This window comes from Pinus tabuliformis, chromosome 4_1, assembly GCF_031772625.1.
Source record: "Pinus tabuliformis cultivar Carrire ecotype Pingquan chromosome 4_1, CPIR1, whole genome shotgun sequence".
Taxonomy (NCBI): Eukaryota; Viridiplantae; Streptophyta; class Pinopsida; order Pinales; family Pinaceae; genus Pinus; species Pinus tabuliformis.
The window spans coordinates 565,333,482-565,405,570 of NC_142303.1; the positions used below are offsets into that span (position 1 = coordinate 565,333,482).

General features: G+C 38.6%; 1 long non-coding RNA gene and 1 pseudogene across 1 annotated transcript; one reads left to right on the forward strand and one right to left on the reverse strand.

Moving 5' to 3' along the window:
• The first annotated feature begins 17,605 nt into the window (after window positions 1–17,605).
• On the forward strand, window positions 17,606–24,162 carry LOC149177131 (uncharacterized; annotated as a pseudogene).
• Window positions 24,163–57,913: 33,751 nt separating this feature from the next.
• LOC149177132 (uncharacterized) lies at window positions 57,914–58,861 on the reverse strand. The gene is made up of 2 exons (XR_016258734.1): window positions 58,539–58,861; window positions 57,914–58,432 (listed from the first exon to the last, which is right to left on the reverse strand). It is a non-coding gene; the product is annotated as an uncharacterized LOC149177132 (long non-coding RNA).
• Window positions 58,862–72,089: the final 13,228 nt, after the last annotated feature.

Here is a 72,089-nt window from a genome sequence, read left to right on the forward strand (position 1 = left end):
TGGGAAAAATCATCAATGAAGATCACATAATACTTGTGCTTACCAAGTGAAACTGTGGAGAAGGGGCCACAAACATATGTATGAACTCTCTCTAGAATAGCTCCAACTCTGCTATCTCGGCCCTGAAAGGAAGATTTGGCATATTTTCTAAGAGTGCAACCCTTGCACACATCATGTTGCTCAAGGGTGCTCTGAGGTAGTCCAATGGTAATCTATTTGATTATTTTCAAAGCTCCAGGATGTAAATTTCCCATCTGCCTATGTTAGATCTCTCCTATATCTCGGCCCTGAACAAAATCTGCCTTGATTCTCAAGGCTACACATACATCCACCTCCAACTTGTAGAGGTTTTTTAACCTCATGCCAATCTGCTTGACCTGACATGAAGCATAATGCTTGAGGTAGGCCTTCCCCTTGATGAATATTACATCATACTCTGTCTTCAAGGACTGCTACTGAGACAAGGTTTTTCTTCATTCCTAGGACATACATTACATTCTTGAGATGGAGGAGGGAACTCGACTCCCTCTTAAAGCTTACTGTACGAACTCCTTTGGTTATATATCTTCCATCATCTCTAAGCTTGATATGTAATTTCATGTCTTTTCCCTCCAAGTTGTTGAAGAACTCTTTATTCCCTGTCATGTGGAATGAAGCCCCTTAGTCAATATACCACACACTACTTCGAACTAAGCTTGCCATGCAATTTATTAGAGAGAAATCGAATTCAAATTGTGAAGAGAGTCCTCTTGTTGTTGCTACAAAATGGTTGGATTTATTTTTCAGAAAGACATTTACTAGCATAATGTCCAAATTCATGACAATGAAAACACTTGATTTTACTAAGATCCTTCTTTTTCTTACCTCTATTTTGACTAGATTCAGGCTTGCCTTGGGCCTCCTTACCCTTGGCTTTCTTCCCTTTTCTAGCTACAGCAAATTTCTCCTCCTCATCAGCCCTAGTTGAGACTCCATCTCTTGTATTCCTCCTTATCTATCCTGAATGAGAACTATCCACAATCTCTCCCAATCAAGGAGCTTATCTCCTTGATTTACAACATCCTGGAAACTATGCCAAGATTTTGGAATCCCAAGAGGAGAAAGTCCCACCATATCTGATGATGAAACTCTCTCCAACACCTCCAAGTTCATCCCTCACTTGAGTTAGCTTAGATAGATATGTAACAATGGGCTCATCCATTCCCATTCAAATTCTCCTCAATTTGTTCTTCAAAGCAAGTGTTTTGGCATCACTATTAATTTCAAAAATATCAGTAAGGACCTTCCACATCTAGAATTTTGTTTCCTTCCCATGCAAATTTGGAACAATATGGTCTCTAACTCCTTCTAAGATCATCCTCCTAGCTTTGGTAATATCCTTCCTCCATTGAGCTACTTGATGTCCATATGATGTAATAGGTTTAATAATATAAGTATTAATGTATTTCAAAACTCCATTATTATCTAACAAAACCTCCATCTCATCATTCCATGCACAAAAATTTGAATTCCCTTCTACGGCATGCTCTGTCCTCAAACCATAAACTAACATGATTCCTGCACTTGAAGAATTCCTACACCAACTAATCTCCTTTTCAGCTCACCTCTAATTTGATCAAGGAACTTGGTCTCTATCTTATTTTCTTCTCTGATACCATCTAGAAAATCATTGAAATCTTGCAACTTCTATTGAGAGAAAATATTTCTGCAAAAGACACAAGATTTCTCTATGAAAATTATGCAAAAAGGAAGCAATTAATATAAACACAATCACAGATAGAACACAATATTTTTTCTAGGGAACCCAACTGGGAAAAACCCCTCTTGTTTGTATTATCAACTGAGCAATCCAATTCATTATAAATAATCTACTTCAAATCTGAATCCCTTGCAATATTAATCAACTTGTTATGAAACCAACTCAAAGATTCCAGTATTTCTGATACATTTAGCTGGAAAAATGATTCGTTATGGTACAAAGATCGCTTATACCTCTGTAAGAATTCCCAGCTAGAACAAAAGATTCTTATGGAATTGCACACTTCTCCCTTAGGAGGGCACTCAGGATTTTTAAAAACTTACCACATGGTTAAGAAGGAATTTTTTTGGGATGGCCTTAAATCAAATATTCAAAAGTTTGTGGCGGAATGTTTGGTTTGCCAACAAAATAGAGTTGAAACAATTAAGACACCGGGTCTATTACAACCTTTATCCATTCCAAGCCAACATTGGGAGGAGGTTTTAATGGATTTTATCACAGGTTTACCCAAGTCTAAGGGGTCATAACATAATCAGATCCGACATAACAATAATAATGTAAGGGCATAATAATAACAATAGTGGGCTTCTATGGGGCACAATAGTAACAATATGGGCACTACATGGGTACCTCAATATAATAAGTGGGTTGTACTAATAACAATAAGGGGTTACACTAGTAGTATAGGGGCCTAACATGCCCCTCCCCTTCAAAAAGCATTGTCCTCAACGCTTGAGTAGTTCTTGATGCTTCTGTATAAAATTCTTATCCTCCCATGTGGAATATTCAGCGGGTAAGTTCTTCCACTTGATGAGATACTTTGAAATTAATCGATTTCATAACTATCAGGTTCTTGTCTCTGTGACTGCTCCAGGTTCCAATATGATTTTTCCTTCCTCTTCAATTTCTGACAATATTGTTTGAATTGGGATCTTTTGCAACTTTTGAATAAGTGGCCATACTTCTTCGTCCTTCTTCCATTCATCCCTTGCTTCGTTTATCCAATCTAGTTGGATAATAGAAATAGTACAAAACAATGCTTCCACATCCTCATCTTTGAAGAGTCTTCCCATTCAGTAAGGTCGTCATTTTTTAAGTGCATGTAGTATTGCCAACATTTCCTTCTCATAAATAACTCGCTTGAGATGTAGCAGTAAAAATACCCAATCACCTACATCAAAACATTTTTCACTGCGATGTTGATCTACCTGTTGTTTCGTTTGATTTTGCACCGAAGTGGCATTATCCTTTAAAATTTGGAGAACTTGTTGTTGATGCTCGATGTGATATTTCATTGCTTGAACCTTTTTCTTCTTGATATGTCCTTCTATCTCTAGAGTTTGAGGAGTGGTAATTTCTTCCAATCCTTTACAAGATATGGTCAGATTGATTTCTTGATGCTCGATGTGATCTTTCACTTATTGAACATTTTTCTTCTTGATATGTCCTTCTATCTTGATAGTTTGAGGAGTGGTAATTTCGACCAATGAATTACAAGATATGGTTGGATTCATTTCTTCTTTCTCGATGTGATCTTTCACTTCTTGCACCTTTTTCTTCTTGATATGTCCTTCTATCTTGAGAGTTTGAGGAGTGGTAATTCTTGCCAATGCTTTACAAGATATGGTCTGATTCATTTCTTCTTTCTCTAGGGTGGGGTCCTGGCATATATCTTCCTCTTTTGATGTTTCTTTATCTTTTTCTTCCTCCTCTTCATATTCTATGTAGAATAATTTCTTCTCAGCACACTTATGACCTTTACTGCATTTGCTATCACAATTGTAACAAAGCCCTTTTTCTCTTTTTTCTTCCAATTGTTGTGGTGTAACCCTTATAGGTTGTGGAAGGCTAGGAGAAACAACACTTCCATCTTTATAGTTGTGAGGGGTATGCTTCCTGGTTTCCATAATTTTGCTTTCCACTATGTCACAAATCCCTTTTACTCTTTCCAATTGTTGTGGTGTTGTTATAAAGAAGGTGTTTCTCTTTGTGTCCTCATAATGTGCTATCATTTCCTCCGTGAAAATCGACCACGTAACAAGTCGTTTACGGGAACAAAGCCCTTCATACCATAAAAATTGATCCGGTTCTAAATATGAAGATGCAATACATACCTTTTGTAACAGTGGTACACCATGTAGATCAAAATATTGCTCCATTTGAAGCAGGGAAAATTTTAAGAACCCCCCCTAAATTTATAAGTATAATAAATGGGCGAATCTCCATGGTATATAGGAAAAATGGAAGGCGATTTTATCAATAATATAATATGTATATATAATTTTTTGGCGAATCTCTCACCATGGGTCAATACCATGTGCCATTTTGGTGAATACCATGGGTCAATACCATGTGCCATTTTTATTTTTATTAATATTAATATTAGGGTTAATACTTTTTTTTGCATGGTATTAATAACAATCTAGTCCATGGTATTTGTCCCATAGTATTTTGCCTATAGGTTTCACCTAAATATAATGAATTTTTTTAGTGTTCGTAAATATAAGGTGACTTATGGAGTAAATATAAAAAAATGTTTTATTTGTTTACTATACCTCTCGTTTATTTATATTTTTATTAATTTACCATACCTCTTTTACAAATATGGTATTTGGCCCATAGGATTCACTTAAATAAAACCTCTTTCTTGAACCTTCATAAATAGAACGAGGGTTATGGACTAAATATAAAAAGAGGTTACTTGAACCTTCATAAATAGAACGAGGGTTATGGACTAAATATAAAAAGAGGTTATATTTATTTACCATACGTCTAGTTTATTTATATTTTTATTTATTTACCATACCTTTTGAGTAAGTATAAAAAGACGTTTTATTTATTTACCATACCTCCACTTTACTTATATTTTTATTTATTTACACCCTTGCATGTATATAAGGTGACTTATGGAGTAAATATAAAAAATGTTTTATTTATTTACCATACTTCTCATTTATTTATATTTTTATTAATTTACCATACCTCTTTTATAAATATGGTATTTTGCCCATAGGATTCACTTAAATAAAACCTATTCTTGAAAATGGGCGAATGGATTCACTTAAATAAAACTTATTCTTGAAAATGGGCGAATGGAAGGTTGTGAATCCTAATTTCAAGGGCTAAATTTACCTTTTTTACCCTCTCCCTTAAAATAAGGTGGGCTATTTGAGGTGATTTGTAAAAATGTACTATGATACAAAATATTCACCCACTAAAAATTTAAAACCCCTTAATTTCGCCAAAGGGCGAACATTCGCCCCTAAAATTTTCTATGGTTTGAAGTATCCAATTTACTGGATTCTTGCCATCAAACTTCCTCATCTTGCTTTTTCTTGATTTTAGGAGATTAATCTTGAAACGACTGTAACTCTGTACTTTTGGATGTTTAATTTCTGAAATTGCGACCTGTAGTAGCCCTCTGTTTCCTCTTTCCAATGCCACTAGTCTGATCCAAATTGGATTCTCCAAAAAACAGTTATGCGAAATCTCCCAAGATGACCTGATTATAGACCTTTCCAGAAGAGCGAAATTTTATGAAGTGCCACGTGTCACTGTTTCGACCTTTGGATCTGAAAAAGATATACAAGAAACTACAGTCCGTCCTCTTTCTGTACCTTCTTACGAAATTTCAATCTGATCCCCAGAGAGAAAGTTATGACGATTTTCCCCAGGTCACCTGTTTAGAATGTAATTCAGGAGTCTGCAAACAGACCAACTTCCTCAGATCATATCTTCGCAAATATAGCACGAAAAGCTCTGAAATTTGGACCCGAGGTTCAGCGCGATTTCTTCTCAAATGGGTTATTTTTAAAACTTTTCAAACATCATAGAAAAAAAGTTATAGCGAAAATTCCACGATGACCTGTTTGGAGCAGCGAAACCCTAGAATCCAAAGCTCTGATACCAAATGTTATGAAACCAACTCAAGAAAAGATAGAAAAGATAGATCAACGCCTTAGAATTTAGCCTCTTCGAGGGGGAAACCTCCTTTACAATACATAAATGAACAATTCTTGGATGATACAAATGAAAAGACCTCCTTTCTATATATAGGAGTCTAAGGGGTCATAACATAATCAGAGCCGACATAACAATAATAATGTAAGGGCATAATAATAACAATAGTGGGCTTCTATGGGGCACAATAGTAACAATATGGGCACTACATGGGTACCTCAATATAATAAGTGGGTTGTACTAATAACAATAAGGGGTTACACTAGTAGTATAGGGGCCTAACACAAATTCTCACAAGAACTGCTCAACACTAGCCAAATAAATCTGAAAGGAAGCTCTTATTTCCTTGCACAATTTAACCTCTAAAAAATAGGAATTTCTCCTATTTCCGTGCACAATTCTCAAGAGAAATTCACCTACTCAATTCTCAAGCCTATACACAAAACATGTTGCACAATAATGATTACAATTGTGCCCTCCTCCAATCTCAATAGGCAATTCGAATTGCATCAATTATTAGGACTAATGTTAGTAGCTGCATCTAGTTAACTGAGAGTAAGTTGAGTTAACAGAATGCCAACTACCCAACTAAACTCATAACTATCTCTATTCTAGGACTATAGATCATTTAACTAATTAACACTAGAGTTAACTCAACTAGTTAGTTAATTTTAGCTATCAACTAGTCCACAACTCACTGAAATCCATCTAACTCAAATTAACTGGCAATAAACTAGTGATAGACCACATCACACATGTTAACTGATAGCCAACTCAAATTTCTATGAGACTGAATTCGAATTTGCTTCTTTCACTAAGGCACAAGTCAAAAGGAGCCTTTTCTTACTACAATTTTAACATCAACCTAGGCCAAGGTCTTAGTTTGAAAGTAATTCTCAATAGAATTCAGTTTTTGGCTCAAAAATATGAATTTCCAAATCTAATGGTTCTCCTTCCAATGAAGCAATAGGAAATTATCCTATTCCTAAGTGAATTCGTGATCCAACTAGGAAAATAAGGGTATTTTATTTTCAACAAGCAACATATCACACAACCTTTCCCATAATTTCATGATTTCTCCTAGTGTTACCTCAATTGGAATCATCAAGGGCATGAAGGCAGAGTTAAATCCACATAGAGGATGCAAGTCACTCCATAACCTTGAGAAATATTAGTTATGTCTCATCACATGTAGCAAGGGTGGGATAAATCAAATTGAATTAATGGATTAAACATCAGTTATAATTCAGGTTAATGGCTCCCTTGCTTATTTTCAGAGCCCACAGAAAAAGGAGAAGTTGGTTCAGGATGAATTTATATTGTGGTTAGCAACGAATTCATCTCTGCCTTTCTCTTGATTCAAAAGGTTGTGGTTGGAAACAAACATGGATTTTAATGAGTTTCATGCTTCACAATACTCTCCATCAACACCAGGATGATTTGATTGCAACCTGAGCAAACCTAGATGGAATTTTCAAGTGTTTCTGAGTTGTTTAAGACTTATCAAGAGTTGGTGGTGAGGTTTGGTTATTTTCTCACATAAATCTGAAGCAAAGGGTTAACATCTTGGAAGCAGTGATCTTAAAATTGTGAACATTGGTCCAGGAAGTTCTTTGTGAATTATCTTTAAGACCATGGGCATCATGAACAGTGGTCCTCTCTCCTCTACTCCAAAAGAACAACTAACCAGGGGAACTCTAATGCCTCTCATCCCCAATCAACTATTATGTCTTCCGAAACTAAGTAGAAAGTTTATGGAAAATGCACGGTTTTGATACAACTTTTTTTTTTTTGTAAACTGCGGAGGTACTCATTTTTTTCTATTACTGAAAAGCAAACAACATAATGTCAAGGTGGACTTAACCCGCCCCGTGGGGAAACCGAGTTTTTGTCCACCTTAAGTTTTTTACAGCTAACCAAAAATAATATGTCCATATTCTGTTAACCCATGCTAAGTAGACTGCACAGTCATGACAGTTTCTATCACTACATGCCTGTATATATCGTCTTTCCCTATCTAGTACAAAAAGAATTTTGAAATTAACTGGACTCTGTAGGCCCATCAAAATTGGTACCTATCTTCCATTATGGGGCTTCTGTTGCCGCCTGCTGCTCCGCTCCACTTCTGGTATCCGACTGGCCTTCTTTTATCAGCTTCTGAATTTCCACTAACTTTTTGTCCTGCATTTCCAAGGTAGTCTGTATAGTCTTCAGTTCACTCCTTAGGTTTGGCATCCCCTGCGCTATCTCTACCATTTCCGTTGCTGCTTGTTCTATAGCCTTCGCCAGTAACCTCTTCATTACCCAATATATATGCAGCGATTGCTTGAACAGGGTCATTCTACCCCTAGTATCACCTGGATCAGGAAGAAGGAATTCCCAATCCTCCATTTCAGAGTCTGATTGCGCCTGGATGGCTTCCTCTTCCATATGTTGTATTATTCTTCTGATTTCTGGGTTGGTATTAGTACTGTAGGCCCTTTCTGCTTTCTGCACTTTCTTATCTATGGATCTTCTTGTCTTTTTATCAGGTTTACCTGCTCTTCCTCTACCCCTTCCTCTTTGTCCCCGACCTCTTCCCCTACCTCCTTTGTTTCCATACTATCCGACCCCTCTTCTGTTTTCTAGCCCTGACATGCTGCCGTCGGCTCGGGTTCTCTTCAGACGCTTTTTGATTTCTTCCCGCTCTTGATTCTTTTCTAGCTTTCTCTTAATTCCCTTACCTCCATTCTCCCAATACTGGTCCGCCGCTGCCCTGTCCACATCATGCATTCCCTGCTCCTCTTCAGAGTCGTCCTGTATCACAAGAACTTCCTCCTTTAATTCCTCTTTCGCCACGCTTTTTCCTTTTCTCTCCCGTTTTCTGCGTTCCATAGTCGCTGCATCTTCCTCGTGGCTCCCTTTTTTCCTGGTCTCCATGTTGTTTTTACTCTCTCTGTTTATACTTCTGTCTTCCTGAGCTTGGAGTTTGCCTTCGTCCTTATCGTTATCCGTCCTTACTCTATTTCTATTCTCGATCCCGTCTACAGCGGGGAGCTTATGTCCTTGCATGCCTTGCTCCTTTTCTTTGATGATTTCCCTCTCCTCGTTCCGCCTGTCTGTCATGCTTGATTGGTTCTGCCACCTGTTGTTTTGTTGGTCGCCTACCTCTTCCCCTACCTCTTTCCGACTATCATTCTTGTTTCTATGTTCTGACGGACCGTCTTTTCCTCCTCTCCTTACCACCATTTTTCTTTCAAAGTGTTGTACTGTTTGATTATTTCTGCTGCTCGCATAAACCTTATTCATTACGGTTTGTCTGATCGCAGTACTGCTCCCTGACCTCTCCTGACTTACATTTATTATCTTACCTCGTCTCTCCATCATTCCGCTTTGGGATCTGCAAGATTTGTTACTGTTGTATAGATTCCACATAGTCATGATTAATAATTGTTGTCAGCTCCTCCCATTTCGAGTTGTGTATTACCAAAGGCCATTTATTATCGATCCGGTTTTCCTGGTTATTACTTCCCCAATTGGCTAGAAAATCCGCCGCCTGATTTCCTTTTCTTCTGACATGACTTAACAATTTATAGTCAATCCTTTTCAACAGCTCTGCCAGCTCTTGAACTATCCCCGCCGTTCTCCAACTTACAGCTATTTGTTCCCAGTTTTTCCCATTATTAAGTTTTCTCAGCATTTCTATTACTATCTGAGAATCCCCTTCAATTTCCAGATTTCTATAGCTATTTCTTACCGCAATTCTCAGGCCCTGGTGTACTGCCCACAGTTCTGCTTCGTTATTTGTCATCTCGCCTCCCCATTCTGCAAAGATCCACCTGGTAGTTTTCTCGCTATCTCTAAAAATTCCCCCAAAACCTGCATTCCCTGGGTTCCCTTTTGAGGCACCGTCAAAATTTAATTTTACAAATTTCCCTCTAGGGTATCTAAATTGATCTGAACTTTGAGTAATCTTGCCCATTCGCTTTACTTTCCTGGTATATACCATTTCATATTTCAGGTTTAGCTTTGCTAGGATTTGTTCTTCATTCTGATCTGCCTTCCATTCCTCCTCGTCCCATTCTTCGGCTAGGATCGTTTCTCTTACCGATCTTAGGACTCTTTTCCATATGACATCAGGGTTTTTGTTCTTATCTTGGAATATCCTACGGTTTCTTTCTTTCCACAATAGCCAGATCACAAAACCTATAGTCAGCCTCCATGCTCTCCCCACTACCTTACAATGAAAGTTTTCTTTATGCCATTGGAATATGGTTTGTCTTATGTCCCTAGGATTTCTTTGAGATTTGCCATACAGGTTTCTTGTCTCAATCCATAAGTGCTTCGCATATAGACAATCGTTCAGTATATGCTCCTGAGTTTCCGCTTCTGAGTGACATAGGCTGCATCTTGACGGCCCGAGGATTCCTCTCCTTTGAATTTTATCCCATGTCAAGATTCTTTCTTTTGCCACTAGCCAAGCAAAGAGGGTTATTTTTGGCCACCATTTGTTATCCCAAATAATCTTCCATTCCAAATTATCCTCTATTCTCTCCTGTTGCCCCATCAGATAATAGGCCTCCTTAACAGTGAAAGTTCCTTTTGTTGAATTTCCCCATCTGAGAATATCTTTTCCAGTTCTAACTTTTATTTTTCTTGATTCCACCTCCTTTAGGTAAGTTCTTTGTTGTTCTTGATCTATGTCTACATCCCATTCTTCTGGCTTTTTCCATTTGCGCCATATTCCATCTGTTTCCTCTTCCTTCCAAAAGTCTTTCACGTACTTCCTGTTATCCCTAAGTGCTCTGTGCTGTAAATTCTGAAGGGGTTGTATGCTACTCAATTTGTCTCGCTGTTGCCACCTCTCATCCCAAAATCTGGCTTCTCTTCCTCCTCGAATTTCCCAAAAGGCATTGTTGCTTATCAGGTCTCTGTTTTGGCTTGCTAAGTCCCATATTGCAGATCCTTTCGGGGTTTCTTCCACACGAAGGATTTCCTCCGTAGTTCTTGGCATGTTGTACTTTTGTCTCCAAATTTCTTTCCACAGGTCATTACCTCCCCTCATCCATCTCCACCATAATTTTGCTCCAAGCACCCTGTTTAATTTCTCAGGGTCTCTCAATCCTAGTCCACCTTCCTCCTTTCTTTTCGAAAGATTTTTCCAAGATACTAAGGCCCATTTCCTTTGTTGATTCGGACCTCCCCAGATGAATTTCCGGTAGAGATCTCTGATTTTAGAACATACTCCTTGGGGAGCAGCCATTATTGATAAGGGGTAAATAGGTATAGCTTGAAGCACAGCTTTCAGGAGGACTATCCTTCCCGCAATGTTTAAGGATCTGAATGACCAGCTTGCCATTTTATTTCTGAGCTTTTCTATAACCTTCTGCCAATTACCCAATCTCTTAGGATTTATGTCTATCTGGTTTCCCAAGTATTTGGTTGGGAGATCCCCCTGCCTGAATCCCAGAGTCCTGGTTAAGTGAACTTTGATTGAGTCAATGGTGTTAAAGATGAAGGTACACGACTTCTCCTTGTTGATTTCCATCCCTGATGCTTCCACAAACAGGTCCAAGATTCTTTTTATATTTCTTACCTCTTTAAGTGAGGCCTCTCCAAATAGCATGATGTCGTCTACAAACTGCTGGTGAGTTATGGGCAGATTGTTTCCCCATAGTCTTAGACCCTTGATTTTATTGTCTTGTAATTCCTTCTTAAAATATCTACCCAGGCCTTCAGCTGCCATTATAAAAAGAAACGGGGATAAAGGATCCCCTTGTCTGATTCCTCTAGTAGCATTGAAAGTTGTTGATGGAGTCCCATTGACCAGAATCGAGAAGTTTGGAGTTGATATTAGATTATACACCCATTCTATCCATCTGTTGTTAAAACCAAAACTCTCCAGGACTTTTTTCAAATAGTTCCAATTTAATCTATCATATGCCTTAGATAGATCGAGTTTAATCATCATTCCTTTCTGTTTCTTCATTTTTAATGAGTGAATTACTTCTTGCGAGACAACTAGTCCATCAAGAATCTGTCTACCTTCTACAAAGCCTGTTTGCTCAGGGGAGATTAGGCTGACCAGAAGAGGCTTTAGTCTTTTGGCAATCAGGGTTGCAATTATTTTATATATGACATTACATAGTGCTATTGGTCGGAAGCCCTGAGCATCTTCTGAATTTGCACTCTTAGGAATCATAGTAAAGAAAGTTGAGTTTATAGCTGGCCATACCTTTTGTTTCATGCGAGACTCTTCTACAAGCTCCAGGATTTCTTTACCCAGAAAGTGCCATCCTGCTTGATAAAACTCCACCGTGTATCCATCAGGCCCCGGGGCTGTACCTTTCTTCATATTCATTACTATTTCCTCTACTTCTTCTAAGGTAGCGGCTCTCATCAGAGCTTTATTTTGCTCCTCTGTTATTATTTTAGGGATTACCTGGCATATGTTTTCTATAGCTGTTGACCGGTTTGTATGTGGTTCAGACAAAATCTTTTTATGATAATCTACCAGGACTTTTTCTATTCCTTCCTGCTCAACAATCCTTTCTCCACCTTCATTCCTGATAGATAGTATCATGTTTCTCTGCCTGTGTTGTATCATAGCTTGATGGAAGAACTTTGTGTTCCTTTCTCCCTCCCTTAGCCACTTGATTCTGGATTTTTGTCTCCATAAGATCTCCTCCTGCTTCCTTCTCTCTTCCATTTTGGCTATTATGATCCCTTCCTCTTCGCTGCTCTCCTCTGTTCTTCCTTCCGTAATTATTCTTTGCTGTAATACTTCCATATCTTTTTCTAATTTCTGTTTCTCCTCCATTATGTTCCCGAATTCTTCTTTATTCCATTTCTTTATCCTCCCTTTCAATTCCTTGAGTTTTAACTGAAAGGTATGCATCTTCCCTTTTCCTTGTACTGTGCTTTGAGTCCACCATTCCTCTGCTTTTTGTAAGAAAAGTGGATTTCTTAGCCAGAAGGCCTCAAATCTGAAAGGTTTTCTGCCTGAACTTTTTTTAATGTCTATTTCCAATCTGACCGGCCAGTGATCTGATCCTAGCGTAGGCATTATTCTCGCTTCTATAAAGACATCTCTGTTCATGATTGATTCTGATAATAGGAATCGATCTAATCTGGAGGCTATTTGGTTCTTTCCCCCTCTTCTATTATTCCATGTATATACCCCATTAATAGTTGGTATATCTACCAGTCTCTGTTCGGTTATCATTTCATTAAATATCTCCATATTCTGATCTACTCTCCTTATTCCTCCTTTTTTTTCCTCTACAGTTCTGATCATATTAAAATCTCCCCCTACTATCCATGGTAATTCCGGGCTGATCCTTCTAGCTGCTTGCACATTCCTGAGGAACCTTTCTCTTTCTCCTGGTACATGAGGGCCATAGACTCCTGAAATGAGGATTGTTTCTTTAGTCCCTATAATCCTACCTATACCAGTAAGAACTCTGGGCAGACTTATCCAGTTTTCAAAAACTATCTCGTTTGGGTTCCACAAAATTGCTAAACCTCCTGCTGATCCATTTGCGTCTTGTCCCATTACCTCATATTGTATTCTACCATTTTTTATTATTTCTTCCATTTGCTGCATACTAATCTTTGTCTCTTGGATTATTATAATCCCTGGTTTGTCTTTTTTTAACCTCTCTTTTAGGTATCGCTGCTTTCCCTTACTGTTGAGACCCCTAATATTCCAACTTATAACTATCATTTAAAACTTTTTGGGAGGTTGGTGAAATACCTCTGACAGAGGTATGACTTTGCCTGAATTAACCAGAATTTCTCCAACAGTTTGGATGGTTTCATTCATCGTTTTTCTGCCTCTCTTTCTGTTGCCTTTGCCAGTACTGTCCATTCCCATGGAATTATTTTCCTGAACCCCTGTTATGCCTGTTTGGTTATCCAGAATTTTGCCTCTTTTTTCTTTATATTTTTGAAATGCCTCCTTGTATAATTGCTTTTGAGCTTCTGGTATGAATCTTTCGTCTAAGTTTTTCCATTCCTGTATTAGTTTTCTCATGATTCTTTCCTCCTCTACCTCATTTTCTTTTGGTGTTTCCGTCTCCATTTGAACTTGTTCTGTTATTATCTCCACCCTTTCTCCTGTTCCTTCTTCAGTTTCTCCTACTTTTGTTGTCTTTATCCTTCCCCTCTTTGACTATTTCCATTGGTTCGTCCTCTGCCCCGTCTTCCTCTACTATTTTACCTTCTTTCTCTTCGTTATCCTGCTGTAGAATTTTGAATTTATTATGGCTCTCTATATCCATTGGTTTTGTTTGCGTTTGTATTCTTATTCCTTCGTTTCCAGATTTCTTTCTTCTGTTTACCTGCTGGAAACCCTTTTCCTCTTCTTCTGTTCTTCCTGCTTTCCTCTGTTCTGCTTCTTGTTGCCTTATGATTTCCTCTTCCTTATTTATCGGGCACTGCTTATATAGATGGCCATATTCATGGCATCTTCTGCACCTAAAAGGTATGTGTTCATAGTCTATTGGTTGTTGCCATATCTCATCATGATATTCTAGTTCTATGTACTCAGGCAGCGGTTCAGCTATATTCATGTAGACGCACAATCTTGCATAAGATGTGTATTTCCCTCTTTTCGTGGATTCTGCTACCTTTACAAAGTCTCCAATTGTGTTACCAATTCCTTCCATGATTTCGGGATCCCAAAATTCCACTGGTAGGCCAAATAGTCTGACCCAGATTGGTGCTGCTAACATTTTTTCATTTTCAGGGTTGTATCTTTCCTCCCAATATTTCATAAACAAACCTGCATTGTTCATGAAGTAGGGTCCTTCTTCAAAAACTCTGTCTTTATCTTCCAGATTTGCAAATATGACTATAAAAAAGCCTTTAGCTCCTAGTTTTAGCTCGATATGCCCTTTTGGTCTCCATCTCTGTTGTATCCATTTGAATAAATCCTTTTCTGTTGGCCAAAACCCTACAAACTTGCAGATCAAAGCATGATCTTTCATGTAGCAGTTATATTCCTCAAGTTTGTTATTGGGTATTACATACCTTGGTTTTTTCTGTGCCCTTGGTAAGCATCTTCCTCTTGTCTTCAGTTGCCATTGATTTCCCATTACTGGAGCCTCTCTGTTGTTCTCTTTTGGGTTGCCCTGCGTTCTGCTCCCGCTTGCTTCTCCTGCTGCTACATTTTTATAGGAGGGGATCTCTCCCCTCCCCTGTCGGCTTTCCATGGCTTCCTTCAGCTCTCCTGGCTTTTATTTGCTCCCTGCCCAGCCAAAACGGACTGCTTTCTTCCCTCTTACTGCACGCGAGGACCTTCTGCTATCCGTCGCCGTCACGATTTCCTGCACCTTTCGTCCTCTGCAATCTTCTTTCTTCAAACCCTAACCCTCATCTCCCTCGACCCCATCCGCTCTGTCTATATTTCAAGAGAAACCAAATTTTTTTAAGTCCCGGTTTTGATACAACTTTTAACATGTACTCATTTATCCTTATTTTTTTCTCTATTGGCTCCAGGTTTCTATATGTAATACTATGAAAGTCTAGGGTCTTTAGAAGCATGAATGTCCATCATATCTAGTCATAGAAGCAATTTGCCTCAAATTGTCTCCATATCTATGTATTTTTGGCTTTGTATGAGCTATGTGATTTAGCCACAACCTTTTTATAATTACATAAAATTTATAATTTTTTGCAAAAGAATATAAGAATTGCAAAGTTATGTAGGCATATATTTCAAAGGGCACTAATAGATGAAATGACTTTTTGGCTTTGCAATATATTTTTTAGTAATATAGTGATTTCTTATTATTTAAAATGCACTATTGAATGTATAAATTGACTTAGCACCCTTAAAAACCCCTAAGCCTTCTATCTTTGCAGGTTAAACAACTTAAACATCTTATTTTTTTTAAAATCTGCTAGATTTTGGACAAAATTGACGTTAAAAGGTATTTGGAAAAGGGTCATTTGGTGACCTTAAAAAGTATTCTAAAAAAGGGTCATTTGCTCAATTAGTTGGAGTACTATATATATATTATTTTTATTTTTTTGCTTTATTAATGTTGTATGAATGTAACTTAAGGGTAATTGATTTATTCTTTATGGAAGAAGATAGTTAATTTAGTCATTATCAATAATTACATCAATAGGTGTCTCTATTTGGAATAAGATTTCAAAAATTTTAATTTAACTATCAATAATTATTTGATGGATTGTATGGCTTTAACCTCTGAAATATTCTAGAATATTCTTAGTAGTATTCATAGATTAAGGTTGAGATTTAACTCGAAAATAGTTATATCCTTTTAATTAAATTGATTAATTAAAAAATCTCATATGAGCATGAGTTGTGATTTTTTTGGCATAGGGTATTAGTAAGCCATGTTATTGTAACAAAGCCTATTTAGAGGTTAAGAATCTCCACCATGAAGTTGAGCAGAATCTTGTCTTGTCAATGTGAGATGTATCATGAGGTAAGTGTTTTCTTGCCTATCCACTCTTATCAGACATTTTATTTATATGGATATGCTATTTATATATTACATAATATTGAAGAAGAATAGTTGTTTTATGATTCTCAATTTTTTTTATTTTTAACATCACTAAAATTTAGTCATAAACTTTTTGTTGTTTCAATTTTGGATTTGTTAAATTTTTTTTTTAATATTTCTTGATTTTGCAATATTAATATTTGATGATGATAAACTTCCACAAGGACTAAAATTATCTATCGGACTTTAAGAAGGGTTGATTGAAATCCTTTAGCATTCTAAGATCACCATATTTTTCTAACTTAAAAAATAAAAAATAAAAAATAAAATAGTAATTAAACCAACATTTCAAAATTTAAATTTAATTTCAATATAAACTTGACAATTTAAGAAAAAAATGCTTCCATCAATTCAAAATAATCTTTACAAAATAAATTAATTAATTAATTAAAAAAATCAATTTGATTTCCTTTAATTAAAATAAGTGAAAAAAATTCAAAATATTAAAATATTTGAACTACAACCATAATATAATTTTAAATTTTTAGCATATTTACGCCGTAAGGCGTTCCCCTTTGAAACCCATTCCCCAAATTGCCACCGTATCTCTATCTGGGGTGTGCGATCAGATGTTATATGATTAAAGTTTTTTGTGCCCTTGGATTAACCATGTCTCTATCTAGGGCGCCCAATCAGATGTTAGAAGATTAAAGTTTTTGTGCCCTTGGATTAATAATTAGAAAAACAGTTACACCACATAGTTATGGAAAAAATGTATACCTTCATGGTGCAGCAGTCTAGACCAGTTCCCTTTCACTCTACTGCTTCTTCCACCATAACCTATTCTCGATCAGAAACAACTACCAGTGAAACAACTACCACCTGTAGGAGAGGCGGTGATGTGAAACACAATCTGTGCTGGGGTTCGCAAGGTGAAGAATGACTCCTTTCTGCTCTACCGGAATTTAGCCTACTTCTAGTGAATTCTACCAACTTAGCATGTCATTAGGTGCTTCGTTTAAATGGACAACTAGGTTATCAATAGATTTATTTTGCATTACCTGAAGTCTCACTTGCCAATGCTTGGCTACAGCTCCATATCCCCCAAGGAAAATGTGGGAGGGACAAGTAGATTATACACCACTATGCCCAGAAAGTGCAAAGGGAAGATCTCGAAACTGTTGTGTGTTTGCTTCATTCTTTGGAGAGAGCAGGAGTCATATGCAGGGGCTTGTTTGGGATCCTAAGAGTCACCATTGTGTTAAATTCCTCTAAATTATGCAGGAAACAACTAAATACTATGATTGGATCACAGTTGGACAATGCTACATTGGATAACATACTGATTCTTGCACCCCGGGAGATGGGTTGCCTCTATGATGTGGATCTTGTTCTCAAATATCTGTAGATTTTCCTCATGGATCAGGCGATGGTTTTTGTACCTAAATTTCCCACAGGAATCGTCAAGCCCACTTCTGGAATTTTCTACTGGTGTCGGTTGAAGAGGGTGGGTAGCCTCATGGACAAGTATATTAAGATGGGTCGCCTCTATGATGTGCTTGTTCTCATATATGTGCAGTTTTTCCTCATGGATCAGGCAATGGTTTTCGTACTTGAATTTCCCACGGGCACCGCCAAGCCCACTTCTAGCATTTTCTATTGGTGTCGATTGGAGAGGGTGGGTAGCCTCATGGACAAGTATATTACGGAGGTGGCCCCCAATGTCAATCTCAAGCCCTCCAAATTTTAGTTGCTTCTTGAATCATTGCCAGATGATGCCATAGATTCTTGTGATGTGCTTTACAGAGCCTTGGATATGTATCTTGAGGTAAGCCCTAGATGGATTCTCTAAAACAAACTCTTTAATATCGTCTCCATAGATGCAATTTGTTTTTTTTTTTTAATTGTTCGAGCCAGGATGAGCCATTACAACTAAGTTCTTTGATGTGCCCTGAATTCTTACCAGCAACAATGGATTTTAATAGGAATACCCAATCATACGAATGTGTTAATCAAAATTGTGTATGAATCAGCACAAATGAGTTTTTCTGTTTGGCCTGAATAAACACTATCAATGGGCTAACTATAAGAAAGTCCTAATCACAGAAAAATTTATTTGACTTCTCAACTTAAATGGGTTCTTTAGTTAACTCAAATGAATACCAGAGTCAGGTTCTTTCAGTTTATGGCGAAGATGCCTAGCTGTTAGGTTTTATAGAAAAAAATAGACACCTATCATCCACACCTTTATACTCTAAAATTTCATATTAATCTTTCATATTAATGAAGAGGGAAAAAAAATGATTTTTCTTTCAATCAGATTTGAACTCATGACTTCCCGCTTACTAAGCAAATGATCTTTGATCAAAATTGCTTGCTTAGTGAGATTTTAAAAACTCTGAAAGTACAATGTAATGAAAGCTCATAAAACTATGGTATACCTATAATTTCTCACGGGACCAGAATCACTCTGAAACGATAATGTAATGAAAGCTCATATACTTCGAAATTACAGTGTAATGAGAGCTCATAAAATGGTGATATACCTAAAATTTCTTAGTGAAACTAGGATCTCTAAAAAATCAAAATCTACTTGCATATTTAGCTAATAAAATTCTGATAAACCTAAAATATCTCAGTGAGACCAAGATCTCTTAAAAATCTAGAACTACTTGAGCCTTCTGGGGGAGTCATTGAGCCTTCTAAACTTATTGATAATCTTTACAATATCCTTTTCATATAATCTCCTCGAACACTAGCATCTATGATCGATTGTTTATTTTCCATATTAATCCTTTTTGGTTTTCTGACTTGAAATTTCAAATGTGTTACCATTCTCTGTTTGAGGTTCTTACATTATCTGGTCTTATTTTGTTTCTTGTCTCAGTTTTTTAAGTTTTTGAAATTACGTGTACTATGCTTTTCCTTGTGTCTTGAACTTAACTTACCCTTTAAGATTTGTCAACCTCGGCGTACCAGCAAGAGGATGCACATGAATATATGCATTGCTTTTTATAAGCTTTACATAAAATCTTGTTACCGCCTAAGGCTTGAATAGAAAAATCAGGTACTGTGTCATTAAAATTCTATTTGCATGTAATTTGAAATTAGTGTTTTCCAAATCTAGCTTTTGTTTGCAAAATGTAGGGAGTTTTGAAATATGAATTATATAGCTTTTGTTTGCAAAATGTAGGGAGTTTTGAAATATGAATTATATGGTGTATTTATGCACTCTGAAAGGACAATGTATTCAGGACATTACAATAGTTTTGTCCAAACATCGCCTGATGTTTGGCATAAACTAGACGATTTCAAAGTACACAAAGATGTTACTTTTACTAACGATGAACAAGAAAATCAGATACTGTGTCATTAAAATTCTATTTGCATGTAATTTGAAATTACTGCTTTCCAAATCTAGCTTTTGTTTGCAAAATGTAGGGAGTTTTGAAATATGAATTATATGGTGTATTTATGCACTTTGAAAGGACAATGTATTCAGGACATTATAATAGTGTTGTCCCAACATCACGTGATGTTTAGCATAAACTAGACGAATGGCAGGTCTCTCTCTTGGGTGACCCAAGAGAGAGACCTGCTAATCATCTAGTTTATGCCAAACATCATATGATGTTTGGAAAAAACTATAGTTGGGTGGACGTAGCACGTTACATTGTTTATGTCAATGACCACAAACACTAATAAAGATCTGGCACTATGCTAATTGTTGTAAATAGTCAGACCATTTTTTTGGGTTTTGTGCAAGATATGGTGTAAAGCAAGTTATATCCAAAGGTAGTTAGTATAGTTAATGGTCATTCTCTCAACCCAGTGTGAACATATGAACAACTCTCCTCCCATGGTCTCCTGACTATAAAGAAACCACCTGAGATCCATTTGTAAGCTATACTTGTGAATAACTCTCCTCCCATGGTCTCCTAACTGTAAACAAACATTTTCTTGAGGTTGATTACCAGGTTTTACTAGTGAAATTTGATGAGGTTCTTGCCTTATACCCAAGAAACATATGGTTGGATCGAGAGACATTGAAAGATTGAGTTCCTTATCCACCTACTATTGCTTAGCTACCAATTGATTGAGTTGAAATTTGAGCTGATTCACCTTACCCAGTTCTATAATCTGTTACCTATTAACAAAGGCACAATTAATTTATCGAGAAGAGAGTTAAATATTGGCTATACTAAGCAAATGCATGGCGGTAGCTAGCTTACAACTTCATAATAATAACTAGACTAATTTCTAAATCATATGCTCACCACTAGGAAATGACCTTGGATTTGTAGCATATTTTATACAAATCTTACTCCGGTACATCCCCAAAATGAGGGAATATGCATAGTTATTTCAACTTTTCAACAACTTCCTCTGGTGGTCAACTTAACTTTTGTCTTCAGTAATTGCTACAATTTTTTTTGGATTTCAAACCAACTCTCAAATGGAGCTTTATGAAATGTGCTATGCTATAAAGACATTTGATGAGTTGTGTAGCGTTTTAGCAGTTATCCGGCACCAAAATGTAGTGCTTGTTTCCCCAATAAAATCGAAGAGGAGTGACAGTGACCTCTTTTGGGGGTCTATTGTCTTGGATGGATCTTTAGGATTCTATCAGAGGAGATTGATATTCATAGAGGAATGTATCTGGGATATTATTGCCTCCTCTATCTGGGATATATTGCCTCACAAAAAACATGAGCCCTCAACATGGATATTATGTCTGCCTTTTATTCGGGTGAGATTCAAATTTCAAATTGGCCTTAAAATGAAGAAAATAAAGCTGGAAATAAAGGTGGTGCCCTAATGGTTGACGTATTTATGATATAATACACATGCTTTTTATCAGTGCATTAGGCAAAGACCTTCAGTTATCAATTAAGGCAGAATTAAAAAAGTAGGTGGCTGAAAAGAATTTTTGTTGTATGTATTCCTTGGTGTGCTTTGAGCTCAAAGTCATGTCTATGCTAATTTTTCATCAAAGATAGGTGAGCTGAGACAGGCCTCCTGGATGGCCTGGCAGTGTGGCAAAACCAGGACATTGAGCATATATTTTCTGATTGTTTCTTGATGAGGTCCTTGTGAAAAACTATTTGTTATTGTTTCTCTTCTCTGGTTTCCTATTTGTGTCATTGGATGGTGGTTCTTGTTGGCAACCCTGATTTGTTTTTGTTACTTGTTCAACCTGCTTTGCCAGTGGTCACATTAATGGTTCTTTTCTTCTGATGATCCATAAGAGGTAAGTCCACCATTAAGGTAGCAGCTGCACCTGTTGTGGAATTATATTCCATATATTTTGGATGAATAGGCAGTCTACACCTTTGCAACAAGTAGAAAGCTTATTAGAAGTGTTGACCACATGGCTCTTCTGGCTTAGGTAGGCAGGGAGATGAATTCTCTTTATCTTATAGTATAAGACAATTATTCTACATATGTCCATTAAAGAGTTCTTGAGTTATGATGAAGAGAATAATTCAAACGAGTGATCTATATAACAGATTTGCATACTCACTTCTTAGTGAACCCTTTATGTTGACTAGCTCCATCTAAGACTCTTGACCTTAAACATCAATTTTTTAAAGGGCTACCAGGCATCCAAGGTGATTGTTGTGATAAACTAAAGTGTTAAATCTCTTGTCAATCTTCCTATACGATATCAAACACCCCTTAATCTTGATACATGTATGTCTTTTCAATTAAGGCTCCCCTGAAGCTTGATACTTGCATGTATTTTCAGTTAAGGCAGAGGAATTGCAAGACAAATTAGCATTTCATTCTGCTGCTTATTTGCCTAGAATCTGGCAGTGAGCTTTACCACAAGAAATTGCAACAAAGGTTAATTTGGTTTTGCTGGAGTATGTAAGGGATAATCGAATCTAATTATTTTTCTCATTTGTGAGAAGTAACTACTTTAGAAACCTTGGCAACTCGCCAAAACAAGGTAATTGTAAAGAACATTCGTTGTTGTAACGCTATAATTACCCTGGTACATAATTAACTTCTCATCAGAACCAAAACAAACTTGGAAAATTCATATTAGAGATGTTAAACCAATGAAATAACCTCTTAAAAATTAAGATTCTCAATCACGTTTTTTTATTGAAGTCATTGACTAGAGTTTTATTAATTTCATTTTTTATTCTGATTAAATACTAAGAGGTCCTATAAATGTATTGGATCTCCAAGCAGATTATAGTTGCATCCAAGGTGATTTTTGTGATAAACTAAAGTGTTAAATGTCTTGTCATTCTTCCTATACTATAGCAAACTCCCCTGAATTTTGATACTTGCATGTCTTTTCAATTAAGGCTTGAGGAATTGCAAGACACATTAGCATTTCAATTAAGGCAAGAGGAATCGCAAGACACATTAGCATTTCATTCTTCTTGTTAATTGCATAGAATCTGACATTTAGGTTTGCCACAAGAAATTGTAACAAAGGTTTAATTTGGGTTTGCTGGAGTATTTAAGGGATAATCGAAGCTAATTATTTTTGTCATTTGTGAGAGGTAACTACTCTAGGAACTTTGGCAGCGCTCCAAAAACAAGGTAATTGTAAAGAAGGCTCATTTTAAAACCCCAAACTTGTTTGAAGAAAAATGAAAGCAATCCAACTATTGTTGCTAAAAGTGGTATTCCATTTATATATTGTTGTTTTTTCTGAGTCTTGAGAGTTCTCAAAGTCTATGGTACTCCATTGTTACATAGGGTGGAAGATCGATCATCAAACAACTCTGATTCATTATTTAACACTTATTTTTGGTAATTTTTATACCCATTATTGTTTATTGTGTAGGGGAGGATTACTGTAAGAAATTTGGCAGTTATGAGCATAGGTCCTGGTCAAAGTGCAGATCAGGCTCAAAGGAAACTTTATATTTGTGGTCTTTCATATGACACGGCCAATGATAAGATTCTAGAAGTATTTTCCAAATATGGAGAGATAGAAGAAGGTTCAGCTGCATATGATAAGAATACCAACAAATCCAGGTTACAAATCTAATATACATCGGTTTGATTTATGATGGGCAACTTAACATGCTTATGTTGTTAGATATTTATGCATGTTTTTCCAAGGCCTAGTTCATTTGGCTGTATATGTCTTCGTTAATGCTGTATGTATTTTTCACCAACAGGGGATTTGCTTTTGTGACTTTCAAGACTGTGGAGGCTACAAAGCGGGCTCTTAAGGAACCAAACAAAACCATTGATGTAAGTAATAACTAGTACTGGATAATGTTGGTCATATTAGTTGAAGGGCGGTTGTTGATCTTGACACCTATGTTCTATGCTTGGCATGTAAGGAAGGACTATTACTGTGAAACTTGCAGCTGACGGTCAAAAGGAGAAACTATCATCACAGCTTGCAGTATCTCCAAAAATGCAGACAGCTTATGGAACAGACTATTTGAGCTTGCACTCATATCATAGGCCAGGGCCACAGGTACCAGTCTCTGCATCACCACCAATTGGTTTCTCAGCATATCCAATCAGGCCTTTCAGCATATGCACCTCAACCTCCATATGCAACACAACCTACATACAGAGGAATTTCATCTACTTCTCAATATGTAGTTCAAAGCTCCACAACACCATATAGCTCAAACCAGTATGAAAAATATGCAACATCCCTCCAAGATCCACAACTGCTTCCATCAGGATTGCACACAACAGGTGGTGGAGCAGGTCCTGGTCCAGGCTACCCATACTATGGTTCGACTGGAACTGGCTTTTAATCAACCAATTTTTTTATTGAGAAATATGTTCAACAAATCAATGGCAGTTAGTTTGGGATCCTACATGCATTAACAATTTAACTGGACTGTGAAGTAATACTACTGGAGTCCACTTGATAGCAGTCTACTCACTATTTTAAATGTCCACTGGGTTGTTGCAACTTCTGATGAATGTGAAGTTACACATTGTTTGAGCTCAATTTTCTAAAATTCTGTTGCAGGAAGAAGAAATTCGTTATCATATATGTTATCAGTGGAGTTTTCCAACCAATGTACACTCACTGAGCAGTTCTATTTTTATTTGAATGTAAGTTGGTGGCATGCTATGATCTGAAAAAGCTAGTTAAAGAATTATGTTTATTTTCTTGTAGACGTGTTGGAGTTTTCCAACCAATTTACACTCACTTACCAATTTTATTTTTATTTGAATGTAAGTTGGTGGCATGTTATGATCTGAAAAATCTATTTAAAAAATGAAGTCTATTTTCTTGTAGATGTGTTGGAAAAGATTATGCTTGCCTTGATAGATCATTGCTCTCCTCCATATATTTAAATATAAATATATTTGTTGTCTTGGGGTAATATATGTTTTGAAGCCTATGTGTAAATCTCTAGCTTCTTTTGAATTCAAAGGGTTGTCTTCAATCTTCTTTTTGGCAGTATCTACACAAATTACACCTTCCTCAATCTTTCAATCTGCTTTTTAGTAGTATCTACACAAACTACACCTGCCAAAGGGTTGTCTTCAATCTGCTTTTTGGTGGTATCTCCACAAACTACGCCTTCCTCAATCTTTTGCAGATAAATGTATAGCATGGTGTTGGCAATCTCATCTTGATGAAGTTTCTTATCCCCTGAATACTCTATGAAGAGAATTTGAAGAGCTTGAGAAACTTTCTGCAGTGTTCCATTCCTAAAAATTAGAATCGGAGCATTCAAAATCAATGAATATGTCAACAACATTATAGTTTAGGGATCAAATTTCTTGTATTTAATACCATTCTAAGGCCATATTACCGATGAAAGTATGGTGCCCAATCTCAACTATAAAATGAATCAAATAGTACAAACCTAATGGTTGAAATTGTTCCATGCTTGCAGAATGACTATTTTGTCAGTCTCCTCTTCATTCTTAGCACTTGTGGATGCATAATAGATTTCACTCAGATAGGAGTGGATATATTCATGGATATACTCACAGGGAATTACTTTCATTCAGATAGGGGTGGATATAGTGGATATACTCACGGGGAATTACTTTCACTCGGATAGGAGTGGATATGTTGATAGGGAACAGTGATTCGGTAACGTATAAACATAAAATACAAATACATGAAATGATTGAGTTAGATAAAATACAATGGTCCAAAGAGATAACAAATAATACCATCCTTTACACTAGTGAAATAAGGATAAGAATAAGGATAAGAAGCAACAAGTAACTAAATTAACAACATCATATAACAAAGGATGAGGTAGTTTATTAATGTTCCCCTTACAACTAAGTCTTTCTATTAAGCTTTTCTCATAAAATTAGCCCAATTTCTAACCAACAAAAACTATTATCCATTGCATTCTGAATTAAGGTGATATGAGAATACTTTGTTATGAAATGTTTGATTTAAATCATTTACTTATAAAGGCTCTAGAATCTTAATGAAGAGCATTTTCGTAAATCTTTCACTTTGAACATATCCTAGTTGGAATCTCCCTCAAACATAACATATGATTAAAAAGAAACACTAGTAAAGAAAAAATTGCATAAAATTTTGACTTCTTTCTTCTATGTTATTTTTCCTTATGCCATTGCCTTACGGCATTTCCTTTGCAACATATGGTGCAAATGCTAGTTATATATCAAAATATTAAAAATATCAATAATAATAATAATAAATTATTAAGCAAAACATATTAAGAATGAACCTAAATAATAGACATAAAGTGTAAATTCATCTTAATTTGAAAGGTTTCAAACATAGGGATTTCACTTACTTTTTGGTCCTCCATCCTCTCAATGGACATGAACATGATTAATAAGTGTTGTGGAACATATAACTTTCAAATTAAAGTCATAATAAAAACACATACTCACACAACAACAATGATAATTAAAATTTAAATAGAAGAAATTCAAAATTGAAATTTATAGTTATACTTCTAAAACCATAACCAAAATTTATAATAAAAACACACACTCACACAACAACAATGATAATTAAAATTTAAATAGAAGAAATTCACAATTAAAATTTAAATAGAAGAAATTCACAATTGAAATTTATAGTTATACTTCTAAAATCATAAACAAAGTCAATTTATAGTTCTCAACATATTTAAAACAAGTTGGTTCTTTAAATGAGAATCCAATCCTTTTATTTTTCAATTGAATACCTAGTATAATGTAGTTTAGTACTAGCATTACAAAATAATATTTAACTCCAAATAATCAAAATATTTGCATAAGCCAAATATACCTAAATTAGCTTGAGGTGGTTCAGGCATATCCATTACAATTTATAAATACTTTAGAATGTAATTTTGTTTACTATATTTTGGAAGCTAATAACAGTGCATACAACATTCATGTCTAAAAAATTTCAAACTATTTATGAGCTGCATGCAGATGATGTACAAAATTTTTACGACTAATTTTACTAAAATAATTCGTTACAAGCTCAAACTACAATTGATCTTCTCATATAATTAAACTTTCCATCCATACATATAGCAAATTTAACATCAAAATCCTTTCTCGACGAAAAGCATGCAAATCTAAATCATTTTAAATGGAAATTTTCACTGGTCAACTCCTTTAGTTTATTTGCGGTCACAGAGAAACTTTTAATTAGAAATTTGGTGACTTTAAGCTAAAAAAAATATAGTTATGAAATGAAAAATATTTAAAAAAATAAAGAATATTATTAATATCAAAAGTTATAATTTAATTAATTAAAATAATTATATAAATTAAATAATTGGTAAATGAGATAGGAATTAATATTATTTAATGATATATTTTATGTTATTAAAATTTAAAATAAATTATAAAATTAACTAAATTATAATTTTATTTTAAATTATTGTTATTATGTTGTAAAGTGTTTTTTTACAAATAAAAAATAAAAAATTTGTGTCATTTTACATTATTTACCCGATAATGAAAGACTTCTTTAGATGTCACTTTATATTATTCTGCACCTTTAAATTTAATGTTAGATGATTAAACAAAAATCAACTATCAAATTAATAATTAATAATAATTTCAAGTGAATAATTAATTAATAGTTAATAATAATTAACGGCAAAAATTATATGTTTAACATATTACTCATTTCCACTGTTTTCATTTTAACTATTTGCCCATGGTGAAAGTGGTATAAAATGTCTATTTGACTGAAAAGTTGTAGAAATAATCAGGAGGCGAAGGGAGAATGCTAAAGTTGTTTTAACTGGTAGTTTGGTTTTATTTTAAGTCACCATTATTTTAATGCTTTACTGGATATGGACAATTTAGCACGCTTCCGTTTTTTGAGCTATGTAGTGATTTTCGTTTTTTATTTTCTGTTTTTTTATTATGTAATGGAGTAGTCTACCTAGGCAGTAGAATGGCCCGGTTTCCGTCGACGCCCGGAAAAGCGTCCGGCTTCGGCCGCCAGCGATTCCTCCATCCTCCGCCACCATTCCCGGCCAACCTCCGCGACCTCCGCCACCATCCCGAATTAATTTTATGAGTTGATCGGATCGAAGTTGGCTGACAAAATCCTCGTGATGAGTTGATCGGATCGGAGTTGGCTGACAGAATCCGCGTGACAGAGAGTTAATGCGCGTTCCAATTCGAAATTTTACTAACCGTGGGCTGCTCCCCTACCCAACTCGACTCGGCTCTCTATTGCGCTGCAAAACATTCGTGTTCGCTCTCTATTGCGCTGCAAAACATTGATTCCGTTCGTAACTGCAAATTTCTTTGAGTTCTTGAATCTTTCTGGTAAGAATTCTTACAGAGATTGAGACAATAATTTTGACCCCCTTGAGAAGAGTTACTGCTATGTAGCTGCAAATTTCTTGGAGTTTTTACTGTTTGTTTGATTGAATCTTGAAGAATCCTTGCAGAGATTGAGACAGAGAATCCTTGCAGAGATTGACTCTAATTGTGACTCCCTTGAGACGATAATTGCAACTCCCATCAAGGCAAAAGAAGCAGCGGGGAGCTACAAATTTCTGAGGTTCTTGAATCCTGCAAATTTCTCTGTGTCGCTGCAAATTTCTGGGATTCTCGAATCCTAAAAAGTTATTGCAACCCCCTTAATCGCAAAAGAAGAATGGAAGGATGGACATGCACATTTTCATGTCATTCTGCACATTCCGTGCCTTGAAAATTTTGGTGAAAAACTATCTAGGGATCGAGAAACAATAACTGTTTCCAGAACTGGAGCAGGTTACTGAAGATGCCTGGATGACGCCTGCAGATGTTAGCGAAATCCTCGTGAAATACCGTTTGAATGCCACCTGGGCATTGGAAGAGTTGCTTGAAACATTCAAGGCTGCAAAGGACAAGCCTCATGCATCTTGGGCAAGGGAAGAAAAACCAATCCCAAACCCAGTTGAGGATGAGGAGCAAGAAAAGAGAGCTCTGGAGACTCCTAAGAAGACTCAACTCCATGAGGATTATTTGACGTCCGCTGACAGATGCCAATGTCAAAGGAATCAACAGAAATAGAATGCAATTGGGAAGGATAAAGATGCAGAAAATCAAGGAAAGAAAAATGATTAATCTGGAGAACAAGAGGGGACTGATGACTCAAAGATGCAGAAAGCTGAGTGAATGCCTTCAACTCTCACTGGATTTTTACATGGCAGCCTACTTTAGAAGGGCTCTACAGCCTTGCTGTAATCACAATTTTGTAGTCCAGACTCCAGAATGCTATTTGTTGTGGCCACTTATATATGGGTCCTTGTTTCATGCAATGAAATTTAATGTTTTATATTTCAAAATCTTTGGCTCAAGGTCGTGATTTTGGAAGTGTTTTGTTTATTATTTATCAATCAAACAGTCAAGTACTCCTAAATTTTACATATGTATCCAAGATCTCTGGGTATTTCTACTTATTTTGTTTATTACAGATTCATTGCTTCAAGAGTTTACATATTTCTTAGTGCTTTTGTAGGATTCTTTGGATCGTGTTAATGTTTTATGTTTAATTTATAATGTCCTTTGAGATCTACTTGGTCCGTATTGAAAAATGAGTTTTCTCAGAATTTCAGCCAGACATTTTATCATGGATGTGTTTTACAGATCTCATTTCTGAGTAAGCAGTCCTGAGCATAGGCTTCATAGGCTTATTGGGTTTATTGAATCTTGTTGTGTTCAGTAGCTTCATTTTACACAGGTTGATATTTAAACTTGTCAAGATAAATTATTCTATAACAAGTTTACATACATTTTAGAAATTTTCAGGGAGCTTAATGGGGTTTAGTCAAAGTTATTCTGAACAACCTCCTTAATTGATCTCTGTTTGAAACAAAGCAAAACTATGTATGTCTCTTTCCCTGCCATTTGGACTTCCTTATTCATATGGTTCAATCCATGAAATTAACCTGAATTATTCAAGAACTCCAGTGGTTGCTGGGAGCTTTACATTAGACATATTTTGTGTTCATTTTGCATTGTCTATTGCAATATGTCAATGGTAGAATCTTACACATTCTTTCTTCATTTATGTAGGTTCTTACACATTCTTTCTTTCTTGTCTGGAATATAAACACCATAGCCAACTCTATGAAAAAATCAAGAACGCTTGATATTATCAGAAAATCAAGAAAGCTTGGTATTATCAGAAAAATCAAGAAAGCTTGGTATCATCAGCAAATCAACAAATCTTGGTATCAGTGAGGTTGATGTAACAAAGGTTCATTATCAATTCTACCAGCAAATCACCTTTGACAAATAAGTGACTTGATGGTAACATGTTAATTCCAGAAATACTGTAAACACACACACTAGACAGTAAAGTATGATAACCACAGCATCCCAAAAATATTTTTATCAACAAATATTTTGACTGGTTAGTAAAAAATGATTAAAAATTACATTTTCTAATAATATTAGTTTTTCTGTTGGTTTTACTCTTACCTTTCGTTGATAAAGACCTGACTCATATCCCCATGGAAAATGACAAGAGAAAAGGGAACTCAAAGTTATTCTGAACAGCCTCCTTAATTGATCTCTTTTTGAAACAAAGCAAAACTATGTATGTCTCTTTCCCTGCCATTTGGACTTCCTTATTCATATGGTTCAGTCCATGAAATTAACCTGAATTTTTCAAGAACTCCAGCGGTTGCTGGGAGCTTTACATTAGACATATTTTGTGTTAATTTTGCATTGTCTATTGCAATATGTCAATGGTAGAATCTTACACATTCTTTCTTCATTTATGTTGAACTTCTTACATTACCAGCTTTCAAAACATTTTTCTTTTCTATTATGATTCAGCATGTTTCTCACAAAATCTAACTCACTTGTGGCCTAAACTGGTGTAAAGGCATTTGTTTACTATCAACATTATCCAAAATACTCAATGCTAACAAGAACAGGTCTGGTGTGAAGCTTGAGTAGCTTGTAGCTAACTATTATTGGTGTGTTCTGAAATTTTTATATAAAACAGCTTGTTGGTAACTCTGACCTCTTTCTCATATACACAAATGCCATTGCATGGTAGGGTGCAGAATTCGGTTCTGCTATGATTCCTGACTCTTAATAACTCAGACCTCTTTCTCATATACCCAGCTGTCATTACATGGTGGTATAAAAGTCTGTTCTGATGCAAGTATATAATTAAATTTAGATTCACATTCACCAGTGTTTTTCTCTCCTTTGTTAGTATGTAGAGATTTGTAAATGTATTGAATTTAACAAGTCTGTTCTGATGTGAGTATATAATTAAATTTAGATACACATTTACCAGTGTTTTTGTCTCCTTCGTTAGTATGTAGAGATTTGTAAGTGTATTGAATTTAACAACTATGATTAGTATAAATTTATATTGATTCATTATCATCCCTTCACAGGGATATGCAAATGCAACAACGTTAGATTTTTATTCTTTTTACAAATCATCATCTCTTCACAGGATATGCCAAATTCCAATACAATAACAATGTTAGAGATATAGCCATTGCAATAACAGTGTTGTAAAAGCAAAAGCTCGGGATATACCAGTACTACAATGAAAGAGATACATAGCCAATGCAGCAACAATGTTGTAAAAGTAGAAGCAAGGACAGTGCGGTTTTCACACTTCCCTAACCTGTTTTGAAATTCCTAGTGTCAAATTTGACGGTTTTCACACTTCTTTAACTTCTCTTCCTTGAAATTTCAAGGAAATATCTTGACATTTTTACAAATTTTTAAACCATATTTGATAGCAAATCGCCCATGACGAACAATTTGCGGCAAATCAATCACCCCATGACTGACAATTTACCCATCAAATTCCATCCCTGCAACATAACCAATGGAACAACAAGTTTGTTAAAGCAAAAGCAAGGACAGAGGTGGTTCTATGTATGAAAAGCTAAAACCAACTGCAAAAGATGGGAATAGTTTGATGTATGAAAAGCTAATTCCAAATTGGAATATATTATTTCTAAAGAGGATCCCCTGCCCACTTGCCAATATATATTGGAAGATGCTTTTCTAAAAGTTCAAAAGATTATTCCATTAATTATATTTTATAAAAATCAACAATTTTAATATACACATTATTACACATATGAATATAACATTATTATAAAAAAACCAATTGTTTAAACCAGAAGAACATGAAGTTGTTTTAATATTTTTGTGATAATAAGAGCCTCATGTATTGCAAAGCTTGAACGTTATTTTCAAACATATATTGAAATTAATGCTGTTTGGCCTGAAAGTAAAGTTATAATGCATTATATGACCATTGACATGTTAATGAAGTAAAACTTTTGACAGAACAAAAGGTTAGGTGGTGGTTCTCCAAATTTTTCACCATGTCCTTTTCCATTGAGTTGAGGTCCCTTTTCTCTTATCATTTTCCATGGGGATATGAGTCAGGTTTTTATCAACGAAAGGTAAGAGTAAAAACAAGAGAAAAACTAATATTATTAGAAAATGTAACTTTTAAGCCTTTTTTTATTGAACAGTCAAAATATTTGTTGATAAAAATATTTTTGGGATGCTGTGGTTATAATACTTTGGTTTTTTTGGGATGTTGTGGTTATAACACTTTGGTTTTTTTGGGATGCTGTGGTCATAATACTTTACTGTCTAGTGTGTGTTTACAATATTTCTGGAATTAACATGTTACCATCAAGTCACATATTTGTCAGAGGTGATTCGCTGGTAGAATTGATAATGAACCTTTGTTACATCAACCTCACTGATACCAAGATTTCTTGGTTTGCTGATAATACCCAGCTTTCTTGATTTTTTTTTTGATAATACCAAGCTTTCTTGATTTTTTGATAATATCAAGCGTTCTTGATTTGTTCATAGAGTTGGCTATGGTGTTTATATTCCAGACAAGAAATAAAGTGATCCGGATTTAAACAGGAACGCAACAAATTACAGAGATAACCATATACACAAAGATGCAGCGGAAATAATACTTCATTTCATTAATGGAAAATACTGAAATATGCTTACAACCAGAAATGGAAATAAACCAGCTAGGGCGATGGTAGCTTATCTCTGAGAAGAGATGTGATGGCTACATGCCTCTAAACCGTGTTACAATGAGGCTCGAAGGCCTATTTATTGTTGAGAAACAATGAAAAAAACCCTTAACATTCCAAAACCTAACCCTAGGAGATGAAACGCCAAACTGTGGGCCCCGTTTGGGGTAAATTGGTACATCAATTTCCCGGGGTCGTAACTTTGGCATATGATCTCCGTTTGACGCATACAATAGCTCGTTAGAAAGATCTATCCGAGTACTGCCATTGTTGGAACGGGCAACATCGGTCCATTTCATGGACCCATGTTGCTCCTGGATTCCCCAAAAAACGTCGTTTAGGGCCTCAAAATGGCTCCGGAAGTTCAAGACCCAAAAAAACTGCTAAAAATAGTAAATTGTGCTACAATTAAGGAAACTGAAAATGCTGAGAAAGACAATGGTGGGGGTCCAGGTGGACTTGGCAGGTGGCCACCAATATCCACCTGGATCATTCCTCCCCCCTTAGGAAGCAATGGTCCCCATTGCGTTGAGCTCCTCCATGAGATGAGGAAACTTTTGCTGAACTTGTTCCCTGGTGAGCCACTTGCCCTGCTGAAGGAGTTGGCCTGCTTTGACAACTCGATACAGTTGGATATTCTGTTGGCGAGTGTTCTTGATCTGTGTGTCCATGATCCGATCAGTTGCAGCTTGTTCCATGCAATCTGGATTTAATTCTGTGGGTTTGAGCTGTTCTGCAATGTCGGATGTGTCTAGCAATGGTGGAAAGTATGGTCGAAGGCGGTCCACATTGAACACGGGGTGCAGGCCAAGGAATGGGGGAATGCTGAGCTCAAATGCATTGTCTCCCATAGCCTTAGTAATGGTGTAAGGACCATATCGGAGTGGTCTCAATTTCCGATAGGCTCCAGTAAGGCGTTCCTTTTGCAAATGCAACAAGACTTTGTCGCCCACCTGAAACTTGTGTGGCACCCGGTGTTGATCATGTCGCTGCTTGTACTTGGCATTTGATTTCTCAAGAATGTCATGGACCTGCTGGCGAATATGTTGGATGCGCTCAATGAAGCTGGTGGCCTTATCTGTTTCGGACTGGACATGAGCTGAATTCATGTGAGTAGCTGCAAGTGGCATGGCCACATCAATGGGGCATAGTGGCTGGAATCCCAAACCCACCTGAAAAGGGCTATGGCCAGTGGAGCTGTGAAGAGCTCGGTTGTAGCTGTGCTGAACATAGGGGAGGCTCTCGTCCCATGTGCGTGGATGCTTTGAGTTATACATGCGCAGAATGTGCACAATCATCCTATTGACAACCTCTGTCTGGCCATCAGTTTGAGGATGGAAGGCTGTGGACTTCGTGAGTTTGGTGTCCAGCATTGACCAGAGACTGGACCAAAATGTGCTGAGAAACCGACTGTCCCGATCTGAGATGATAGACTGTGGGATCCCAAAGTGCACCCACACTCGTTCAAAGAAGAGTTTAGCAGTGGCTTCTGCTGTGATATTCTTCTTGCAGGCCACCATAATGGCCATCTTCGAGAACCTGTCAACGACCACAAAAACACAGTCATTTTCATGCTTAGTGGAAGGAAGGCCTGACATGTAATCCATGGAGATGGATTCCCAAGGTCGACTAGGGGTAGGCAACGGGGTATAGAGGCCGTGCTTCTTAATGGTCGGTTTGGCAATGGCACAGGCAGTACATGATCTGATGTACTTCCCAACATCCTGTCGAAGATTCGGCCAATAGAAATAATTTTGCAGTACTGCCACTGTTTTCTCGACCCCGAAATGCCCAGCAGCCCGACTGTAGTGTGCTTCCCAAATCATCTTGGCACGCTCGCTTGAAGGAACACAAAGGTGACCGAGGTGGCATAATAGGGCATCCTGGAGGTGAAAATCTGCAACATGCCGACCCTCCAAGAGTGTCTGGTATGTGTGGCCGAATTCTGGGTCGCTTTTGTAGAGAAGTGGCCAATCAGAAGTCTCGTGCCCACAAGAGTTGAGCACGGTGGTTAACGCCATGATCGGTGGTCGACTGAGGCAATCTGCAACATTATTGGTGCTGCCCTTCTTATACTTGATATTCAAGTGAAACTGTTGCAGGTATGTAGACCACTTCTGATGGCGATCATTCTGCAATTTCCCTTGGTCTGTATGAACTGCAGGGGTCGGTGGTCTGTGTGGATGACCGTTTCCTTCCCCAAAATGTAATGCTTCCATTGTCGGCAGGCCTGTACAATGGAATACATCTCTTTATCATAAGTGGGGTACTTCCGGACTGTGTCTGAAAGTGTTTCACTGTGATATGCCACTGGATGTCCATGTTGAGTAAGGACTGCCCCAATAGCATAGTCAGAGGCATCTGTCTCGACCTCAAATGGTTGTTGTAAATCTGGTAACGCGAGCACTGGTGCCGTGCAGAGGCGATCCTTCAACTCCATGAATGCCTTCTGTTGAGATTCAGACCAAAAGAATTTTGCTTTCGCCCCTCCCTTGGTGACTTGACTCAAGGGCCAAGAAATATGAGAAAACCCCAACACAAACCTGCGGTAGAAGTTGGCAAGACCTAGAAAGCTGCGGAGCTCTGTTAGAGTGGTTGGAGAGGGCCAATCCCGAATGACTTGGATCTTGGCTGGATCGACATGCACCCCCTGTTCATCAATGATGTATCCCAGATACTGAACCTGGGTCATGCCAAAAGTGCATTTCTCCAAATTGGCACATAGCTTGTGTTGCCGCAGTGTTTGGAGAACCTGTCGGATGTGGTGGAGGTGCTCTTCCCAACTCTGGCTGAAGATCAGAATGTCATCCAAGTATACTACTACAAAGGAGTTGGTGAATGGCCGCAAGATGTCATCCATTAGCCTCATAAAGGTTGCAGGAGCATTCGTCAATCCGAAAGGCATGACCAACCATTCGAAGAGGCCCTCCTTGGATTTGAAGGCAGTCTTCCACACATCAGAGGGTTCGATTGGTACCTGGTGATATCCTGACTTCAGATCGATCTTGCTGAAATATTTCGCCCCCTTTAGTTGGTCTAGGAGGTCATCAATCCGCGGGATCGGGTACCTATTACGGACAGTGATCTTGTTCAGCGCCCGATAGTCAATACAGAGTCTCCACGTCCCATCCTTCTTCTGTACCAACACGATCGGGCTCCCACAGGGCGATGAACTCGGACGGATGTGACCTTTCTGCAGGAGCTCCTGAATCTGCCTCTTGATTTCATTGTTCTCCAGAACGGAGCGCCGATAAATTGGTCCATTGGGTAGCGGCGCACTGGGGTCAGATCGATGGAGTGCTTGACTTGACAGTGCAGAGGAACCCCTGCCGGGGAGGTGAAGATGTCCTTGTACTCCTCCACAATCTTGTCCATCTGTAGTTGTCGTGCAGAGGGACCCCGTTTGGAGGCCGCGGCCACTGTCTTCTTCTTTCCTTGAGGGCGTATCATCAGGAAAACAAATTTCCTGGTTTTGGAAATGATCTTACTGCATTGTTTTGCAGTAATCAAAGAGATGGCGGCAGGTGGTGCTACCTCTGGTATCCTGAACAACTTATTTCCCAATGTAATAATAACAGCACGGGGCCTTGATTCATACACAGCATGTCGCTTCCACAAGTATGGTTGTCCTAGTAATACATCACAAACTTCAAGGGGAGAATGTCACACAATACCTCATCCGTGAAGGGCACACAATACCTCATCCGTGAAGGGCTTGATGTTGTATGGAAGGCGACACTGCTGGCTCACGCGAAGATCTCGTCCTTGGTGAAGCCACCCAATGGTGTATGGTTGTGGATGTGCTGTGGTCGGTAAGCCCAACCGCTTCACGACCTCTGCCGAAATGAGGTTCTTTTGACTCCCGCTATCAACAATGAACTGTATCGGGGAGCCCTTTACCCACATCTGGGAGTGGAAGAGACGCTCCTCCTCCTCTGGATCTTCGGGTTCATTTTTCTGGATCTTTGCGGTAGCAACAGTGGCGCTGGGATCCGCATCAATGATCTGCTTCCCTTTTTCATACCCCTTATCGGGTTCTGACTCAGAGTCGGAACATGCATCTGATTCTGAAACCTTTAGCTCAGCCACCAGTGACTGCTTGGCCCGACACTCACTTGTGTTGTGAGTGGAGCTCTTATGGAACTCGCACCATTTTCCAGTGTCCTTTCTCGGCTTCGCGGCGCTGTTCTTTGCTTGCAGCTTCGGCTGGTTGTCTTGGGCTGTCCCGCCTTGGCTTTGTCCTTTGTTCTGTGGTTTAGGGGCACCTTTCCCCTGCTTTGGATTCGCAGATCCAAAGTCTCGCTTCTTTTGTTTAAACTTCTGCTCGACCTTGACGGCATATCGGTATGCTGCGCCGAGCGAGGGGATGTTTAGGAATTGTATTTCTTCCTGGATGTACTTGTGCAGGCAGCCACGGTATTTGAGTATCAAATGTTGCTCCGAATCCTTGATACCCAACTTTGTGCGAAGGGTATGGAAAAGATTGGTGAACTCCGGCACGTCTTGGTCCCTTCCCTGCCGCAGCGTGGTCCACTTTATGTATTCATCCTCATAGCTTCCGACAGGGTAGTACTGCTCCTTGATGGCATCCCGAAACGAATCCCAGGTGGGTGCGGCTGAAAATAGTGAGCCAGTACTTTCATCCTTCTGCTCGCAGTAGGTTTCCCACCAGTCCTTGACGTGGGGGGCTGCTTTGAGAAGAGCAAAAACAATCTTTTCCCGACTCGAAAATTCATGAACAGAAAAATAACCCTCTAGCAGATTTAACCATTTATCTACGGCATCTGCGTCTATCTGACCCTCGAATATGGGGATTTCAAAATTAACTTGTACCTTAAAGGGTGTGGCGTTTCCAGAGTAGCTGCTGGAAGCCGATGCGTTGCTTCTGGGTAGCCGCTGAAGGATCTGGGCAAAGCTGTCCATCATCGCGTTCCGTTGTCGCTCGAGGGCTTCTTCGAGCAAGATTTTGATGGGATCTCCTGCCCCCTCGTCTTTCTTCTCGTCCGCCATGGGAGGCCGTCGGGATTTGCGAGGCTGGTCTTGCAAAGGTTCAACCAGTTCAAGCCCTAACTCCTTATATCCCGACCTTGTTGGGGACATGCAAAGAAAAACAGAGAAAAAGCAGACCGCTCTGATACCACTGATCCGGATTTAAACAGGAACGCAACAAATTACAGAGATAACCATATACACAAAGATGCAGCGGAAATAATACTTCATTTCATTAATGGAAAATACTGAAATATGCTTACAACCAGAAATGGAAATAAACCAGCTAGGGCGATGGTAGCTTATCTCTGAGAAGAGATGTGATGGCTACATGCCTCTGAACTGTGTTACAATGAGGCTCGAAGGCCTATTTATTGTTGAGAAACAATGGAAAAACCCTTAACATTCCAAAACCTAACCCTAGGAGATGAAACGCCAAACTGTGGGCCCCGTTTGGGGTAAATTGGTACATCAACTTCCCGGGGTCGTAACTTTGGCATATGATCTCCGTTTGACGCGTACAATAGCTCGTTAGAAAGATCTATCCGAGTACTACCATTTTTGGAATGGGCAACATGGTCCATTCCAAAAAACGTCGTTTAGGGCCTCAAAACGGCTCCGGAAGTTCAGGACCCGAAAAACTGCTAAAAATAGTAAGTTGTGCTACAATTAAGGAAACTGAAAATGCTGAGAAAGACAATGGTGGGGGTCCAGGTGGACTTGGCAGGTGGCCACCAATATCCACCTGGATCATTCCTCCCCCCTTAGGAAGCAATGGTCCCCATTGCGTTGAGCTCCTCCATGAGATGAGGAAACTTTTGCTGAACTTGTTCCCTGGTGAGCCACTTGCCCTGCTGAAGGAGTTGGCCTGCTTTGACAACTCGATACAGTTGGATATTCTGTTGGCGAGTGTTCTTGATCTGTGTGTCCATGATCCGATCAGTTGCAGCTTGTTCCATGCAATCTGGATTTAATTCTGTGGGTTTGAGCTGTTCTGCAATGTCGGATGTGTCTAGCAATGGTGGAAAGTATGGCCGAAGGCGGTCCACATTGAACACTGGGTGCAGGCCAAGGAATGGGGGAATGCTGAGCTCAAATGCATTGTCTCCCATAGCCTTAGTAATGGTGTAAGGACCATATCGGAGTGGTCTCAATTTCCGATAGGCTCCAGTAAGGCGTTCCTTTTGCAAATGCAACCAGACTTTGTCGCCCACCTGAAACTTGTGTGGCACCCGATGTTGATCATGTCGCTGCTTGTACTTGGCATTTGATTTCTCAAGAATGTCATGGACCTGCTGGCGAATATGTTGGATGCGCTCAATGAAGCTGGTGGCCTTATCTGTTTCGGACTGGACATGAGCTGAATTCATGTGAGTAGCTGCAAGTGGCATGGCCACATCAATGGGGCATAGTGGCTGGAATCCCAAACCCACCTGAAAAGGGCTATGGCCAGTGGAGCTGTGAAGAGCTCGGTTGTAGCTGTGCTGAACATAGGGGAGGCTCTCGTCCCATGTGCGTGGATGCTTTGAGTTATACATGCGCAGAATGTGCACAATCATCCTATTGACAACCTCTGTCTGGCCATCAGTTTGAGGATGGAAGGCTGTGGACTTCGTGAGTTTGGTGTCCAGCATTGACCAGAGACTGGACCAAAATGTGCTGAGAAACCGACTGTCCCGATCTGAGATGATAGACTGTGGGATCCCAAAGTGCACCCACACTCGTTCAAAGAAGAGTTTAGCAGTGGCTTCTGCTGTGATATTCTTCTTGCAGGCCATCATAATGGCCATCTTCGAGAACCTGTCGACGACCACAAAAACACAGTCATTTCCATGCTTAGTGGAAGGAAGGCCTGACATGTAATCCATGGAGATGGATTCCCAAGGTCGACTAGGGGTAGGCAACGGGGTATAGAGGCCTTGCTTCTTAATGGTCGGTTTGGCAATGGCACAGGCAGTACATGATCGGATGTACTTCCCAACATCCTGTCGAAGATTCGGCCAATAGAAATAATTTTGCAGTACTGCCACTGTTTTCTCGACCCCGAAATGCCCAGCAGCCCGACTGTAGTGTGCTTCCCAAATCATCTTGGCACGCTCGCTTGAAGGAACACAAAGGTGACCGAGGTGGCATAATAGGGCATCCTGGAGGTGAAAATCTGCAACATGCCGACCCTCCAAGAGTGTCTGGTATGTGTGGCCGAATTCTGGGTCGCTTTTGTAGAGAAGTGGCCAATCAGAAGTCTCGTGCCCACAAGAGTTGAGCACGGTGGTTAGCGCCATGATCGGTGGTCGACTGAGGCAATCTGCAACATTATTGGTGCTGCCCTTTTTATACTTGATATTCAAGTGAAACTGTTGCAGGTATGTAGACCACTTCTGATGGCGATCATTCTGCAATTTCCCTTGGGTCTGTATGAACTGCAGAGGTCGGTGGTCTGTGTGGATGACCGTTTCCTTCCCCAAAATGTAATGCTTCCATTGTCGGCAGGCCTGTACAATGGAATACATCTCTTTATCATAAGTGGGGTACTTCCGGACTGTGTCTGAAAGTGTTTCACTGTGATATGCCACTGGATGTCCATGTTGAGTAAGGACTGCCCCAATAGCATAGTCAGAGGCATCTGTCTCGACCTCAAATGGTTGTTGTAAATCTGGTAACGCGAGCACTGGTGCCGTGCAGAGGCGATCCTTCAACTCCCTGAATGCCTTCTGTTGAGATTCAGACCAAAAGAATTTTGCTTTCGCCCCGCCCTTGGTGACTTGACTCAAGGGCCAAGAAATATGAGAAAACCCCAACACAAACCTGCGGTAGAAGTTGGCAAGACCTAGAAAGCTGCGGAGCTCTGTTAGAGTGGTTGGAGAGGGCCAATCCCGAATGACTTGGATCTTGGCTGGATCGACATGCACCCCCTGTTCATCAATGATGTATCCCAGATACTGAACCTCGGTCATGCCAAAAGTGCATTTCTCCAAATTGGCACATAGCTTGTGTTGCCGCAGTGTTTGGAGAACCTGTCGGATGTGGTGGAGGTGCTCTTCCCAACTCTGGCTGAAGATCAGAATGTCATCCAAGTATACTACTACAAAGGAGTTGGTGAATGGCCGCAAGATGTCATCCATTAGCCTCATAAAGGTTGCAGGAGCATTCGTCAATCCGAAAGGCATGACCAACCATTCGAAGAGGCCCTCCTTGGATTTGAAGGCAGTCTTCCACACATCTGAGGGTTCGATTGGTACCTGGTGATATCCTGACTTCAGATCGATCTTGCTGAAATATTTCGCCCCCTTTAGTTGGTCTAGGAGGTCATCAATCCGCGGGATCGGGTACCTATTACGGACAGTGATCTTGTTCAGCGCCCGATAGTCAATACAGAGTCTCCACGTCCCATCCTTCTTCTGTACCAACACGATCGGGCTCCCACAGGGCGATGAACTCGGACGGATGTGACCTTTCTGCAGGAGCTCCTGAATCTGCCTCTTGATTTCATTGTTCTCCAGAACGGAGCGCCGATAAATTGGTCCATTGGGTAGCGGCGCACCTGGGGTCAGATCGATGGAGTGCTTGACTTGACAGTGCAGAGGAACCCCTGCCGGGGAGGTGAAGATGTCCTCGTACTCCTCCACAATCTTGTCCATCTGTAGTTGTCGTGCAGAGGGACCCCGTTTGGAGGCCGCGGCCACTGTCTTCTTCTTTCCTTGAGGGCGTATCATCAGGAAAACAAATTTCCTGGTTTTGGAAATGATCTTACTGCATTGTTTTGCAGTAATCAAAGAGATGGCGGCAGGTGGTGCTACCTCTGGTATCCTGAACAACTTATTTCCCAATGTAATAATAACAGCACGGGGCCTTGATTCATACACAGCATGTCGCTTCCACAAGTATGGTTGTCCTAGTAATACATCACAAACTTCAAGGGGAGCAATGTCACACAATACCTCATCCGTGAAGGGCTTGATGTTGTATGGAAGGCGACACTGCTGGCTCACGCGAAGATCTCGTCCTTGGTGAAGCCACCCAATGGTGTATGGTTGTGGATGTGCTGTGGTCGGTAAGCCCAACCGCTTCACGACCTCTGCCGAAATGAGGTTCTTTTGACTCCCGCTATCAACAATGAACTGTATCGGGGAGCCCTTTACCCACATCTGGGAGTGGAAGAGACGCTCCTCCTCCTCTGGATCTTCGGGTTCATTTTTCTGGATCTTTGCGGTAGCAACAGTGGCGCTGGGATCCGCATCAATGATCTGCTTCCCTTTTTCATACCCCTTATCGGGTTCTGACTCAGAGTCGGAACATGCATCTGATTCTGAAACCTTTAGCTCAGCCACCAGTGACTGCTTGGCCCGACACTCACTTGTGTTGTGAGTGGAGCTCTTATGGAACTCGCACCATTTTCCAGTGTCCTTTCTCGGCTTCGCGGCGCTGTTCTTTGCTTGCAGCTTCGGCTGGTTGTCTTGGGCTGTCCCGCCTTGGCTTTGTCCTTTGTTCTGTGGTTTAGGGGCACCTTTCCCCTGCTTTGGATTCGCAGATCCAAAGTCTCGCTTCTTTTGTTTAAACTTCTGCTCGACCTTGACGGCATATCGGTATGCTGCGCCGAGCGAGGGGATGTTTAGGAATTGTATTTCTTCCTGGATGTACTTGTGCAGGCAGCCACGGTATTTGAGTATCAAATGTTGCTCCGAATCCTTGATACCCAACTTTGTGCGAAGGGTATGGAAAAGATTGGTGAACTCCGGCACGTCTTGGTCCCTTCCCTGCCGCAGCGTGGTCCACTTTATGTATTCATCCTCATAGCTTCCGACAGGGTAGTACTGCTCCTTGATGGCATCCCGGAACGAATCCCAGGTGGGTGCGGCTGAAAATAGTGAGCCAGTACTTTCATCCTTCTGCTCGCAGTAGGTTTCCCACCAGTCCTTGACGTGGGGGGCTGCTTTGAGAAGAGCAAAAACAATCTTTTCCCGACTCGAAAATTCATGAACAGAAAAATAACCCTCTAGCAGATTTAACCATTTATCTACGGCATCTGCGTCTATCTGACCCTCGAATATGGGGATTTCAAAATTAACTTGTACCTTAAAGGGTGTGGCGTTTCCAGAGTAGCTGCTGGAAGCCGATGCGTTGCTTCTGGGTAGCCGCTGAAGGATCTGGGCAAAGCTGTCCATCATCGCGTTCCGTTGTCGCTCGAGGGCTTCTTCGAGCAAGATTTTGATGGGATCTCCTGCCCCCTCGTCTTTCTTCTCGTCCGCCATGGGAGGCCGTCGGGATTTGCGAGGCTGGTCTTGCAAAGGTTCAACCAGTTCAAGCCCTAACTCCTTATATCCCGACCTTGTTGGGGACATGCAAAGAAAAACAGAGAAAAAGCAGACCGCTCTGATACCACTGATCCGGATTTAAACAGGAACGCAACAAATTACAGAGATAACCATATACACAAAGATGCAGCGGAAATAATACTTCATTTCATTAATGGAAAATACTGAAATATGCTTACAACCAGAAATGGAAATAAACCAGCTAGGGCGATGGTAGCTTATCTCTGAGAAGAGATGTGATGGCTACATGCCTCTGAACTGTGTTACAATGAGGCTCGAAGGCCTATTTATTGTTGAGAAACAATGGAAAACCCTTAACATTCCAAAACCTAACCCTAGGAGATGAAACGCCAAACTGTGGGCCCCGTTTGGGGTAAATTGGTACATCAATTTCCCGGGGTCGTAACTTTGGCATATGATCTCCGTTTGACGCGTACAATAGCTCGTTAGAAAGATCTATCCGAGTACTATCATTGTTGGAACGGGCAACATCGGTGCATTTGCCCCCGGATTCCCCAAAAAACGTCGTTTAGGGCCTCAAAACGGCTCCGGAAGTTCAGGACCCGAAAAACTGCTAAAAATAGTAAGTTGTGCTACAATTAAGGAAACTGAAAATGCTGAGAAAGACAATGGTGGGGGTCCAGGTGGACTTGGCAGGTGGCCACCAATATCCACCTGGATCATTCCTCCCCCTTAGGAAGCAATGGTCCCCATTGCGTTGAGCTCCTCCATGAGATGAGGAAACTTTTGCTGAACTTGTTCCCTGGTGAGCCACTTGCCCTGCTGAAGGAGTTGGCCTGCTTTGACAACTCGATACAGTTGGATATTCTGTTGGCGAGTGTTCTTGATCTGTGTGTCCATGATCCGATCAGTTGCAGCTTGTTCCATGCAATCTGGATTTAATTCTGTGGGTTTGAGCTGTTCTGCAATGTCGGATGTGTCTAGCAATGGTGGAAAGTATGGCCGAAGGCGGTCCACATTGAACACTGGGTGCAGGCCAAGGAATGGGGGAATGCTGAGCTCAAATGCATTGTCTCCCATAGCCTTAGTAATGGTGTAAGGACCATATCGGAGTGGTCTCAATTTCCGATAGGCTCCAGTAAGGCGTTCCTTTTGCAAATGCAACCAGACTTTGTCGCCCACCTGAAACTTGTGTGGCACCCGGTGTTGATCATGTCGCTGCTTGTACTTGGCATTTGATTTCTCAAGAATGTCATGGACCTGCTGGCGAATATGTTGGATGCGCTCAATGAAGCTGGTGGCCTTATCTGTTTCGGACTGGACATGAGCTGAATTCATGTGAGTAGCTGCAAGTGGCATGGCCACATCAATGGGGCATAGTGGCTGGAATCCCAAACCCACCTGAAAAGGGCTATGGCCAGTGGAGCTGTGAAGAGCTCGGTTGTAGCTGTGCTGAACATAGGGGAGGCTCTCGTCCCATGTGCGTGGATGCTTTGAGTTATACATGCGCAGAATGTGCACAATCATCCTATTGACAACCTCTGTCTGGCCATCAGTTTGAGGATGGAAGGCTGTGGACTTCGTGAGTTTGGTGTCCAGCATTGACCAGAGACTGGACCAAAATGTGCTGAGAAACCGACTGTCCCGATCTGAGATGATAGACTGTGGGATCCCAAAGTGCACCCACACTCGTTCAAAGAAGAGTTTAGCAGTGGCTTCTGCTGTGATATTCTTCTTGCAGGCCACCATAATGGCCATCTTCGAGAACCTGTCGACGACCACAAAAACACAGTCATTTCCATGCTTAGTGGAAGGAAGGCCTGACATGTAATCCATGGAGATGGATTCCCAAGGTCGACTAGGGGTAGGCAACGGGGTATAGAGGCGTGCTTCTTAATGGTCGGTTTGGCAATGGCACAGGCAGTACATGATCGGATGTACTTCCCAACATCCTGTCGAAGATTCGGCCAATAGAAATAATTTTGCAGTACTGCCACTGTTTTCTCGACCCCGAAATGCCCAGCAGCCCGACTGTAGTGTGCTTCCCAAATCATCTTGGCACGCTCGCTTGAAGGAACACAAAGGTGACCGAGGTGGCATAATAGGGCATCCTGGAGGTGAAAATCTGCAACATGCCGACCCTCCAAGAGTGTCTGGTATGTGTGGCCGAATTCTGGGTCGCTTTTGTAGAGAAGTGGCCAATCAGAAGTCTCGTGCCCACAAGAGTTGAGCACGGTGGTTAACGCCATGATCGGTGGTCGACTGAGGCAATCTGCAACATTATTGGTGCTGCCCTTCTTATACTTGATATTCAAGTGGAACTGTTGCAGGTATGTAGACCACTTCTGATGGCGATCATTCTGCAATTTCCCTTGGGTCTGTATGAACTGCAGGGGTCGGTGGTCTGTGTGGATGACCGTTTCCTTCCCCAAAATGTAATGCTTCCATTGTCGGCAGGCCTGTACAATGGAATACATCTCTTTATCATAAGTGGGGTACTTCCGGACTGTGTCTGAAAGTGTTTCACTGTGATATGCCACTGGATGTCCATGTTGAGTAAGGACTGCCCCAATAGCATAGTCAGAGGCATCTGTCTCGACCTCAAATGGTTGTTGTAAATCTGGTAACGCGAGCACTGGTGCCGTGCAGAGGCGATCCTTCAACTCCCTGAATGCCTTCTGTTGAGATTCAGACCAAAAGAATTTTGCTTTCGCCCCTCCCTTGGTGACTTGACTCAAGGGCCAAGAAATATGAGAAAACCCCAACACAAACCTGCGGTAGAAGTTGGCAAGACCTAGAAAGCTGCGGAGCTCTGTTAGAGTGGTTGGAGAGGGCCAATCCCGAATGACTTGGATCTTGGCTGGATCGACATGCACCCCCTGTTCATCAATGATGTATCCCAGATACTGAACCTAGGTCATGCCAAAAGTGCATTTCTCCAAATTGGCACATAGCTTGTGTTGCCGCAGTGTTTGGAGAACCTGTCGGATGTGGTGGAGGTGCTCTTCCCAACTCTGGCTGAAGATCAGAATGTCATCCAAGTATACTACTACAAAGGAGTTGGTGAATGGCCGCAAGATGTCATCCATTAGCCTCATAAAGGTTGCAGGAGCATTCGTCAATCCGAAAGGCATGACCAACCATTCGAAGAGGCCCTCCTTGGATTTGAAGGCAGTCTTCCACACATCAAAGGGTTCGATTGGTACCTGGTGATATCCTGACTTCAGATCGATCTTGCTGAAATATTTCGCCCCCTTTAGTTGGTCTAGGAGGTCATCAATCCGCGGGATCGGGTACCTATTACGGACAGTGATCTTGTTCAGCGCCCGATAGTCAATACAGAGTCTCCACGTCCCATCCTTCTTCTGTACCAACACGATCGGGCTCCCACAGGGCGATGAACTCGGACGGATGTGACCTTTCTGCAGGAGCTCCTGAATCTGCCTCTTGATTTCATCGTTCTCCAGAACGGAGCGCCGATAAATTGGTCCATTGGGTAGCGGCGCACCTGGGGTCAGATCGATGGAGTGCTTGACTTGACAGTGCAGAGGAACCCCTGCCGGGGAGGTGAAGATGTCCTCGTACTCCTCCACAATCTTGTCCATCTGTAGTTGTCGTGCAGAGGGACCCCGTTTGGAGGCCGCGGCCACTGTCTTCTTCTTTCCTTGAGGGCGTATCATCAGGAAAACAAATTTCCTGGTTTTGGAAATGATCTTACTGCATTGTTTTGCAGTAATCAAAGAGATGGCGGCAGGTGGTGCTACCTCTGGTATCCTGAACAACTTATTTCCCAATGTAATAATAACAGCACGGGGCCTTGATTCATACACAGCATGTCGCTTCCACAAGTATGGTTGTCCTAGTAATACATCACAAACTTCAAGGGGAGCAATGTCACACAATACCTCATCCGTGAAGGGCTTGATGTTGTATGGAAGGCGACACTGCTGGCTCACGCGAAGATCTCGTCCTTGGTGAAGCCACCCAATGGTGTATGGTTGTGGATGTGCTGTGGTCGGTAAGCCCAACCGCTTCACGACCTCTGCCGAAATGAGGTTCTTTTGACTCCCGCTATCAACAATGAACTGTATCGGGGAGCCCTTTACCCACATCTGGGAGTGGAAGAGACGCTCCTCCTCCTCTGGATCTTCGGGTTCATTTTTCTGGATCTTTGCGGTAGCAACAGTGGCGCTGGGATCCGCATCAATGATCTGCTTCCCTTTTTCATACCCCTTATCGGGTTCTGACTCAGAGTCGGAACATGCATCTGATTCTGAAACCTTTAGCTCAGCCACCAGTGACTGCTTGGCCCGACACTCACTTGTGTTGTGAGTGGAGCTCTTATGGAACTCGCACCATTTTCCAGTGTCCTTTCTCGGCTTCGCGGCGCTGTTCTTTGCTTGCAGCTTCGGCTGGTTGTCTTGGGCTGTCCCGCCTTGGCTTTGTCCTTTGTTCTGTGGTTTAGGGGCACCTTTCCCCTGCTTTGGATTCGCAGATCCAAAGTCTCGCTTCTTTTGTTAAAACTTCTGCTCGACCTTGACGGCATATCGGTATGCTGCGCCGAGCGAGGGGATGTTTAGGAATTGTATTTCTTCCTGGATGTACTTGTGCAGGCAGCCACGGTATTTGAGTATCAAATGTTGCTCCGAATCCTTGATACCCAACTTTGTGCGAAGGGTATGGAAAAGATTGGTGAACTCTGACACGTCTTGGTCCCTTCCCTGCCGCAGCGTGGTCCACTTTATGTATTCATCCTCATAGCTTCCAACAGGGTAGTACTGCTCCTTGATGGCATCCCGGAACGAATCCCAGGTGGGTGCGGCTGAAAATAGTGAGCCAGTACTTTCATCCTTCTGCTCGCAGTAGGTTTCCCACCAGTCCTTGACGTGGGGGGCTGCTTTCAGAAAAGCAAAAACAATATTTTCCCGACTCGAAAATTCATGAACAGAAAAATAACCCTCTAGCAGATTTAACCATTTATCTACGGCATCTGCGTCTATCTGACCCTCGAATATGGGGATTTCAAAATTAACTTGTACCTTAAAGGGTGTGGCGTTTCCAGAGTAGCTGCTGGAAGCCGATGCGTTGCTTCTGGGTAGCCGCTGAAGGATCTGGGCAAAGCTGTCCATCATCGCGTTCCCTTGTCGCTCGAGTGCTTCTTCGAACAAGATTTTGATGGGATCTCCTGCCCCCTCGTCTTTCTTCTCGTCCGCCATGGGAGGCCGTCGGGATTTGCGAGGCTGGTCTTGCAAAGGTTCAACCAGTTCAAGCCCTAACTCCTTATATCCCGACCTTGTTGGGGACATGCAAAGAAAAGCAGAGAAAAAGCAGACCGCTCTGATACCACTGATCCGGATTTAAACAGGAACGCAAAAAATTACAGAGATAACCATATACACAAAGATGCAGCGGAAATAATACTTCATTTCATTAATGGAAAATACTGAAATATGCTTACAACCAGAAATGGAAATAAACCAGCTAGGGCGATGGTAGCTTATCTCTGAGAAGAGATGTGATGGCTACATGCCTCTGAACCGTGTTACAATGAGGCTCGAAGGCCTATTTATTGTTGAGAAACAATGAAAAAAACCCTTAACATTCCAAAACCTAACCCTAGGAGATGAAACGCCAAATTGTGGGCCCCGTTTGGGGTAAATTGGTACATCAATTTCCCGGGGTCGTAACTTTGGCATATGATCTCCGTTTGACGCATACAATAGCTCGTTAGAAAGATCTATCCGAGTACTGCCATTGTTGGAACGGACAACATCGGTCCATTCCATGGACCCATGTTGCCCCCGGATTCCCCAAAAAACGTCGTTTAGGGCCTCAAAACGGCTCCGGAAGTTCAGTACCCGAAAAACTGCTAAAAACAGTAAGTTGTGCTACAATTAAGGAAACTGAAAATGCTGAGAAAGACAATGGTGGGGGTCCAAGTGGACTTGGCAGGTGGCCACCAATATCCACCTGGATCAGAAAGAATGTGTAAGATTCTACCATTGACATATTGCAATAGACAATGCAAAATGAACACAAAATATGTCTAATGTAAAGCTCCCAACAACCACTGGAGTTCTTGAATAGTTCAGGTTAATTTCATGGACTGAACCATACGAATAAGGAAGTCCAAATGGCATGGAAAGAGACATACATAGTTTTGCTTTGTTTCAAACAGAGATCAATTACGGAGGCTGTTCAGAATAACTTTGTCTAAACCCCATTAAGCTCCCTGAAAATTTCTAAAATGTATGTAAACTTGTTATAGAATAATTTATCTTGACAAGTTTAAATATCAACCTGTATAAAATGAAGCTACTGAAGACAACAAGATTCAATAAACCCAATAAGCCTATGAAGCCTATGCTCAGGACTGCTTACTCAGAAATGAGATCTGTAAAACACATCCTTGATAAAATATCTGGCTGAAATTCTGATTAAACTCATTTTTCAATGCGAACCAAGTAGATCTCAAAGGACATTATAAATTAAACATAAAACATTAACACGATCCAAAGAATACTACAAAAGCACTGAGAAATATGCAAACTCTTGAAGCAATGAATCTGTAATAAACAAAATAAGCATAAATACCAAGAGATCTTGGATACATATGTAAGATTTAGGACTAATTCACTGTTTCATTGATAAATAATAAACAAAACACTTCCAAAATCATGACCTTGAGCCAAAGATTTTGAAATATAAAACATTAAATTTCATTGCATGAAACAAGGACCTGTATATAAGTGGCCACAGCAAATTCTAGAGTTTGGACTACAAAATTGTGATTACAGCAAGGCTGTAGAGCCCTTCTAAAGTTCGCTGCCATGCAAAAATCCAGTGAGAGTTGAAGGCATTCACTCAGCTTTCTGCATCTTTGAGTCATCAGTCCCCTCTTGTTCTCTAAATTGATTATTTTTCTTTCCTTGATTTTCTGCATCTTTATCCTTCCCAATTACATTCTCTTTCTGTTGATTCCTTTGACATTGGCATCTATCAGCGGACGTCAAATGATCCTCATGGAGTTGAGTCTTCTTAGGAGTCTCCAGGGCTCTCTTTTCTTGCTCCTCATCCTCAACTGGGTTTGGGTTTGGGTTTTCTTCCCTTGCCCAAGATGCATGAGGCTTGTCCTTTGTAGCCTTGAATGTTTCAAGCAACTCTTCCAATGCCCGCGTGGCATTCAAACGATATTTCACGAGAATTTCGATAACATCTGCAGGCGTCATCCAGGCATCTTCAGTAACCTGCTCCAGTTCTGGAAACAGTTGTTGTTTCTCGATCCCTAGATAGGTTTTCACCAAAATTTTCAAGGCCGGGAATGTGCAGAATGACATGAAAATGTGCATGTCCATCCTTCCTGATCTCAACAGTGCAGGGTCAAGTTTCTCTACATGATTGGTAGTGAAAACAAAGATTCTCTCACTACCACAGCATGAACAAAGCCCATCTGTGAAATTAAGCAAGCCAGATAGGGTAACTGAATTGTTGTTCTCATCAGGCCGCTGCATTGGAGATCCTGCCATAACAGAGTCCACTCTGGCAGCTGGTTTTTTTGCACGGCTTGAGAGATTCAATGAGCAATCAATATCCTCAATAACAATAATAGACTTGTTGGTGGTCTTTATCAGAAGTTTCCTCAGCTCTCCATTTGTATGGACATTAGTGAGCTCTAGATCATAGACATTAACTCTCCATTTGTTATCTAAAATTAACACATTAACTCTGTAAATACATGTCATGAAACAATATTGAAAAATCAATTAACCAGTTATAAAAAAAATTAAAAAGCATTTACTGATATTGGATTAAACAATAAAAAAATGGAATACAGAAAGGTTTGGAAAAGTACCCAAAGTAGCAGAGCTAAGGTAGTAGAGCCATCCTTCACACTTTTGCTGGAGACAACAACAATCCTTCCATTGCCATCACCAACCAACATATATTGGTTCGATACTTGCCACTGCCTTCTAAGTCTGCAGGGGAAAGCTGCAGGAGTAGGCTATCTGTTGCTGATAACTACATAGGGAACTCCGTCCTCTCATATGGATCGATCATAGGGAAATCCGTATCCGTAATTGATCAGCAATTCCCTGGCACTGTTCCATGATGGGAATAACTACGGAGATAACTATAAAGTGTTCATAGTATGGTAGACATAGTTATTCCCGTGATCTGTCATTGCCAACATCCGTCGAGGATTTTCCAGAGGAGATTTGAACTCTTTATCTTCCAAGCTGGAGTTGTTGTATAAGACCTGGAACAGTGCCAGGGAATCGCTGATCAATTACGATAACTTTTGAGATTCTTTTGATGTATGATGTGTGATATTTTTCTTTTGAACACTGCCTCTTGCCGCAGTGATTTGGTGTTGGAAACCCTCCAGGCAAGTATTCTGGTTTGTAAGAGCGACACAGAGCCAAGTTTTGACGTCTGCAATGAAGAGAAAGATTGATAAGGAATTTATGGTGTGGTTTTTGGACATATTGGATATTGCCTGTATGTTGACCAACCCTGATGTTGATGCCACAAGAGGAGGTTGGAAATCCCTTTAAATTGTTCCAAGCTAATACATAACCAGATGAGAATTGTAATCCTTCGCAATAACGAGATGAGGATTCTGGTTTTTGGACATATTGGACAATGCCGGCATGGACAGCGAATCATTAAGATGATATATGCTCTCATGTATAAGTTCCGCACAATTTTCCAAGGCAACACGTTGTCTTCGGTTTTCCCTGGCATCTGATAATGGTGGTGAGTCTGGCATTGTCCGAGGGCTTCATTCTGACCATCGGCTTCCCGCTTCTTCTTTTGCGATTAAGGGGGTTGCAATAACTTTTCAGGATTCGAGAATCTCAGAAATTTGCAGCGACACAGAGCAATTTGCAGGATTCAAGAACCTCAGAAATTTGTAGCTCCCCGCTGCTTCTTTTGCCTTGATGGGAGTTGCAATTATTGTCTCAAGGGAGTCACAATTAGAGTCAATCTCTGCAAGGATTCTCTGTCTCAATCTCTGCAAGGATTCTTCAAGATTCAATCAAACAAACAGTAAAAACTCCAAGAAATTTGCAGCTACATAGCAGTAACTCTTCTCAAGGGGGTCAAAATTATTGTCTCAATCTCTGTAAGAATTCTTACCAGAAAGATTCAAGAACTCAAAGAAATTTGCAGTTACGAACGGAATCAATGTTTTGCAGCGCAATAGAGAGCGAACACGAATGTTTTGCAGCGCAATAGAGAGCCGAGTCGAGTTGGGTAGGGGAGCAGCCCGCGGTTTGTAAAATTTCGAATTGGAACGCGCATTAACTCTCCGTCACGCGGATTCTGTCAGCCAACTCCGATCCGATCAACTCATCACGCGGATTCTGTCAGCCAACTCCGATCCGATCAACTCATAAAATTAATTCGGGATGGTGGCGGAGGTCGCGGAGGTTGGCCGGGGATGGTGGCGGAGGATGGAGGGATCGCTGGCGGCCGGAGCCGGATGTTTTTCCGGGCGTCAACGGAAACCGGGCCATTCTACCGCCTAGGTAGACTACTCCTTATGTAATTACTTGTTTTTACTGTAGTTTTTAGACTTTTCAGTGTCTGAACCCTAAGAAAAAACGCTAAAAAAAACCCTAGGACACTCTAAAAAAATCTAAAGATACTTTGATTGTGTATGGGTTAGTCATCAAACATGTGATTTCAATAAAATCTATCTTATTAGATTTTAGAAAAATTAAACTGGGAAAAAAACTTTCAAAAAATTACACTAAAAATAAATAAATTTTAACCTAAAATTACGAAACAACTCGTAGTATTTTAATTTTATCCTGTGACCTTTCACTTTAGTGGTAAAAATACTATAAAAAGAAAAGTGTTGTAGATTAGAACGATATAAAAGAATAAGCTGTGTGTGGAATCTCTAATGTATTTTCTTTGAGAAGCTTGCGACTGAGTTGTTACCCGTCGTAAAGATAGATTTGGGTTGATGTCTTTATATGACCAAACAACTACAGTTTGAACCTATTATTTTGGGTTTCCACAAACCTGCTAGAGCTGCTTGAACGCGATGTGTTTCTTTTTGGGTTGAACTTCATTTACTTGCAGGAGCCGCTTGAATGCAATAAGTTTCTTTTTTCTGTTGAACTTCATTTTCTTGGTGGTGTCTCTTGAATGTAACGTGTGTTTTTTTTTTTAAATCAGCTTTCTTTTTATTGTGTTCAGTAAAGAAAATGCAGTTAAGGTAGTACGGTTTTTTTTTTAAATCAGCTTTCTTTTTATTGTGTTCAGTAAAGAAAATGCTGTTAAGGTAGTACGTCGCAGCCAGCTAGTTAAACTTGACGTGAAGTTTTATTTACTGGTTTAAAATTTCCTTACTAAAATCCTAAAATACAGGAAACAGAGAGAAGCGGACTGCAAGCTGAAATTCTGGTGGACATCAAAAGTAATGACACAGAATACATACACAACATTGAATAAAGCGTCTACACTATCACAATAATTGTAACACACCAAAATACAGAAAACTCTACTTTTTTTTTAACTTTCATGGTGGTTGCCATCAATGAAATGCACAGATTGTTACACCATCTTCTGTCAAACGATATACCTTTATGCGCATTCGATTTCATAATGATCTTCTGTCAAAATATATATTTTTATATGCATTCGATTTCATATATTTTCATTAAAAAGGTGATATATTTTCATTTTAATGTATTTTGGAATCAAGGAATATCTAATTTTATTGAGTAATGTAAGTTAATTTTATTTAAATAAATATTATTTATTTTTTTTCAGGCTTAAAGAGTCTTTAATGTTTATAATATTTTTATTTTTTCCCTATATTTTGTTATTGCATTACATTTTATTTATTTTTAATTTGATTTAATAATTTGTTAATATTTTTTTTGTTTTGTAAAATCAGTTTTCTGTTTAGCGGTTTAATTATGGTGGAGCATTCTTGAATTGTCTATACATTGGTTTTGGCTAAAATTTAAGTGTTTTAAGAAGCCTCTTATTTTTTATATTCCTAAAATTTTCACTGGTTCAGCTCAAAATTGTACTTTCAACCTAGAGGATTTGTTTTTATAAAAAATATATGATAAAGTCTATTTCATTTAATATTAAAATTATGGGGTAATAAAGGTTTTTTAATATACTTATCTTCAAACTTTCATCCATTTAAAATAGCCAAAGGGATGAGGATGTCAAATTTTTTTTTTTTAATCCCATGTCTAAAGGTGATTTTATTATAATTGTTTTCTAAAAGTTAAAAATAAACTTTCCACTATCTATATAACTTTTTGTCAATGTTATAGTTACTTGAACTTTGATAAATATTGATTTAAAGATATTTGTTTGAAAATACTTCCTCTAAATTTTTATGGTCAACTATCAAAATATTTCTTATTATTTTATTAAATTTAATTATCTTATTATTAATCAATATAAAAAATTAATAATATAAATTATTAAACATAAAAATAATAATCTTAAACATTAATCCTTTCACTATCTATAATATTACATATTATCTATATATTATCTTAAATCTTTAACTTTACTTACATATAATTATTTAAACCACCCAATAAATAATTCCAAGTTCTATAGTTGAATCAAATATATGCAAGGCTTCATAGAATGCCTTCTTTCCACGGAATTTTCATATGCAATTTTTTTATCATATTGAGAGAGATATTAATTATTAGGAAATTCAAATAAATAGGCACGTTGGAGTGACCGAGACATTACTTATTAGGAAATATAAATAGGCACATTGGAGTGACCATTCTTTTAGAACAATGTTCATCCTTTTAGAACTGCTACTTTTATTCGAACCATTGCATTATTTGAATTAGCATTTAGTGAAGTAATTTAAAAAATTGTTAAATATTATAATTATAACATGGTTTATAAATTTAGGAGATTTTTTTTAAATGTAAATAGTCTTAAAATTATTCTTAAAATTGCATTTAGTAAAGTAATTTAAAAAATTGCTAAATATTATAATTATCACATGGTTTATAAATTTAGGAGATTTTTTTAATGTAAATAGTCTTAAAATTATTCTTAAAATTGTATAACTGGAAGAGTGTATGTAGTGGTAATTGTTGTTGTTTAAAAATTGAATTATAAATGAGTATCCTTAAAATTATAGTGATGAGATTTCTAGTCCAAATTGTTTTAGAGTCTTAAAGGGAAGTGCGATATCCTAAAAGACTATTAAGTAGAGAATGATTACATTTATTAGGTTGTGCAACTTCACGAAGAAAAAAGATTATTGATTGGAATTTTTGTAGGTATATAAATGTTTATGAATTTGGGAACTGTTCATGTGAAAAGGATTATATCCAATTATAGTAAAAATTTCTTCTCTAATTCATAGCCTTATCCTATAGGTGTTATCTATGGCAAAGAAGCAAAGAGCCTATGGATTGAAGGAGCACCATGCTTCTATTTCTAGTTGGTACATAATTCATAGAAAAATAAGTATTTATGATTTCTGACCATGCTAAATTATTGTTACTTATGTCATGGTTATATTATTTTCTAGTTGTTTAGTTTTATTTTCAAGTTTAAGCCTACATATTTAATTTATGGTGTCATGGATACTAAATGGCCTCATTATATTGTATAACCATGCATCATGGTATGGTACCTATGTCTGTTAATTAATTAGTGCAGCCATGTAAATTAAATGGATCATCAACACCAATAGGCATCTAAACACTCAAACATTTCACATTTCTTAAGACTAAAAACACTAATTAAAATTAGCTAAATTATAATTATTAGTAATTATAAAAAAATTAATATATAAATTAAACATATATATATAACAATACTCTCAACTATAAAAATAAGTTAACTATTTTAATATAAATTTTTATTTTATAAATAGTCTTACGTTTTGGTTAAAAGATGCCATGTGTGTTTACGGGAATAGTGACGGATGATGCTAATACGATCCACTTAAATCCAAAATATAGAAATAATCGAATAACAATGCCCACTATACCTTTTTCAAACACCTCAGATATGGAAATGCTTTGTGAAGCCGAACCCTTCAGAAGTAAGAGTCTTCCAATTCCTCAACTAAAAGAAAACGATGAAACTAAATATGTTGATATGAATTATGCACATTGTATGGGGTTTCAAGAGACATACTCAAACATGAATCTTTTAAACTTAAGGATGTTGAACAATAAGGGTTTACCTATCCTATGGTACTCGTACAAATTCTTATGTGCATTGAGAGACAGGTGGGAAACTCATGACCATTTTCATTAAATTGTTTTGGAATGTGTTTTCTCAATGTTAGAATTTTTGCGTTAACATATTAAATGATTTAGATTTTTATCTTATTTTGAAAAAAAAAAATTGTGAAACTGAGCTTTCAGATCCCTTATTTATGTACTATAGAAGTTTCATTCGTGTGGGATTTTAAAATGCATTTCATGAAATTCTACATCTCAACAAATTTGATCCTAGATGTTCAAACTAGATTGTTATATTAGAAAAAATAAATGTTTTTGGTTTTCGTAACAGTGGTCTCTGAACACATCTATAGAATTTGTGGAGTTTGAAATATTGAAAGTTATTTCAGAAATTTTCTTAGTGCCTTTATTTAAGATAATTGATTTTGGCTTTTATTGTCAAACTCTATCATATGTAATAAGTTGGCTTAGAAGGAATTGAATTTTCTAATGTCACCTCTATTCTCAATTGAGGATGCAAAATGAAATCCAACACTTAGATTCCAACTATAGGATGACATGGTGCAGTCTGCAATATTGTTGGTCCATATGTATTATGTTGGTCCATATGTATTATGGTTTGAATTTGCTGATTTTTGGTATTTTGCCCTTTTGTTGTGTATTTGACTTATACAACAGAAATATAGTTCTTAATCTTTTGTATGCTTTCACAATGGTTCAAATTGTTGAATTGGTTTTGAGTATTAACCACATCCACTTTCACTATTAATGCTACTATTTCCTTGCTACATTTGGTCGAATTGCTAATTAATATTAATGATAAAAAATTATATATATATATATATAACCATGAACAAGATACTTAACTATGGAGATTCCTCTCCACTTTATTATGAATATTTTTAATTTATAAATAAGCTTTGTTACAATACCATGACTTATCAATAAGCGGAATTAAGATCTACACTGGTTGGAAACCTAAAAGACTCAACTTAGAGCCTCGGTGGAAATGTAATACAATTAAATAAATGAACCAGAACATACCGCTGGAGAGGCAACCTTTATTTCTAATCCTTTCAAATGAAGGTAAAACGGAAGCAAACGCCAAACTGTAACTTCTCGAGCAAAAGTGTTATAATTTAAAGGACTGGTTCCTCTTAAAAATAACCAAATATAAGTTGCCGTAGAAATTGAAAAAATAAACAGAGTCTGTAATCTTTGCAATAACCAAATATAAGCTGCCATAGAAATTGAATTTATAAACGAATACTGTAATCTTTGCTAAAGCCAGTATATATTGCCATACAGAAGAACTAGTGATAACAAGCACGGACAACATCCTGTTCAAAGAGCACCGAACCAGTTAAGTATATTAGAGACACAAAAAGAAAATAAATATTAGATCTGTGATAAACAAAAAGAGCATAAGGGAAAATCTGTGCATGTGGGCTCTGTGACAGAATGTCGGTGCATCGTCACAGGCCAGCCTTGGACAGAGGCCACCCATGTGAATATAAGCTACAGCGGTGAATTTGAGAGGCAAGAACCCTCAAACCAACTGGAATCCGAAACCCTGCGACCATGGTCATGATTCTGGGCTCCAGAATTCATGGCCGTCGCAGGGGAACGGCTAGGTTAACCACTGCAGAAGATTAGAGGAAAACTATACATGCAAGCCTAGAATTACCAAAAAGATTCAGGCTATGGTGCTTCGCAAGAAAAAGTAATGCAGAACCAAAACGTGCTGAAAATAAAATTAGTACCAAATAGAAAGCTTATTCCATAGAAGAACACAAAACCCATAAGTGCTATATAGAGCAAAGAAAATATAGATGGCCATAGCTTAATCATGAAGAACTTTCGACAAAATTACATGGATACTCCTGAGGAGAAAACAATGTTCATTCTTTTACAACAAAAGTCACGGAACCTCTAGCGTTTAAAAAAAAAACATATTCAGGCTCCTACCCATATAAATGAGCGACCCAAAGAGAACCCAAGAGGTAAAACGAAACTAATTGATGTTATTTTACAACTATATTACAAAAATCAAAGGTAACCCCCGCCGGTAGCGAGCAAGCTTGGAGAAGCTAACCAGGAAGAGGAAAAAAATAAATAAAAACGAAACCCTCCAGGTCCAAAACTAAAGAAACTCTCTTAAAAGGCAGGGCAAGGCAAAAGCACTGTTAACAAGCAAACCCCGAATATCTCTCCACAGCTCAGTCTGTACAGGGGACAACATACCCAAAGAGACTACTCGCTCCATATGCGACTGGAATGCTGCCCCACCTATACAATCGATAGCGCTTTCCGGTCTCACCGCTTCCAAAACCTGCGTGAACCATTTACCGAAGTTATGCGGCCAATTCCATAGCAAGAAAGGAAAATGAACTTAAAAGAAGAAGTGCCAGAAAAGAGATAGGGTAAAGTTTATCCACCTGAAAGCGAGCAGAGTAGACCAAAATCCAAGGTTGAGGCAGCAGCTGACTTCCTTAGTATTTGCAGACAATTGTAGGCCTCCAGGCTTCGACCCGAGTAACCCACATCCAGGACAGGAACTCCAAACCGAGCTCCAACATCAAGGGGTGACAAATGAACCCTCATTCCTTGCCTAGGAGATTGATAACTCGCCAAGAGCGCCTCCAGCCGTTCGATGGAAGGGCATGGTTCCTCACCGTCGATGAGTGAGAGGATCCCAAGGAAGATAGACACGTCTGCATTGCCCATTAAACAACTTCACAGGAGGAGTATTCCCATGGGACAGTCGGGGTAACATAGAAGAGGAGAGCTGCGTTGTCACACTCTGAATAAGTGAGGATTTAATAAAAGCTAGAGAGTACTGCCCGAACAATAAATGTCAACTCACATAAACGATCGTAAAACCACATCCGAGTTGAACAGAATTACTTGCAGATTGCTGTCAGATAAGGTTTATTGACCCAGAATTTACAGGTCTAAAGTAATCCGATTAGTTATATATTAACCAGTAATTAAATGGTGTAATTGTTTAAATAAAACAGTTTGTAATGTTTTAAAGATTTTTTTTATTTTTTTTAGGTATTACAATGTAATTACAGGTTATGTGGTTTTTCATGAATAATGATGAGTAAATATGAATTAAGAGATAGTAGTATTAAGAGATAGCAATTTGTGATGTTCTCCTCAACTTTAGTTTAAGAACTAAAATATGATAAGTTTTCCCACTATTTGAAAAAACTTCAAATAAAATATTTCAATGTTTATTTTTAATAATATAATTTGATATCAAAGAAAACAAAATATTAAAAGCCAAAAAAAATGATATGCAATTGAAAAACGATATGCAATAGCTATTAACTAACTAGAAATTAAACCCATATTTTTATTGAATAACTTACAAAAGGAATGGATGATTGAGCACTTACAGATGATAACGGCGAGAAATCGTCGATTACTTTCTCTATCCAACGCCAAAGATGACGAAACCTTGAATCCGCAGTAAGATCTCTCCCCATATCCCTAAGCTGGGTATGCATATGTATGTTATTTAGACTGTCCACTTCTACAAGACTCTTGTCCTCTAGATTTTGAAATCCCCGCCTTCCTTTCCAGCTTCATATAGCTTGACAGATGTGGATTGTACGAGGAAGCCATTAATTACATTAGAAAGCTCGAGGAGGATCTCCATCAATTGAAGAGAAAGAGAGACCGTCTGCTGGAAATCCAATCTGGACAAAAAATAGACAAGAACACAAACCTGAAGGTAGTCTTGGAAATTTATGACAGGGAAGCAGTTATCATAATTACCAGCCAAAGAAGGCCGAGATATATGTGGAGGATTCTGGAGGAATTTGAAAAGCATGATCTAGATCTGGAGACCTCGCAGCTTTCTACTAGAGAATCTTTTGTTCTTCTACACTTCCATGTCAATTTCAGAGACAATATTTACCATGATCCAACTCAGATCCAGAGTTCTCTAGAATGCAGGCTTTGATTAACTTATTAGATTATTGCAACATCTTGTTGCTGATGTGAAATTCGTACGGTTGCGGATTGCTTTGCTGTGATGCCATTGGCACATAACCATCATGTACTCTTGACTGTTGCAGGCTACAGTGGTTTCAGAACTAGCTTCTATGATGGTATTGCTAATTCTGAGGATGATGAGCAGTAGATTTTCTGCAAAGCTTGATGACAGCAAGAAAACACAACCAAGAATCTCCAAAAGCCAATGTAAGAGAAAGACCTGGGTTGTACATTTATAAATACAAATTTTAAACAAGCATAATTTCTCTTCATCTATGAAGTGTGTGCTTGTTATTTCTACGGGCAGGGACTACTACTGAAGATAATTACAAGTAGTTAATTTGGTCACATTTATAAGCTGAAACCCAAAACTCGGGCTCTCAACCCACTTGAAAAAATGGACATAGAGTATTTATCAATAAATCCAATCCACAAAGGAGAGCAGGGCAGGAAAACACTGTTTTCAGATGAGGCTTGATGTGATGGAAGAGGAATTAGTTTGTACTGAATATCAGAGTTGCACTAATATGAATGTGAATTCAATTTCATTTTTGCTCCGGAGTTAGCCCCTGTTTAACAATCTTAATTTCATTTAGCATAATATGTTTTTTTGGTGTCTCCACCATGTCGCAGATTCGATTTGTACAATACATAATGTCCTGAGTGGCTAGTTAATTTCTATCAAGGTTTTGACCATGTGTTGGATATTTTACACTCTTTGGCTTCTTAGCCACCAAGCTTCAACCCTTTAATGACACATCTTATTCTTTCATTAAATATTCCCCCCACTTCATCCAAAAGGCAAAATCCATTCATTTTGACCTCAATGACATCTTCGTCAACTTTGATGTTGTCTCCTTCTTTACCAAAATCCTTGTTCCTGAAGCTTTAGAATTAATATCCCAGTTAAAATTAATATCCAAGTTGGTCGACCTTGAAACCCTTAACTTTGATAAAATTTGTCTATCCTCAACCTTCTTCTCTTACAATGGTATTTTCTATGAACAGACATAGATAATAACAATGGGGCCATCCCTATATTTTCTTGTGGCAAATATCTTTATGGAGCATTTCGATTCTATGGTCCTTAATTCTTGGCATCAGAAACCCAAAAGTTGGTACAATTTTATTGATGACACATTCGTAGTGTGGCCTCACGGGCTTCCATCCCTCCAAGCTTTTCTTCATCACCTCAACAACGTTTCCTTGCATATCCAATTTACAAGGGAATTGGAAGAGCACTCATTCCTACCCTTCCTAGATGTCATTGTTACTCGTCTCTTTTTCCTTTTAAGCTTATCACAAAAAAACTCACACTAACCAATACCTCCATGCTAACTCTCATCGTCACTCTATGCATATATTCACCTTGTGCAGATATTCATGTTTAATTATTTATCATATTGTTCATGAATTAATATAATTTTATTTAGTTTATCTCATCTACTAGTATTTTTCAAAATCCATGAAATATTTGCTATTGGAACTTGAAATACCATCTTTGAAGATTAAGAGGCAATCTGTGTTCGAAAATGTTATAGAATTTGTCAAATTTGGCATAGCATAAGTGATTTCTCTTTATCTTCTAGCTTTGAATGGCATTTTGTTTACTAATTTTTATCTTTAATTATTTTTTATATGTCATGATTCTTATTGAATTTATGCCTTACGGCGTTTCCTTTGCAACATCTGGTGCAAATGCTAGTTTAAAAATTCTTTAACTTAAGTTTTTCCACATTCCCTCTCATGACATCATGTATTGTAAAACGGTATAATGCGAATTCACATCATCATGAATTTCATGTTTAAATTATATGGGTAAGGACTTATGATTCATCTATCATTATAAATATTGGATGTTTTGAATATAGAAATTATGTTTTTGGGGAAAATTGTGTAAACAATTATAACCTATATTGGTCAATGCTAAATTAATAGTGATCATTAGAAAAATCAAATCTTATAGTCTTGCTTTGGGAAGAACTAAGGAATTGAGATGTGAAGTGGATAAATTAATTGATTGCTGAGGTACAAATACTTGCATAAATTTTGCATTGGTCAATGTAAGTTTTCCATTTCTGAAATATGTAGTTTTAAGGGGAAAAACTGGTTTATTGAAAAATTTTCATTGCTCAAGTAATGAATTGGAACACTAAGATTGTGTAGAAATTCTCACTGTAGATTAACCTGATTATGCAATATAACTAAAGCAAAATACTTAATCTACTTCTACTATCAAACTTGTTGAAGCTTAATCGATTTGAGCAAGATCAAACATAACACATATAACAGAGAAGAAGAATCAATATACATGAAACACAAAAGAATACTTTGGGGAAAGCCTTAGCTAAAAACCCCGCTATCTGTATTATCATACAAGTGGAAATATCTCAGGATTACATAAAGTTTTAGCTCTCACAACTATCCAGCTCTCAATACAATCCCTCACTATTGCTCGTAGACAGAATAGACAACTCATATGCCTTCTCCTCTGTCCTCCAAGCCTCCTATTTCCTTGTGCAGTTTTCCCTGGGTGCTCTAGTTGTAACCTTGTGTGACACTGATCTCACACACTACTCCAACACACTGTAAAACTACGAAAATTTCAAGGAATGAATTCCTTCTGCATGCAAGAGATTTTCTTATAGGAAAATTCTTGCAACTGATAGTACACTGTCCATACCTTTAATCTCAACTGGGTCTTTGTCTGAACCGACATGCATGGGTTATTCATGAGAGAATATTCAGTTATATAGAGTACACTAGTTTCATGCATGCATGCATTAATTGAATGAACTCACAATTAGTTCCTCAAATTGTTTGGAACTAATTTAAGTGGACTTAACTCGGTTAACTGAGCTAACTAATTGCAACTCAAATACAACTCATCCTTATCTCCTTAATTAAGGGATAACTTCCTCAATCAAAGGGATAAGTGTTGCATGACTTCACAAAAGCTTCTAGCTTGAATTTCTCCAACTAATTAACTCAAGATGAATTAATTAATTATTTTTCAAGTAGCTGGTGAGACTATATTCGAATTTTAATTCTCAATTTTAATTCAAGGACAAATTAAAATTGGAATATCCTTGTTGCCACATTTCAACACTCCCTCTCAACAAGAAAGGGATTATCTGCCACCCCGATCATGTCTCTATGGAACTCGAATTTACACTTTGAAAATGCTTAGTAAAATGTCAGCATCTTGCTCCTCGGTCGAAATATATTGCAACAACATGATCCTCCTCGCCACACAGTCTCTGAGATGATGATACTGAATGTCGATGTGCTTGGACCTGTCATGAAATACTAGATTCTCAGAGAGTTTGATACAACTTTGATTATCACAATAGATCACAGTTGGATCCATCCTCTGATCAAACAAACCAACTAGAATTTTCCACATCCAAATGGCCTCACATGTTGCCTGACTTGCAACCATGTATTCAACCTCTGCTGAGTTGAGTGCAACCGACCTCTGTTTCCGCTGTACGAAGAAACTGTAGTTGAACCAAGGTTAAAAATTCCTCCTGATGTGTTCTTTTGATCTTATGGACTCCCTACCCAATCAGCATCTGTGAAGCCCTGTAGCTTCACTCCCTTTGTCCATCTGTACCATAATCCATACTGAGATGTTCCTTTGAGGTATCTCAAAATATGCTTAGTTGTCTTCCAAAACATCTTGGTAGGTTGAACCATAGATTGACTCAGTTGGTTCACCGCATAGCACAAATCTGGTCGTGTGTTCACTAAGTACATCAGTAAACCCACAAGCTGTCAATACACAATACCTTCTACTACTTCTCCTGAATTAGCATCCTCCCTCTAGTTACCTGCTAGAGGAGTCTGCATGGGCTTGTACTTCTACATGTGGAATCTCTTGAGTATCTCATTGGCATACTTGCCTTGAGACACAAACAACTCCCCATCCTTCTGCCACACTTCCATGCCAAGGAAGTAGTGCATGAGACCCATGTCTTTCATCTTGAATTCTCTTGAAAGGTCCTCCTTGCAAGACATGATCAACTGATCATCACCTGTCAATATGAGATCATCAACATAAAGAAACATGATCAATGACTTACCTTTTACCATGATGTGGTACAGGTTCGCATCTGCTTCACTCTTTGTGAAGCCCAACCCAGTGAAGTAGTTGTTGATCCTGGTGTACCAAGCACGAGATGCTTGCTTCAGCTCATACAAAGCTCTCTTGAGTTAGCGCAGATGCGACTCATGATCGAAGGTCTCAAAACCTTCTGGTTGCTCTATGTACACCTCTTCCTCAATCTTGCCATTGAGGAATGGAGTCTTCACATCCATCTGATGGATCTTCCAACCCATCTGTGCTGATAGTGCCAACATCGATATGATAGATGAGCACCTTGCTACAGGAGCAAAAGTCTCATCATAGTCGATCCCCATGACCCGTGAGAAACCACTGGAAACAAATATTGCCTTATGTTTCTCCACACTACCATCAACAACGTGCTTTACCTTGTAAAGCCAACGAAAACTCACAACTGACTTGTTCTCTGGTCTTGGAACCACATCCCAAACATTGTTCCGAACTATGGAGTCATACTCCTCCACCATAACATCAACCCAAATCGGCTGCTGCACTACTTCCTCAAAGGAATATGGCTCGGTCTCAACACATTCCCCAACAAGGGCCATGTATCCAGTGTACCTATCAAGTGACCTCCTCTGTCTGCGCTGAGAAGATGGTTCTCCCACATTCTCTCTCGCATCCGACAACAATCTGTTAGCTTCTCTTGTGTGCTTCCATCCCTCTCTGGAAGACTCTACTTGAGTGGATGTCTCCACTCTTGGAACCTCTGCATGCGGCTACTCCGCATCAGTCTGAGGCTCCTCCTCCTTAGGAACCAAAAGTTCCTCCATAGCCTGTAGTTGGAGCTCCCTCTCAAGAGAAACTCGAATGGCCTTTTGCTCATCAAACTTGAGATCTCTGCGAACCACTATCCTCCAACTGGTAGGCAAGTACACCCAATAGTTGTGAGGTGTTTCAGTGTACCCCACAAGTATTCCCAAATTAGCTGTCAGCTCAAGTTTCTTTTGGGCATCCTTGGTCACATGGCAATATACCGATGAGCCAAAGATCCTAAAGTGACCCACATCTGGTCTCTTCTCGGAGAAAGCTTCCTCTGGTGTCTTCATCCCAAGAATGCAATGTGGGCTTCTATTCTGAAAATAGACCGCTGTGTTGCATACCTCAGCCCACAAATGAAGTGGTAGGCCTTGGTCATGCAGCATCACCTGAGCTTACCCCACAATCGTTCTGTTCTTCCTCTCGGCCACCCCATTCTGCTGTGGGTTATGAGGTGTTGTCAACTCTCGTTTAATTCCTTCCGCTGCACAGAAGTCCTTAAACTCTTGAGAGACATACTCTCCACCATTGTCGCTTCTCAAGGCCTTGATCTTCTTCCCTGATTCTTTCTCAACCAAAGCTTTGAACTCACAAAACTTTGAGAAGGTTTGATTCTTCTTCTGCATGAAATAGATCCAACATATACGAGAAAAATCATCAATGAAAATCACATGATACCTTTGTTTCACGGTGGATGTTGTCGAGAATGGTCCACACACATCAGTATGAACTCACTCCAAGATTGCTTTAGCTCGACTGTCTCGATCACGAAAGGAAGACTTGGCGTACTTTCCCAAGGTGCATCCTTTTCATGTGTCCACTTGCTCAAATTTACCTTTGGGAGGTCTGGTAGAAATCTGCAGCATTATCTTCAAGGCGCCATGATGCAAGTGGCCCAACCGCATATGCCATAACTCGCCAATGTGTTGGCTTTGCACCAATTATGCTTTCGAACTCAATGCAGCACAGTCATCTACCTCTAGTTTATAGAGATTCTTCACTTCAATCCCAATCCTCTTGGTTTGACCCGTGGCTATGTGTCTCAGGAACGCCTTTCTTTTATTGAAGACAACATCGTAGCCTTTTTCCTCCAACATCGTGACCGATACCAAGTTCTTCTTCAGTCTAGGCACATACTTCACATCAGTCAGGGTGAGAGGAGCTCCATGCTTCCTCTGAAAAGCAACCGTGCCTTCTCCTGGAACACAGTACTTTCCATCATCGCCCATCTTTATGCGCAACTTGAGGTCTTTCTCCTCCAAGGTACTGAATAAAATTTTATCGCTGGTCATGTGGAATGAGGCTCCACTGTAAAGATACCAAACACAACCCACCATCGATGAAACCATGAATGTGATGAGGGTAAAAGCCAATTTGAACTGAGAGGCCAGTGCCTCACCTTCTGATCCTTTTGAGGATCCCTTCATGGATTTCTTCAATGGACAATTAGTTGCATAATGGCCCACCTCATGACAATTAAAGCATCTCACTTTAGATTTGTCAATCTTCTTGCCTCCATGGGAAGAATTCAATTTGGAATGGGAAGCCTTCCCTTTCCCTGTCCTTGCCTTACTTGCTAATGCTAGATTTTCTTCATCATCATGCTTAGATGAAGAACCATCTCTAGTGCTCCTCCTGATCTCCTCATGCACCAGACCCGACCATAGTTGTTCCCAATTCGGTAGTTTCTCTCTTCCATTCACTGAGTCTTGGTAGCTATTCCAACTCTTTGGAAGACCGAGGAGAGCAAGGCTCGCCATATCATCATCGGTTGTTGTTATTCCCACACTACCAAGCTCATCTCTGCAAGTGGTGAGCTTGTTCAGATATGTAGAAATAATGTCGCCCTTCTCACACTTGATTTTCCGAAGCTTATCCTTGAGTGCTAGTTTCCTCTAGTTGTTGTTGTTCTGATATAGGTCCTTCAATGTCTTCCACATTGAAAACAGAGTCTCCTTCCCATGGAGACTTGAGACAATATGGTCTCGAACTCCCTCTAGAAGAATCCTTCTCGCCTTCGCCACACACTTCTTCCATTCAACCAATTCTTGTGCATTAGCTGTAGCTGGCTTGGGGATTTCTTGATCAATGAAATCCTTCAAACCATTGTCTTCTAATACCGCTTCCATGCGATCCTTCCATGCTATGTAATTCGAGCTGCCATCCAGTGCATACTCGAGTCTCAAGCCATTGAATGCCATTGGTGAACTTTGAGATGTGATAAGAATTCGATTTTGTACCTGTAATCAAGAACTTCAAACTTGGAATTTCCCTTCGCAGTATACTGTTTAGAGCTTTGATCACCTTTGCTCTGATACCATGTAGAAATTCTCACAATATATTAACCTGATTATACAATATAACTAAAGAAAAATACTTAATCTACTTCTACTATCAAACTTGTGGAAGCTTAATCAATTTGAGCAAGATCAAACCGAACACATATAACATAGAAGAAGCATCAATACACACGAAACACATAAGAATACTCTGGGGAATGCCTCAGCTAAAAACCCCGCCATCTGTATTACCATACAAGTGGAAATATCTTAGGATTGCACAAAGATTTAGCTCTCATAGCTATCCAGCTCTCAGTACAATCCCTCACTGTTGCTCTAAGACAGAATAGACAACTCATATGCCTTCTCCTCTGTCCTCCAAGCCTCCTATTTCCTTGCACAATTTTCCCTGGGTGCTCTAGCTGTAACCTTGTGTGACACTGATCTCACACACTGCTCCAACACACTGTAAAACTGCACAAATCTCAAGGAATGAATTCCTTCTACATGCAAGAGATTTTCTTATAGGAAAATTCTTGCAACTGATAGTACACTGTCCCTGCTTTTAATCTCAACTGGGTCTTTGTTTGAACTGACATGCATGAGTTATTTATGAGAGAATATTTAGTTATCTGGAGTACACTAGTTTCATGCATGCATGCATTAACTGACTGAACTCACAATTAGTTTCTCAAACTGTTTGGAACTAATCTAACTGGACTTAACTCAGTTGATTGAGCTAACTAATTACAACTCAAATACAACTCATCCTTATCTCCTTAATTAAGGGATAACTTCCTCAATCAAAGGGATAACTGTTACATGACTTCACAAAAACTTCTAGCTTGAATTTCTCCAACTAATTACTCAAGATGAATTAATTAATTATTTTTCAAGCAGTTCATGAGAATAAATTCGAATTTTAATTCAAGCACAAATTAAAATTGGAATATTCTTGTTGCCACATTTCAACAGATTGTGTAAAAGAACCAAATAATAAGTGCAACTATTATGATGAATTTTGCAATACTAGAATCCTAAAGTGTCAATATATAATAAAAAGTATAGAAGTATCTTTAATACAAACTACAAACTACTATATTAAAGTATGCATAACACAAGCTATTAATTTTACTAGATAGCTATTAACTTTCTTGGGTTTACAACAAGTATTGACTCTATTGGGTATCAAACTATCAATAACTTTATGAATATAATTTTAATGTATCCTATCAAGATTAATGTACAAATTTATTAGCTAATGTACCTCATTATTTTAATGGGTGTATTGGTTAATACATCTCATTATTAATGTATTTATAAATCATTAATATATCTATATAAATAAGCATGGACACTTCTATCAATATTACCCACAAACATTATTAATATTATTATATTATTAAATTCAAATGAAACCAACAACACATTGAAATGAAATTTAAACATTACTATTATCATTAAGCTATTAACTTGCAATGAAACAAATAACAAATAGAAACAAATTTAAGCTTGTGTACATCTTTTATATACTCAAAATTGTTGGAGTCCAAGAATTTATAGATGGCAAAGAATTTGTTTTAGTCTAAAAGGTTAAAAGGTTATACATCGCTAGGAACTTGTTACAATTGAAAAATTGACAACAAAAGTCACCATTATGAACTTTACATACCTTATTCACTTTAAAGATTCCACTATGTGTTTAATTAAAATTAAACAAAACCAAATCCGCATAATAAGCTTTCCTAACAAGGGAAAAAACTCCAGACCTCATACCCACAAGTAAATACTATAATAAAAAATAATTATTATTTTTATTAATATAAATGTCCATAAAATTTTGACAACCATATCCGAAACTCATTTCTGCAACCTACATTTGAGATAGTTTTCTTTCATCTCCTGCAAAGTTAACGAATAAAAAAAAAAATTCAATATTTACGTTTATCTTTTATATCTCAGCCCAAAATTCAATTATCAGATATCATCCTCCATTTTAATCATCCTAAAATAGTACCCATGTTGTCAATCATTACAACACCATACCCATATTTTGTAATAAACTTTTAATGGTACAGGGTTTCAACGTTTTAATGATGCTAAAATAGTACCCATGTTGTCAATCATTACAACACAATACCCATATTTTGTAGTAAAATTTTAGTGGTACAGGGTTTCAGCGTGTATCAGTGATTGCCTATACATTACACACATGTTCAACTTGGGAGACTGTTTGATCACCTATAGATTACACACATGTTCAACTTGGGAGACTGTTTGATCACCTATAGATTACACACATGTTCAACATGAGAGACTGCGTGGTAATCCAAAACTACACCGTTGTCTTAAACGAGATATTTGCATGTTCACCACAAGCTTCGATTGTTTTTGAGATGGGACTTGAGGAATCCCTACTGTAGTCCCTACTCAGAGCAGTAAACACATTAAGCACGAAATCCATTTGTTTCTTTACTATTGGTATTTGGAGAATTTGAAGCACATTAACCATACTCATATTGAGATATAGATAATCATTGTATTAAGTGAATTTCTTTAAACAAAATCAATAAATTTACTTTTCATCTTTCCAATTTTCGCCGTGACTTCTAGTGTTATGAAATATATTTAAAAAAATTAAAAATTAAAAAATAGAATAATATAAAGTTAGGTTATTAAAGGTTTTGAAATCTTAAAATAAAAAATTATTGAATGAAATTGCAACACTCGTACTTGTCAATAGTTATTAGTCCCTGCCTGGGACTCTTAGCAATCGATCGTGCCTTGACTGCCTATTAATCTCTTGTTTGACCAAAAAATATTGCTATACATTACAATTTTAACCAAAGTTTTCATATTAAAAAATAATATAAAATTTATTATGTAATTGCTGATTGGCCAACAAAGTTGAGGGTCTTATTGCGGGCTTCGCAGGTTTCAAGACGGGTAAAAGTAAGATATCCTAAGTTTTTGGTACCTCTTCTGCGTGTCCTTGCGGCAAACTTTTCTGATATCCAAAGTTTTCAGGTGCAAAAGATATTCAACTTTTCTGCTATCCAAGGTTTTCTCGTGCAAAAGATTTTTATAGCCAAACTAAATATTCTGGTGCAAAAGATTTTTATATCCAAACTAAATATAATTCACTAAAGATTTTTATATCCAAACTACATATAATTCACTGACACAAACTTGTCTTCATTTTATCCAAAGTTCATTTTATCCAAAGTGCAGTTGGGGCAAAGTTTTGTATATGCCACATGTCTATCTGCATGCATGCAACTCTAGTGCTATTTACAAGTCAGCAAGCCAGTTTATTATCCATCCCAACCTTGGGTTGATTCTTTCTTTCAACCAGCGGTTGGATTCTATAGTCCAGAACAGGCAGTCGATTATCGTGTAATCTCAGTCACTGGGGAAAATTAGCTATGGAAGGGCGCAAGTTATGGTAAGGTTTGTGACCTAGACTACAAGATTACTGTTACTGTTTTTTGTTAATATTCTGTTGATATATCAGTGATCAATTTTTTGATTATATGTACGAAGTTTACAATCCAGCTAAGGCAAAGCCTGCCATAGACATAAGCTGATATAAAACAATCTTCACATCTAATAAAACATATTTCTATTTTTTTTCTTCCGAAAAAAAAAATTTTCTTATTTATTTATCCCAATTTATTATCTTTTTGACTTATAATTTAGAGATCCATTAGCAATAATGCCCGCATTTTTCTGTTTTATGTATGTGGGTTTATTCCTGTGACTGAAAACGAAATGTATCGTTATTTTTTGCACAGGCATAATAAAATTTTCATTCAGGGACTCAACAAACCTGCCCCGGACTCAAAGGATTTGTGTTTCGAACGGCAATTTGGTCAATCCTTTGCCGTTCAAACCATGGCTTGTTTCTGGAAGCAACACTGGTCATATTGGTGAAATCCTCAGTACAACACCGTTCGACTCATTTTCACCTTTTGCTGCGCCCTAATATTTGGCTCTATTTTTTGCAGAATTGACCGGAACATGTAAACATTACTTTCTCCAATTCTAATACATTACTTTCTCCAATTCTAATGTGTTGTTCGATGTGGACAAAACGATCCAATTCTTATGTGTGGTTGGATGTTGTTTGCAGGCAGAAGCAACAAGATATATTCAATGCTTTGGGATCCATGTTCGCAGCTATTATCTTTCTAGGCTTCTCTAATGCCGTCTCTGTCCAACCAGTAGTTGATGCGGAAAGGACAGTTTTCTATAGAGAAAAGGCAGCAGGGATGTCTCCGGCTCTTCCCTATGCTACTGCTCAGGTAACTATTTTTAATTTTTTTGGTTAGGGCCGTTCCTATTTTTTTGGGTGCGTGTACTGTAATTTTTGGTGTGTATCATTTTTGTTGATGTCCTAAGATTTTCATTCTATTTTTTATTGGTCTGAATTTTTAGCATTTTTCTGTCATGAATTTATGTGCCACACTTTTTTTTTTTGGCATTTTCATGATTCGAAATCAAATAAATCCAAAAAAATTCTGTGCTAAAGTTCTTCATTTCTTTCATCTTGTCATTTGCATTTCTTTCATCTTGTCATTTGCATGAAGCGCGATAAAGTCATATGCCTGCGGTAAATTTACCCAAAAATAATTATGAATTTAAGTTCTTAATTACTCAGCAATTATTTCCTTCCCACATTGTACAGAGTCTAGATTGGTATTTATCCAAAAATCAATTATTTGTTTTACATAGGTTAAAATAATGTAATCACCGGGTTGACATTGTTATTCACTTTATAATTTCTGAGTTCAATCTTTAATTATTTTTACCTATAACAT